We start from the raw sequence: 60,948 nt of genomic DNA on the forward strand, positions 1-60,948 counted from the left end.
TTGAACCCATATACTTTTTGCTTAATTGCATTGAAAGCCAAAGGCTTATTTGAGTCTGTTTTCGGGATAGAACCAGTACTTGTAATCTATGGGGGGGGGGGAGAGATCAAAAGAAAGCTCAAACAATGGGGATGGATCAAATAAAATAGCTCTCAGCCTCTTTTTGTTTCCTTCTGCTTGTATATTTGATTTCTGAGTGGTATGTGTTTTATTTTTCTTCATGTATGGCCCTTTTCCATAGCTATCAGGCGAAGCATTATATGTCATTGGTTCATTCAAATCACTTCAATAAAATGTTATTTAAACAGTTTAAGTTTAACTCTGCTGTTTTATGTTCAAACACCACTTTTGCAATTATTTGCTTTTTATTAATTTAAACATCATATCAAGAGAAAACAGTGTGTGTTCTTATTGAATAAACAGTACAATACTCATCTCTGATGTGTCCAGTCAAATGTCATGTTTAACAACTACGATATGCATGGCATTCTGGTAGATTGGCTTTAAAATTTGCCAACAGGCATTAAGTTACATATTTGTTTGATTCAGTGCTGATAAAACCTGTCACGATCTAGCCCATGAGAGATCAGAACAGCGTCTTAATAACTTGAAGTGGCCGTGGGAAAGACTTGTTAACGTGAACAACAGCTTTGACTCCGACCCAGAAGCAAATAAATACACTGACAGGGAGATGTATGAAAAGTTCAAGTAAGTCTGTTGATGTTGCATTTTTTGCTACAAGTGAGTCTGTTGAAGTTGCTTTTTTGCTACAAGTGAGTATGTTGAAGTTGCTTTTTTTTTGCTACAAGAAAGTCTGTTGATGGTGTGTTCTTGCTACAAGTCAGTCTGTTAAAGTTGCTTTTTTGCTACAAGTGAGTATGTTGAAGTTGCATATTTTGCTACAAGTGAGTATGTTGAAGTTGCATATTTTGCTACAAGTGAGTCTGTTGTAGTTGCATATTTTGCTACAAGTGAGTCTGTTGTAGTTGCATATTTTGCTACAAGTGAGTCTGTTGTAGTTGCATATTTGCTACAAGTGATTATATTGATGATGCTTTTTTGCTACAAGTGAGTCTGTTGAAGTTGCTTTTTTTTGTCTGTTGATGGTGTGTTTCTTGCTACAAGTAAGTCTGTTGATGGTGTGTTTTTTGCTACAAGTAAGTCTGTTGATGGTGTGTTATTGCTACAAGTAAGTCTGTTGATGTTGCTTTCAAGCTACAAGTAAGTATTTTGATGTTGCTTTCAAGCTACAAGTAAGTATTTTGATGTTGCTTTCAAGCTACAAGTAAGTCTGTTGATGTTGCATATTTTGCTACAAGTAATTAAATGATGATGCTTTTTTGCTACAAGTGAGTCTGTTGAAGTTGCTTTTTTTTGCTACAAGTAAGTCTGTTGATGGTGTGTTTCTTGCTACAAGTAAGTCTGTTGATGGTGTAATTATTGCTACAAGAAAGTCTGTTGATGTTGCTTTCAAGCTACAAGTAAGTATTTTGATGTTGCTTTCAAGCTACAAGTAAGTCTGTTGAAGTTGCTTTTTGCTACAAGTAATTAAATTGATGATGCTTTTTTGCTATAAGTGTGTCTGTTGAAGTTGCTTTTTTGATACAAGTAATTATATTCATGATGCTTTTTTGCTACAAGTGAGTCTGTTGAAGTTGCTTTTTTTTGCTACAAGTAAGTCTGTTGATGGTGCGTTTCTTGCTACAAGTAAGTCTGTTGATGGTGTGTTTCTTGCTACAAGTAAGTCTTTTGATGTTGCTTTCAAGCTACAAATAAATCTGTTGATGTTGCTTTCAAGCTACAAGTAAGTCTGTTGATGTTGCATTTTTTGCTACAAGTAAGTCTGTTGATGGTGTGTTTCTTGCTACTGAAGAATTGGCAAATGTTCAGAAAGTCTATGTTGCTGTTTGTCATAACGTTGTTGTTTCTGTTATGGATGTCTTGGTTGCCTTATGTAGTTGTATTGAAAGTGTATTTTATTACTTTATATTAATATCTATTTAAGTTTTATTTTATACATATATTGTCATATGTGATTATCAGTTTTGTAGAAACTGTAAATAAGAGGTCCATGTATATATTTCCTATCATGCTGTCTTTATATTTCCCTACCGGTGAAACCGGAGGGGACTTATGGTTTGCGCTCTGTCAGTCTGTCCATCAGTCTGTCCGTCACACTTTTTTGGATCCTGCAATAACTTTAAAAGTTCTTCATATCTTTTCATGAAACTTAAAATATGCATAGATGGCAATATGGAGATTATGCACGTCATTTCATTGTGTTCCTACGTCAATAATTAGGGTTGCTATGGCAACAAATATAAAAAATAACAAAAGTTCTGACAATCGTGGAGTTTCACCGGTAGGGGACCCTATTGCTTGGCAATCTCTTGTTGTTGGTTGCATAGTTTTAAGAATTGCCTTATTACACGGAATTAATTTATTAATAAGCTTACAAACAAATTAAGGAGTTAAATGAAAATTATACCATTTAAAGTTTCTGAATATTAATTTATCAAGCATTCTAAACAATCTAAATTGAATTTCAGGCCTAAGCAAGTGACAAAGATTTCACGTGATACGCTTCAGCGTTTTGTGTTCGAGGATGGTTACATTGCACTCGCAAACAACAAAAATCTTGTGTTGAGCGTGTCAGAGCCAGAAGGTCGAGTTGTGGATGTGCGTCTGATGAAAAGGCGACCAGATGACATCTATCAGCAATGGCTGATGAAAGAAAATGGGTGAGGAAGATCTACTTGAAAATGAGTAGTACTCTGAAAAAACAGGGTTCAATGCATGTGCGTAAAGTATCGTCCCAGATTAGTATGTGAAGTCTGCACAGGCTTGCCATTGAAAACACTGTCAGCTTTTATGGATTTTTTGCCTTGAAAACAAGTGTTTTTAGTGTAAATCCAGTTAAGGCATGAAATGTGGTCCCTGATTATATAGCATCTTCAAACGGTGCAGCCTAATCTGTCATTACATAGATTAACCCTTTGCATGCTGGGTAATTTGTCTTCTGCTAAAATGTTGTCTGCTGAATTTCTAAAATTAGCATTTTCTTCGAGTTTTTTCAAAGAATACTATCAGAATAGCAATTAGTTTGGATCCTGATGAGACGCCACGTTCTGTGCCGTCTCATCAGGATCCAAACTGTTTGCAAATGCCTTCAAAATTCGGTTCCCGCACTGAAAGGGTTAAGTAGGGCTCAAATTAAATGTGTTTATGCCCACTTCATCTTCCGATGTGGGAGGCTTACAACTTTGGCAGGTTGGTTTGTTTGTTGTTTGTCAGCCCTTCAAAGGTTTAATCAAAATGGTGTGTTTTGTGTCACATCAAGCTTGCTATAAATTTATGCTTGCTATTCATTGTTGATACTTGTTTTTATTTACTTAATTAAATTGATCTTGACATTGATCTGCTTTTGGACTTACTCCCAATATTCAACGCTCCGGAAACCCAGATACCCTTACCTCATTTTGACCATGACATTGACCCTTTGCATGCTGGGAAATTTGTCGTCTGCTAAAATGTCGTCTGCTGAATTTATAAAATTCGCATTTTCTTTGATTTTTTTCAAAGAATACTATCAGAATAGCAAACAGTTTGGATCCTGATGAGACGCCACGTTCTGTGACGTCTCATCTGGATCCAAACTGTTTGCAAAGGCCTTAAAAATTCGGTTTCCGCATTGTAAGGGTTAACCTTATTCTGTACAAAGACTTAAGCAAATGTTTAATAAATGCAGTGCAGTATCGGACACATAAACGAATATAATTTGATTGCAGTGCCGTATGGAATAAATTGATGTACCTGACCTTAAGTGATACTTAGTTTTTATTGTTTAAATTAATGTTCACTGGATTTAGTTGGCCTTTGAGAAAAAAGAACTCTGTTTAATTTATGCACAACTGCAATTTCTTTTTCATGCTTTTTATCGTATAAAAAATGATGTTTAACAAATGAATTTGACAGAGATTTCAAGTTGATCTTTGAATTATTATCACTTGCAATTCAATATCGCTTCATAAATAACGTTAATTAACTTTTTTATTGAGAATTATTTCATTGAAATTTTCAGCGAAATTCGCCCCAGACACAGCCTTCAGACAGTTCTTACTGTCTCAATGCCGAACAACGAACCCTTTGCTGAGGATGAACAGGGTCGACCTTTGACCTTCATTGGCTGCAAAGTCATGCTGCAGACACGTCGAACCAATGAATTTGGCAAGGCACATCAGAGATGGAGATATGATGCTGAGACAGGTTTCATACACGCTTTCTACACAGATCTGCCAGACAAAGAGATTACAGCAGCAAACAAAGCTGATGTTTGCACATTCTCTATTGCAAACACCTCCAAGATTGATCAGCCTGTAAGTGCTTTGATTTCAAAATAATGTATTTGACAAAAGTTTCTTGATTTGGAAAAAATATTTTGCAAATATTGACAATTGCTTCCTAATTTGAATAAAAAAATAATAACTTAACCTATTTCAAAATATTTTGTATGGTGGGAAATGGTTTATTCAATGTAAGGGATCTATGAACAGTATTTCCTGATTGTTTTCTGCAATACTAGTATAATCACACTTTTCATTATGGTTTGGATGTTTTCTGCAATACTAGTATAATCACACTTTTCATTATGGTTTGGATGTTTTCTGCAATACTAGTATAATCACACTTTTCATTATGGTTTGGATGTTTTCTGCAATACTAGTATAATCACACTTTTCATTATGGTTTGGATGTTTTCTGCAATACTAGTATAATCACACTTTTCATTATGGTTTGGATGTTTTTTGCAATACTAGTATAATCACACTTTTCATATGGTTTGGATGTTTTTGGCAATACTAGTATAATCACACTTTTCATTATGGTTTGGATGTTTTCTGCAATACTAGGTTAATCACACTTTTGATTGTGGTTTTGATATTTTCTGAAACTCTAGGTTAATCACGCTTTTGATTATGGTTTGGATCATTTGACTGGCTGCTTTGCCTCTTGATATTTTGTCTCAGAACCTCTCTGTAAAAAAGTATTTGATATGACACCTCATTACTACCACTTCATGCCTTCTTTGTTTTATTTGAAGGGTTATGTGGCTCTGATCCCCGTTCTGACACCTCCAGACCGCACGGCCTTCAAGCAGATCCGTGTATGTGTGTCCTGCGCGCGAGCCATGCGGGGCAGATACAAGCTCATAAGGCTGCCTGAGAACACGCCGTTCTCATGTGCGATGGGCAACGGTGAGTAGTCTGATATGAACTGGGCAAGAATTTTATTGTCCCCTACCGGTGAAACCGGAGGGGACTTATGGTTTGCACTCCGTCTGTCTGTCTGTCAGTCTGTCTGTCAGTCAGTCCGTCACACTTTTCTGGATCCTGCGATAACTTTTAAAGTTCTTCATATTTTTTCATGAAACTTGAAACATGGATAGATGGCAATATGGAGATTATGCACCTCATTTTATTTTGTTCCTACGTCAAAAATTCTGGTTGCTATGGCAACAAATATAAAATATAATAAAAAATACTGACAATGGTGGAGTTTCACCGGTAGGGGACCATATTGCTTGGCAATCTCTTGTTACATATATAACTATTGATTCTTTGGACTGTAGAAGAAATAATGAAAGTATAATGCTATACTAAATTGGATTAAATATAGAATAGAGGGTTGGTGAATCTAGGTATCATGTGTGATCAGACGTGGTAGAAAAACACTTCAAAACGTTGTGTTGGTTTCCATGTATGTCCATTACTATAGACTTGTTGCAAAAATTGTGTGCAATCATTTGCATACAATCTTCAACATGATAAAAAAATTGTAAGACGTGTGTGCTTTTATTATTTTGAATAATGAACGTGAGCATAAACTCCAACTTAAAAATATTCCACATGATGAAAAAAATCGGTATTATTTTGGGCTGTTTTTATTATGCCCCTGAAGGAGGGCATATAGTGATCGCACTGTCCGTCCGTCTGTCTGTCCATCTGTCCATCACACTTAGCGTTTAGGTTTCGAAAAATGCTCATAACTGCTATGTCGCTTCAGATGTAACATTCATATTTGGTATGCATGTGTATATGGACAAGGCCTTTCCATACCCACACAAATTTTAACCCTTTTGACCTTGAACTTATGGTCCGCGATCAGGTTTTGAAAAATGCGTTTAGGTTTTGAAAAATGCTCATAACTTCTATCAAAGCTTTTATCGAAGGCATATGTCATAATATGGAGACAGCTCTTGTTTTGATTAACCTACATGGGCACCTTTTTTGTCTCTGATTTCAGCGAAGGGTCTGAAGTTGCCACAAGTGGGAAGCTTCCGTGTGCTCAATGGGAAGGTGGACCTCTCAACGCACGAATACGAGCTCACCCTGCAGGAGTGGGAGGAGAAGCTACGCAAACTGCACGAGGCCACCAGTGCACGAGTGATCAACAAGGAGATCAATGTGGCGCGCACCGTGCGCACCATTAAAGTGCAGGCGTACAAGAATGGCGAGGGGCGGCTGCGGCCAGGGGAGATAATCTGCGGGTCCAGTGTCATTGGGGTGAGTGGTCTGGTGTGTTTGCAGATGAATTTGCGGAAATAAGATGATGATTACTATGTTTTGAATGTATATTGTGTAACTGTTGGGGGTGTAATTCAGAGTACTATTTGTTCCTGTTTGCCCTAGATATGTCTCAAAGTGTATAATTAAAGAACAAAGCAAATGGTACATGTATGTTTATGAATAAAAAGTAAAGATTCTACATATATTAATGAGATTCAAGTGTGAAATGTGTTTTAAAATTCCAGTATCCTTCACAATTGCTTTAGACTCAAACCAGACTTAGACTCTCATACTTTTGAAACATAATTAACAAGCTTGCATTCATGGAACAATATGATAGCTGTCTGGCTTAGTATTTTTGCTTGAGAACAAAAAATGTTTCAGTTCCACCTTTAAAAATATGGTTATTCAAACAAGCCAAAGTCATCATTAACAAGTGCAGGTCTTACTAACAGTGAAGTCATGCTTTTTGAAAATGTGACTTTCTTTTCTTTGTTTAAAGCAAAAGATAAGTTTGATTCATTTTTGCACCGCAATGCACAAATAAATCATGGCTATGCTATTAAATCCCTACTTTTGACTCTCCAGATTCTGAGCCAGTGCACGACGCGGCTGGGACTAAACCAGGCAGCTGTGCGTATGTTCACAGAGGATGGCACCACAATCGTTGAGGTGGAGGACATAGTGGACTGGGCTGTAGACAACTACCAGGCCATGTGGGTGCACCAGGTGGAGAGGATGGAGCAGGGGAAAACTGGTGAGTAGGAATAATGTTGATTAGTTGATTTGAGTCCTGCTCTGGAAAAAAAGGGCTTTGCATAAAGTGTTTTCCCAGATTAGCCTTTGCATTATCCAAGGTTTATGTTTTTGTCTCCATTTCAATGAGGATGTATATTAAGTCCCCATATAGATAAGTATGTATGATAAGTCCAGTAAGTTTTTGTATCCGTATATATATTGATGTATGTTTTTGTCTCCATATAGATGTGGGTGTATGTTTTTGTTTTCATATAGATGAGGATGTATGTTATTGTCTCCATATTTATGCAGATGTATGTTTTTATCTCCATATAGATGAGGATGTATGTGTTTGTCTCCATATAGATGAGGATGTATATTTTATCTCCATATAGATTAGGATGTTTGTTTTTGTTTCCATATAGATGAGAATGTGTGTTTTGTTTCCTTATAGATGAGGATGTATGTTTTTGTCTCCACACAGATGAGGTTACTGTATATGTTTTTTCTCAATATAGAAGAGGTTGGTTTTTTGTATGTCCACATTAATAAAGATGTATGTTTTTATCTCCATATAGATGAGGATGTTTTTTTCCCATATACTAGTAGATGATGATGCTGTTTTTTCCATATAGATGAGGATGTTTTTTATGCTCCCCAAAATAAAGCATATAGTCACCGCTTCGTCTGTCCGTGCGTGTGTGCGTCTGTCTGTCTGTCTGTCTGTCCGTCCGTTCACAATTTTTGTCCGGGCTATTTCTCAGCAACTAATGACCGGAATTCAATGAAACTTTATGGGAAGCTTCACTACCAAGTGGAGATGTGCATATTATCAGCGGGTTCTGGTAGGATGATTTTTCACAGAGTTATGGCCCTTTGAAATTTTCTATAAAAAAAATTCTTGTCCCCCCCCCCAACTACTGTGTCCTCAAGACGTTTCCTTTTATCTGAATTTAAAGTGCAATATTGTGACAAAAAAAACTTTGGGGAGCATCACCCGTCTCCGACGGTTTCTTGTTTCCATATAGATGAGGATGTTTTTGTCTCCATATAGATGAGGGTGTTTTTTCGTTTCCATATAGATCAGAATGTATGTTTTGTTTCCTTATAGATGAGGATGTATGTTTTGTTTCCTTATAGATGAGGACATTGAGCAGAGGGGTGAGGGTGAAGGACAGGAAGGAGACACAGAGGATGGACAGGAGAAAGCTGGTAGATACCACAACTTCTTGATTAATACTGGACACAGCATCCTGTTTCACAATTATAAATTATAGACTTTTCTACACTTTTCATTTATATTTAAATGTTAAGTAATGCAATCCAAGTTTTGCTCTGGAATATCACATGTTTTGCAGTTTAATGATCATGTTGCCTTTAACAATAGCTGTGGATGTTTTGACTACTTTTTGCAATCCCTGGATTAGTTTTTTTTATTAAACTTTTCATTCCTGATGCGAGGTTGTTTTGCCTCTTTGGTTTTTAAGTTTATACTGATTGTTTTAGCTTAAATATGTTGAAATTCTTGGGCTTAAGTTGTTTTTTCTGAAGAACTAGCCCTTGTCTGTTGACCTTTTCATTGCTCACCTTGTTAAGCCTGATTGCCACATTGGGGGCTTGCAATATATGTTCTATACTTCAAAGGGTGGAGATTAGGCCTAAAGGTGGAAGAAGCCAACTCAAGTCATACAATTTAACTTTAAAATAAAAAATAAGGCCATTCCCCAGTTGCATGCATGACTGCTGTACCTTGTGTGCCCTAATATCCAAGCTCTTGTCAACACAATTAGTACGGTCTCTTTTAAACCTAAGGCTACACTGATTAGCCTATGCTAGCAGCTGGACTCCATCATTACTGCTGACACAATTGAAGCTGTTTTAATATATAGTTGGTTTGCTTCCAGAAACTGATTCAAATGAGGCAGGTAAGGCAAGAAAGCGTCGAGAGTACCTGCTGGCCAAGTACCCACCCCCACCGACGGAGGTGATACTACGCTATCCCATAGAGGTGTGGGTTTCTAGTGGGAAACCATTTGTACCACCTGAAGGTGAGTTGAACAGAAAAATATGATAATTAGCAACATTATTTAATCTTACATTTCACAATTTATTTTCAGACACACATGAAGTAGGACATTGTAAGCATTTAATTGTCAATATTTTATGGACACTTTACATCAAGGGATTTATTTGTAATTTTTGTATATTGGGCACACAATTTTTGCCCTGATATTAAAATATAGTTTTCATCAAAACAGCTAGATATTTTTCTGAATTTTAACCTTTTTTGGGTTTAGTTTCACCCATAATGTTTGGAATTATTCTGTAAAATTTAAGTACACTTTTGCAATGAAAGAAGACAACATGATTTGTTCCTTTATGAATTGTCTTTGTATGTTATTGCAGTGGTTGAGTCAAAGGTTGAGAACCGCAAGAAGAAGCGAGCATTCAGATCTGCTGTGTCCTTGGAGCTGGATATTGAGAAACACATCTTGAGAAGCATGAAAGGTGAATAACCCTATCCGAGAAGAAAAGTGAAAATTGCTATATGCAACTAGCATAAAACCAGAACAGCCGATTTGCAGTCTGTTCTGGTTTTATGCTGTTTGCTGCTGATCAATATCTTAAGGTTGGAAATAAAGCCTTTAAAACTTGAATCTATAAAATAAGGTCTTTAATTTAATTGGATTTTCTTAGGATCTACTAACAGGTCAAAATGCGTTGCTGAGTGGTAAAGGGATATATACTGGGGGACATATTGTTTTTGCTCTGTCTCTTGATTTGTTTGTTGGTTTGTTGGTTTGCGTTAAACTTTAACATTTGCCATAACTTTGCAATATTGAAGATAGAAACTTCATATTTGGCATGCATGTGTATCTCATGGAGCTGCACATTTTGAGTGGTGAATGGTGAAAGGTCAAGGTCAACCTTGAAGGTCAAAGTTCAAATATATGGGTCAATATCGTCCAACTTGATTATTTGACATAGCTTTTGCAATATTGAAGATAGCAACTTCATATTGGGCATGCATGCACGTGTATCTCATGGAGCTGCATATTTTGAGTGGTGCAAGGTGAAGGTCAAGGTAATCCTTCAAGGTCAAAAGTCAAATATATGGGTCAAAATCGTCAAACATTAACATTTGCCATAACTTTTGCAATATTGAAGATAGCATCTTAATATTTGGCATGCATGTGTATCTCATGGAGCTGCATATTTTGAGTGGTAAAATGTCAAAGTCATCCTTCAAGGTCAAAGGTCATATATATGGGGGGGACATTGTGTTTCACAAACACATCTTGTTCATCCCTGCTGTACACATAGCTAAGTTATTTTCCTTTGAAAAAAACTACTAATCATGTTTGACAAAGCGTCATGTAAACTGTTGAGTTGTTTACCCGTAGGTCGCCGTCTGGATGAGTTGAGCCCGGGGGAGTACAAGGGCACGAAGAATTCTCAGAAGCCCGTCGTGGTGGAAGGTCACTGGGAGGAGCCGACACCTGAGGAACAGGAGAAACATGACACTGTGCATAAATTACAGGTCAGCATGTGTTTGATGGCCCGAGAGTGTCAGTGAAATAACATAATATGGCTTTGGTATTGTTTAGCTTAGCAGAAGTACAAAAAGTTGTAATCTGGCACTCAATTTCTTTGGAACAAAAATCATCTAATCTGATTGTACAAAAAATGATGAATTTTTTTATGTACACACTGTAGTTTTCAGTGTTGGTTGGATGATTATCCTTAATACTGTGTATACTTTTGATTTTTAGCTCACCTGAGCACAACGTGCTCATGGTGAGCTTTTGTGATCGCCTTTTGTCCGTCGTCCGTTGTGCGGCGTCAACATTTGACTTGTTAACTCTCTTGAGGCCACATTTATTGTCCAATCTTCATGAAATTTGGTCAGAAGATTAGTCTCAATGATTTCTTGGATGAGTTCAAAAATGGTTACGTTTGCTTGAAAAACATGGCTGCCAAGGGGCGGGGCATTTTTCCTTATATGGCTATATATGGCTATAGTAAAATCTTGTTAACACTCTAGAGGCCACATTTATTTTCCGATCTTCATGAAACTTGCTCAGATGATTTGTCCCAATGATATCTTGGATGAGTTAAAAAATGGTAACCTTGGCTTGAAAAACATAGCTGCCAAGGGGCGGGGCATTTTTCCTTATATGGCTATATATGGCTGTAGTAAAATCTTGTTAACTTTCTAGTTTGCTCAATGTTCATGAAATTTGGTCAGAACATTAGTTTCCTGTGTAGTAAAGTTTGGTTTTATTATGTCAATATTATGTGACATTAACTGTATTATGTAATTTTTCATAACACAGAATTTTCATAGTTTACATAACTGTTTTAGTCATTAACACTTATGATAAGCCTTTCAACTAAGAGATAACTGAAAGAAAGACAACATGTACATGATTTTGCAGTATTTATGCAGTATTTTTCTTCCTTGTTTAACCTGGTTCAGTAATCTATTTTTAGTTCTGCTCTGGAATTAGGGAAGATATTGATCATTGATAAATGCACTGTTCTGAGAGAAAATTGACTACTCTGACATTGATCTCTTCTGAACTGTATAAAATAAGCTGTTTTGGCTGATTAAAACACCTCTTAATGCTTTCTTGAAAAGTTAACAGCTCTTGAAAAAGGTTGGAATTTTGAAATAATTAAACTCTAAATTATTTTTAACACCAGCATCAAGACATTTTGGCATTATTTTCTAAATTATTCTTTTTATTTAGATTATTTCTATTTGGCATTTTCTAAATTAGAAAGACTCTATTCTATTTCAATAACTTTAGTAAATTTCTCTTATTTTTACATTTGATTCACTGAAGTTTCCTAATCTCCATAAATATTGTTCTTTAGATTAAATTAGACCTATTTTGTAAGGTAGATTTTTGAAGCACTTTCTAGACTAACAGTAACTTATATTTATATCAGTTTTTTGACAGATTTTGAACTTCTTTTTACATTCATTAAGGTATTTGCTGTATGTTGTTCATTTTTGTAACAATACTTAGATTCTTTAGACTTGGCTTGTACCTGTTCTAAATTTTCTGTCATTGTTCTTCATTTTCCGAGTTCTTGGAATAAAAATTATTTATTTTTGTTAAAGCTGCCTTGGTTTTCACATATAAATACATTCTTTGAGTGTATTTAGGCGTCCCTGACTGAACGCCTTTAGTTAATTGAATTACAACCAGTCAGTATAGTCATCCTGACCGGAAATAAGAGTTCCTCAAATAAATATTTCCGCATTACATAAGTGCTCACAAAGTTACATAACTTATAACCGTCCTGTGACCGGTTCATTTTCGTAAGCGAAGGAGACTGCACTACCACACCTGGATAGGACAGTTTGGTTTGATAATTGTTTGGATCGGTAAAAAAAACATGGTCGCCAGGGGGGGGGGTCCTTTTCCTTATATTTATATAGTAAAAAAGCTTGTGAAGACTCTAGAAGTCACATGTTTTGCCTAATCATCATGAAATTTTGTCAAAACATTAGTTATGTGGATGTCTCGGACGAGTTTAAAAATGGTCATGATCAGTGAAAAAACATGGCCGCCAGGGAGTGGGGAAGTATTCTTTATATGTATATAGTGACAACATGTGAACAGTCTAGAAGACACATTTTTTTCCCAATCTTCATGAAATTTGGACATATCTTGGAAGAGTTAAAAAAATGGTTCAGGTCTGTTAAAAAAACATGGCCGCCAAGGGGCCTTTGTTGTTCATTCTTCATGATACTTGGTTAGAACATTTTTTCCATTGATATCTTGGGATGCAAAGAATAGGTCATTTCTTTTTATCTCAGGTGAGCGACTTTGGGCCTTTCAGGCCCTCTTGTTTGTTAACATCAAACAATTCATACTTAAAACCATCCAACCAAGGTTGAAGTTTTGCTTTATAAGTTTTAATACTTTAAATACTTTTAAACCTGTTAAATTTTAAGGTTAGTACCAGGGACAATAGCCCCCATGACTCTATAATTTTACAAATATGCCTTTTTATATACTTTCAATGCTGCTTTACTGTCTGTGTCAGGGAGACACCCACATAAGTCTTGATTTTTATTTTGTAAAATGTCCTTAAGTAAGACATTGTGGTTAAAGTTTTTCTGTAAGGCCAGTAGCATTTATACTTATATGAAAGGTTTTACTTAAAGGGACTGTCAACCACGACGACGAAGAAAAGAAAAGTTACAAAATACCGTATACTGGTATATTACATTACTTAAAAAAAGTTGTTAAGTTTTCCTATTTTCAGTATATTAGGTAATAAATTTTACTGGGTATATCTACCAGGTAACTACCAGTTAACTATAAATAACGCTAATAGATTTATTAACATCGTCACGTGGTAAACCCAGGAATGCATATTGTACATGCTTAGTGAATTGTATATATTTTATTTATAAAATGATCAATCTACATGCGTTGTTTATAGTGTGTATATCGTTATGTCACCTATTTGCGCGATGTACGTGATTTAACATCGCGAAATTTTATTACGGAATATACTGAAAATATGAACTTTTTTCAAGTAATGTGTTATACCAGTCGTGATATTTTAATAGCTTAATTACGTTACCTGATATCATATGCTATTTACTCCGATAGGATCGTAATTTATCCGGAATTTTTCGTCCGAGGAATCCCACACTTTTTGAGAAACCCGTCAGGTAGGTCAGAGCGGTCACATTAGTGCCGTGTAGCCGCACAACCAAAACGGGACATTACCCAGAATTCACTCTTATTCCGGATGGCGATATACAAAGGCCGACATTTTGTTATAAACTTAATTGTTGCTTCTGTTTCGCTGGATTCTTCTGTTTAACAGAATAGAGAAGTTTTTGTATTGCGTTAAAACATTCTCCGTATATATATCCGTGTATTTCTGTATCGTTTTGTGTATTTGTTTGTTTGTTCAAGGCAAAGTATGCCTCAAACACGTGGCTCATGTGGACACACAAAGGCAGCATGGGACAACCATGGTAGCTGCCTGTCGTGTGCAGGATGTACCCAGGATAACTGCTGCCATTTCTGTGAGCATTGGTCTGCAGATACCTGGGCCATTAAGCGTCGACCCTTCAAGAATCGTGGACGCAACAAGAATAGTTCAGATCAAAGAAGGGAAAGTTCCGTGTGTCGGGACTTTTCACCACACGATCTTGACCATACTACACCAGTAGCTGCCAGGCATCGGTCCCTACCCCGTGACGACACCGGACAAAATTTGCCCGGTCCGTTCATCGGGAATGACCAGTTGAATGACTCGGCATCAGATCAACGTAGGAAAAGTTCCGTGTGTCTGGACTTTTCACCACACGATCTTGACCATATGCCACCAGTAGCTGCCAGGCATCAGTCCCTACCCCGTGACGACACCGGACAAAATTTGCCCGGTCCGTTCATCGGGAATGACCAGTTGACCGGTCCGGAGTCTTCACCCGTCACCGGGCACCGGTCACCTGTCAACATTGACCGGTCCGGTCACCGGTCATGCTATGTCCGGTCACCGGTCAACCAGTCACCGGTCATTGACCGGTCCGGTCACCGGTCATGCTGTGACCGGTCCGGTCACCGGTCATGCTGTGACCGGTCCGGTCACCGGTCATGCTGTGACCGGTCCGGTCACCGGTCATTGACCGGTCCGGTCACCGGTCATGTAATGACCGATCCGGTCACCGGGTTTCGGTCTGTGCCACAGACCGTTCCGGTCACCGTAGATGTTGACACTACCTTGTCAGTACTCCACAAAGGTAGACGCAGCCGCGTTTCTACTGTGAGTCACAGACGTAAACGTGTAGTGTCTGATGTTTCCGACTACTCCTCCATCTCGGGCTCGTCGTCGTATGACTCATCGTCTACTTCAAATAGCCCTCATCATTACCGGAGGGGACGTCGTTCACGCTCACCGAGTGATTCTCGGCGTAGATTGCCTCGTAAAGAGCGATCATGCCAGCGCTCGGGGAGACGTTCGATCAGGAAACATCATTCCCAGCGCCGCCGAACAGTGTCTCGGCGTCGCAGGGATAAGGGACAAAGACCTTCCTCTATTAGGCGCTCTCGGACTCCTAGGTCCCCTAGTCGATCCTTCTCTGAGGAATCTATTGACACCCTTCCACGTGTGTCGGCCTCTATGTTGGCCTCAACACACACTTCAGCCGTTCCTACAACCACTGAGCATAACTTGTATTCAAACACTAGTTTGCATACATATCAGGCTCAAGGTACAGGGGTTAATCTAACCACTTCGGCTGCGTTTTCAGCCCCACGGTTCTCTTCCACATTGCATAGAAGTATACCCCGGGCTGCCGCTACACCATCAAATCCCAATACTTTGTGGATCCAACAGTCGCTGGGAATCTTTGTCCCTTTTTCGACTGATCCTTTACCAGCGACCTCTGGTATTCAAAGTGAGTCTGCTGACTTGATCTCTGAGAGACCTAACTCACCAGCTATATCTTTGATGGTGCCGGAAAACGATTCTCTCATGATAGAAGCGAATAAATCTTTTATTCCTTCTCCTATATCCACCGGTTTCAATCAATCCAATGCTCCCGCAGATGGTTCCATTGAGGCAGGTTCGGAGTCTCATGAGGCCGAACTTTATTATTTGGCCTCCATCAATCAGGTATACGAACTTATGTTCAATACCTTAGATGAGGACTTCTGCCCCCGCCCTTCCTTGTCTCTCACAGGATCTGCAGTTACCGTTACAGAACAGGTAGCACGCAGACGAGAGCCCGGCAGAATAAGTAAGGCTACTTCCCGAGTGGATCTACGCCTTCCTATTGGCTCTTCCACAATGGCTGTTTTCCAGTCACTTGAACCAGCCAATAAGCCTTCGCCATCTCCATGGAAAGCCCCTAAGGAGCTGACGGAGCCTAAACAGATGGACGGCGGGAAAAGTTATAAGGCCCCGGTACCAGATCCTGCTACCGGTTTGGACCTTTCCAAACTTCCGGTTCCTGATGCTGACATTAGTAAGCTGTCACTTACAATGCCTTCATCATCTACCCATACATCAGTCCCTCTTTCCCTGTTGGAAAATTGGGAGCTGAGAGAACGCCGTTCCATAGGTCTGGCTAACCAGCTAGATCTCATGGCAGCCACAGCCTTAGACTTGGTTTGGGAGCTCTCTGATTCAATCCCAGAGGAGCTCCGGGCCTTGTTGATACATCTTTCACGTTCTACGCAGTGTTTATCTCACAATGCTGCGTCTTCTATGTCTGAGATGTTAAGGCTTCGGAGAGACCTCATCCTCTCTTCCTTGCCCAATAATTTCCTTTTGGAAACAGGCGTAAACTCCCTTCGAACTGCTCCACTAACAGCAGTCTCTTTTCGAAGGGAGGATACAGTCGGCACTTACTGCTGATCGTGAAGATCAGATACATGCCTCCTTAGCTAGGAGCAACTCTGGCCAGCGCCCTGTGGTTTTTAAGCGCCCTGCTTCTAAGCCCCCAGGAGCCCCACCGGCCAAGAACGCTTAAAGGGACAGTTTCCCTACTAAGCGTCCGTCTGCTCCACGTCAGCCCACTAATAGGCCTCCTTTTCAAAACAGAACAACTTCCTATCGGAAGCCTTCTGTAAAACAAAATTGGAGTAAGGGCAAACCCAATGCGGACAAGAAGTCATTTAATCCTTCTTCCGGCAAGGGTGGACCTCCTAAAGGTCAGCCCTAGGTCATACCCCTTTCTACCGCCACAACCTCTGATGCCGGAGGTACCAGTCGGGGCCAGACTTATGCACTTCGCAAATCGATGGCTCCAAATAACTTCGGACGCGTGGGTTCATTCTCTTGTCACACAAGGCCTCACTTTTCAATTCGAAAAAAGGCCCCCACTCTCTCGCGTCCCAATAGATCTGGTATCTCCGCATCCACAACTTCCAGACTCCATTCTCGGACTCCTGGAAAAACAGGCGGTAGAAAGGGTTCACGACCCTTGTTCTCCAGGATTTTACAGTCGCCTTTTCCTTGTTCAAAAGAAAAGCGGCTCCTGGAGACCAGTCATAGACTTAAAAGTGTTCAACACGTTTCTAGTCAAACCTACTTTCAAGATGGAGACTCCTGCCTTCATTCGGCGCTCCATCAAACCCATGCAATGGGGGGTTTCCTTGGACCTGGAAGATGCATACTTCCATGTTCCTATCCATCCCAACTACCGGAAGTACCTGCGCTTCTCCTTTCGAGGCCAGGTCTACCAGTTTCGAGCGATGCCCTTTGGATTGGCCACGGCTCCACGAGTTTTCACCAAACTCATGGCCGCAGTGAGCGCACACCTCCGATTACACGGGGTTCAACTGCTTTCGACGATTGGCTCTTACACCAGCTCGATCGTCAACTGCTTCTGCTACACCTAGAGTTCTCTTGGAAGGAGCTCCTCTCTTTAGGACTCCTTCTCAATGTAGCCAAGTCAGACCTCATTCCCTCTCAGGATTTCATATTCGTGGGAATGAATTTTCTGACCCACATCAATCGGGTCAGGGTCTCACCGCAACGTATATCAGACCTCCTTTTGAAGGTCAGATGGGTGCTGTCCCAATCTCATATCACAGCTCAAGATTTCCTCTCACTCAACGGTATCCTGAGCTCTGTAGCAGACTTCGTGCAGTTGGGACGTCTCTTCCTACGTCCTCTTCAGCACTTTCTCTCAGCTCGATGGAAATGGTCTCCAGACAATCTGCTTACACAGATTCCCATCCTTCCGTCCTTAGTCCCCCACCTTCAATGGTGGCTAGACGAGGAGACCCTGTTGGCAGGAGTACCGCTTCTTCCCCCGCAACCGTCTTTACATCTCATAACGGATACGAGCATGGAAGGTTGGGGCGCTCACCTGGAACCCCGCAGCCTGACATTATCAGGATTGTGGTCTCCTCAGGAGTCTCTCCTGCACATAAACAATCTCGAAATGCGAGCAGTCTTTCTAGCTGTTTCTCAATTCCAATCACATCTTTGGGACTCCTGTGTGATGGTATCGACAGACAACACATCAGTCGTGGCTTACATCCAGAAACAGGGTGGGACACACTCTCACTCCCTGTATCTGGAAACAATGAAATTACTTGTTCTTTGCAAGAGCCTAAACGTCTCTCTCTTGTCCAAACACATACCAGGTCGTCTCAACGCCCTGGCGGACGGTTTGTCTCGCAAACACCAGTTACTTCCATCGGAGTGGACACTTCATCAGGAAGTGGCCAATCAGATATTCCTCACATTTGGTTATCCACTAGTCGACCTGTTTGCGACCAGAGACAACCACAGACTTCCTCTGTATGTGAGTCCAGTGTACGAACCAGCAGCGCGGGCGGTAGACGCGCTTTCGTTCGATTGGGATCAACTGGACGCTTACGCTTATCCCCCACCCATTCTAATTCCCCAAATCTTAGGGAAAATCAGGGTGAGCTCTTGCCGGATCCTCCTGATAGCCCCTTGGTGGCCCAGGAGATCCTGGTTCAACGACCTTCTCGGTCTCCTGTGCGAATTTCCCAGGGAACTCCCGCACAGGTCAGATCTCCTATCTCAGAGAGGCAGACTTCACATGGATCCAGACATGTTCCACTTACACGTCTGGCCGTTATCAGGCAATCCCTGCAGAAGAAACGCTTTTCTGTCAGGGCTTCAACGCTCGTTGCCTCTGCAAGGAGAAAGTCCACCAGAGCAGTCTATGATGCTCGCTGGAAACTCTTCTCTAATTGGTGTGTTCTAGGGAAAATTGATCCCCTCAATCCCTCTGCTAGACGCATAGCGGATTTTCTAATCTATCTCTTTGATGATAAGAAACTTTCTCTTAGCTCCATCAAAGGATACAGATCTGTGCTTTCGCATACCTTGGCTTTTCGTAAGTCATCACAAGTCTGTGCTGACCCAGCCATTTCGGAACTTATCCGAGCCATGGAACTTAAACGTCCTGTGTCTCGTTCTCTTACCCCCAAATGGGATTTGGCTTGTGTTCTTGGATCGCTTATTAAAGCTCCCTATGAACCCCTTAATCATGCTTCTTTACAGTTCCTAACCTGGAAGACCGTTTTCCTTCTTACCATGGCTTCATCCAAATGTAGAAGTGAAATTCATGCTCTTTCTATCGAAGAAAGCTATCTTCGTTTTGATTCCTCCGATGGCTCTGTCACCTTGTTGTGTCAGCCAGGATTCCTTGCTAAAAATCAACTCCCCTCTATGGCTTCTAAACCCTTCAAGGTCCCAAGTCTTTCTAGAACTTGTGGTAATGAAGATGAAGATAGACTCCTCTGCCCTGTCAGGTCTTTGAAGTTCTATCTTAGTAGAGTTAAGTCTATTCGAGGTTCTCGTAAGAGACTCTTCATTCCCTTAAAAGGGGGGGGGGGCGATGTGTCTGCGGCTTCTATTTCCCGTTGGGTAGCCTCGACTATAAAAAGGGCTTATTCATCTCTTTCTTCAAGGGATTCTTCCCTTTTTAAGATTAGACCGCATGAATTACGAGCAATGTCGGCTTCGTGGGCATATATTAATCATACCCCACTCTCTGACGTGCTTCAAGCTGCTTTCTGGAGGAATCGGACTACTTTTTCATCTTTTTATCTTCGTTCTCTGGAGTGCCAACAGGACAACTTGTATTTGTTGGGCCCCCTTGTGGTTGCACAAACGGTAGTGTCTTCTACGGCATAGGTATATTACGCTTATCCGTGAATTAAGTTAATACCGTAATAACGAAGATTAGCTGAGAACCCGAGATATGGGTTCCGCTGTGATGGGGAGATTTTCGCGAACCTTCCCGCCTCAGCTGCAAATTCAGCATATGATATCAGGTAACGTAATTAAGCTATTAAAACAAATTTTTCTAGTAAAATTCATTTTAATTAGTAATTACTTACCTGATATCGGTAAGTCCCACCTCCCACCCCGCTCTTCGTCTAATATTTCATATTTTTTATTGGAATAAGAGTGGATTCTGGGTAATGTCCCGTTTTGGTTGTGCGGCTACACGGCACTAATGTGACCGCTCTGACCTACCTGACGGGTTTCTCAAAAAGTGTGGGATTCCTCGGAAGAAAAATTCCGGATAAATTACGATCCTATCAGAGTAAATAGCATATGATATCAGGTAAGTAATTACTAATTAAAATGAATTTTACTAGAAAAATTTGTTTTAATCAATATAAACTAATAATTGTACAAAAACACGGTATTTCACAACTTTTCTTTTCTAAGTCTACGTGGTTGACAGTCCCTTTAAAGCTTAATGTTAAATAATTGCTAAAGTACAATAGAGGATCAGATTTGTCTAAAGGACTTAAGGGTAATGGCTTTATAGTTGCTTGTGTTATGTCCCCTACTGTGAATATGAGTTTGCATTTGATTTGCAGGAGCATCTTGCGGAGGTGAAAATGAATCAGAAAGAGAAGACAGTCCCACTCGTGCTGAATATGAACAAGTCCCTCTACAAGCAGCCTGATACGGTAAGAATTGCACAATGTTCAAAGAGTTAACCTTTTACCACTTAGATACATATTTTCACGCATTAGTATTCCTATATAAATTTAAATTTAATTAAAGACCTTTCTGACTAGATTCAAGTATGTAAGCCTTCATATCCAAACCTTAGATACTGATGAATGGCAACCAGCATAAACCCTGAACAGACTGCAAGTTACTCGCAGGCTGTTCTGGTTTTATGCTGTTTGCACATAGCCATTTCCACTTTGCTTCTGAGTGGGAAAGGGTTAAATGAAGCTGAACATATCTGAGTGCAATTTATATTCTTTATTGAATACCCATGTTTGATAATGAGAACATTAGTACTTACTAGTACTGGTTTATGTAGATTAATGTATTTAATACAGTTACCATATGCATATCCACCTTTAAAGTACCCATAATGTTTTACAAAAGTTTACATTAGAGATCATTCTTTAATTGGAAAATTGCCCCCAAAATTTTTGTGTCATACTAAAGTTAGAGGAAATGGGGTTGGAGAAACCAGTTTACATAGCTATTTTTAACCCTTAGAGGCTAAATAGCGAATTGTGGGAAAAATCAAGTTGTTATAGTGTGGTCCACATGTGTATTTTTCAAATCTTTGGCAAAGATGAGACATTAACAAACTTGAGACTTGAGATCCAAACAATGTGCCTGATTATATTGCTCCACAAAATTTGATGGTAACAAAATTGAATGAAACCAAAGCAGTACATTTTACCACAAATTTAAAGAAATTCTTAAGCCCATCTATTCAAAATATTTTAAGTTTTTCATTTGTTTCATTTCTAGAAACGTATCCAGGCATACCCAAATGGCGAGTCAGTCGAGCGGGCGACTTACATCTGGGGTGACACCTTCCAGCAGCTTCTAGACAGCGCCACCTTCAGGCTAAACCTTTGGCAACCTGCCAGGAGATTTTTCACGCTCGAGGGAAATGAGGTATAGCAGTTAGTTACATGGTGGCTTCTCAAAAAAAATGAGACAATTTTAATTAACGCTTTTCAGTTAGATATGGCTTGTTAGCCAGTTTAAAGGAAAGCTATTTGCAATACTTTAAATGTTGCATTTCAAAAAACATTTCAATCAATTAACAAATTCTCACATCTTCATGAGCATTTAATGAAGCGAGTTTTAAATTAAATGTCAATTTGGTCACCTCACTTATCTCTATTCTTTATGTATGTTTGAATTTCACATTCTAATTTCTGACGTTGCCTCTAAACGGACTGTGATGAGAAAAAATGTACACTGTGAAAGGTTCAGTCATAAACAACTGTTGTGGAACATAAAACTTGCATTCAACAACTAGAAGGGACATCTCTGGTAAGCTTGATGTCAAGTCTGAAATAGCATAAAACAACATCACCATGAAAGTCAGACACCTTCTTCAGGAAAACATGTTTTAAGTTATCTAGCTTTTATTCCTCCCCATGTTTTACAAATTTGTATATTTATTCTTAACCTATATTTCAACTTGTAAGTTTACAAAATAGTTCCTTTAAGAATTGTTTGAACTTACCTGAAATTGATATATTACAGGTATTTGCTGTAAAAGAGGCAGATACAATCCATGTATAACATTTGTTTCCTTGCACCAGGTGACCAAGTTTTCGGACATCCAGAAGGACGAAGTGCTCTGCGTGTCGACAGGTAAACCGTTCAAGCAGAGCGTGACCAGTCGTCTGGATGTAGAGGTGAAGGCCAACTGGTCCCGCGCACACAAACAGTACGGTCCCACTGCCACAGACGTACACGTGGTGGCACCGTCCAACCCCAATGTGAATGTAAGCAGCATAGTATTGTTTAGCCTTGCTCTGGGAAAAGGGGGTTTAATGCAGTCAGTAAATTGTCGTCCCGGATAAACGGAGGTGTCTTCTTAGCAAAAATCCAGTTTAGGCAGAAAGTGTGATCCCTGATGAGCCTGTGCTTATTGTGGGATAGGTTCCCAACCAGCCACATAACTTGTGTGGTGATTTGTCATTCAATTACGTTTTTGGCCATTCTTTGCCTTACCTGTGCTTCTAAAAGGGCAGTTGTCATATACTGGTGTAAGTATATGGATTAGTGTTGATAATCCAGCTAATCCAGGGTTAATGAGAGTGGTATCCAACTGCCTTGATATGACTGAAATACTGTTTTAAAAGTGATGACAATCCTAACAAAAAAAGTAGTTTTTTGTCATGTGTAGCGTGAATTTTTTTTCCTCCAAATATCAAATTAAAAGTTTGTGCGCGTTATACATTGATACAAAGCTATCATGGCTGCTAAATTGCGAAAAATTCATTTTCTAATCGTACATTTTCATTATAGCCTCCATTTTTAGCTTGGCTGTTTTCGGAGAAAACCCAAGGTATTGTCATAGCCAGCGTGTTGTGTCGTGTCCTTCGTTGTGTCTTCCGCCATCCGCGTAGTGCTAAAACCTTAACATTTTGTCAAGGTTTTGAACATAGGCTCTAAAATCAAAGTGCTTCCACCTACAACTTTGAAACTTCATATGTAGCTGTACCTTGATGAGTTCTACACGCCACACCCACATTTGGGTCACAAGGTCAAAGGTCAAGGTCACTGTGACCTCTAAAAAAAAATATTCTGACAAGCTTTCATTTCTTCAAAAATGCACCTGCAGCCGAGCGTGGCATCAGTTACGCCGTGTTCTTGTTTATTCCTGAAATCAACATCCTATAATCTTACTGACTAAACAAAAAGTAAATATTTTTTATTATAACCGTATTTGGTTAGGCACAATAGAATTGATCGCTTTCAGCTTAGAAAGCCTTAGTGAGTTTTCTCAAAGAACTTGATGTCTTCAAAAAGATCTTGAGTATACACTCCTAGTTTGGATCCAACCTGATATTTGTTTGTTCCTACCTCTTGACATCATATCCTCTACATGCTCATAAATTGGCATAGTGATAAATGTGAAATGTCCATCATTGTCAAATGATTTGTATTTCACATTATTTAGTGATGTTAATAATTTGTCATCTTCAATAATCAACTTTACACTTATAAATGTTAATGTCAAAATTTTACTGATTCACATTAATTTATTTTTTTATATTTTATATTGATATATGTTATAAATGAGTTTGCTTAATGGTAACTGTAAATGCATACTTTTCCTTCCCAATAATACGCACATGCTGAGTAAACTTCTGTTAAATCAGTTGTTATATAGAAGTTACGCATGTTAATAACACAAAACATTGTTTTAGGTGGACCCTTTTGGACCCCCAGCCCTTGCGCTGCCACTAACTAATGGGGACAGGTCTGCAAACCCCTTGAAACCAATTACAGACAAGACCACATCTGCCAAGGCATTTTAAAGGGGCAGAAATTGGTGCAGAAATGTCTTCACCTCTCAAGTAAAATGGAAATCTAATGGGAGAGAACTGGTCAGTCCAGAAAACAACATATAAAAGGGAGAGATTTGACAAAATCACAACACATGTAATATGATATGATTTTGACCATCCACATGGTTCATAATGAAGTCAATGGATCTGAATTTTAAAGTTGTGGGAATGTAGTTCAAAATAATGATGACATGCATGTGATGTTTATGGACAATGTGATTTTTACATTTAATTGTCTTTTTAACATATTTTGAATTGACAATTATGTTAACTTACATTAGTTTAGAATGTATTTTTACATGCCGCACATAGATTAGAAGATGTGTGCTTGCAGTGGAATTGCAACTTTTGGTGCTTGGCATTTTGCATTTTGAGTTTGGAAGGATTGTGATAAATCTTGCATCAAGACGCTGTTTTCAGTAGCATATAATGTAGAGTCTTCTAATTGTGTTAAAATTAAATATTTGTGGAGGCATAAGTTTGGGCATATTTGTTGGATCTTAATTTTGTGGACTTTGCTATAAAGTCTAAAATGAGACTTCAGAGAAAAAACAAGTTGAACATTTCATTTTAATGTGGAGCAGAACAAAATTAGTGTCAGATAGCTAATATTGGTTTTGCAGTATGTGTGATTTTTACGGTAATAGAATGAAGTTATTTTTTCTATAGATTATTTTCACACAATCTGACAATTGATTCACAAGTGTATGTTTTGCATTTACTCATCCTGTGTTCTATGCTGACTTTCCTAAGCTAAGCGCATTACATGTTCCTTAAAACTGTGGTTAACTGTGATATACATGTGTACTTTTGTTGCTATGAACTTGAACAGTCTATCATTCTTCACAATTGTCAAAAAAAAGCACTGTTTTGAATGTTTCATGAAAACTCAATTTTTTTTCGTATTCAATATGAGATGATTTCATACATTCAGTTTTTTTTAAATATGTACATGAACTATGTAATTGTTGCTTTACTTGTTTTTATCAATAGTAAATGATTAATTGGCACATTTTTTGTTTTAATGCTCCATAATATATAATACTATGTGTATAACTTTGAACACATTTTATTATATGCCGTCATTTTAATTACACTATCTGTGATAATTGCCTCGTTGCATGTCTTTCAAGTTAAGAATCGAGTGTTACCATTGTGATGTCCATTGCCCATTAACATTTATTTGAAAAAAAAATCAAATTATAAGAATCCTAACTGTCTCTTTTGTGAACTAATTAAACTTCCTTTCTTCTAGTCCTCTATATATGAGACCAAGCAATGAAATGCAACTATTCCATGTTAATTGGAATTTAATGTTTTTTATCTGTAAGTATATAAGTAGGAGTACTTTATGCTCATTTATATGTACTTGTTTTTGTTGAACAAACTTTTTAATTGATATATAATTGGTTAAAATCTAATTTTCAGTTCTTTATGAATCTTTTTTTTCCATTATGCATTCCCAAAGATTGTTTATTTCACTAGCTTTTTTAAATCAGAATTAAATTTATATGTACTGCTTTGCCTTGTTAGGGACCTTTTAATGCATGTTTTTAGAGATCTTGTATTTATTTATTAATTTTATTTACAATAATGTCAGGACACTATATTTAACCAGACAACCATAATCAGTAGATTTATCCAATATTGTTGGGAATGGCCGAAAGGGTAATAGAGTTTATTTAATTTTATTATTGTTGCTTCTTTTAGCTACTTGATCAGTTGTTGCAACTGCGATTGAAGGAAGCAACATTTTGTGTATCGATTTTATCGTGATTTTATTTATAGTAGTAAATTATTGCTGTATGTACAATATTTAGTGTTCACTCATTAACGCAGAATATACATAGATTTATGTAAATTTGGTAAAGTTAATAAATTATATTTTTATCGACCTGGCGTGTTATTCCAGAAGCATCTTAAGTTAATTTTTATTTTTATCCTTAAATTGGGAATTTTTCTTAAGTGTTTCATTTCATATTGCAATAGTTAGGCATTGAAAATTACATCAAAATAACATCAGTATGTCAAAGTTATTTTTATATACACCAAAAAAACATGCATGTCTTTATTTAGTAGAGAAATACAAAACATTGAAATTTTGAACTTAAGTGAAAATATTTAAGAAATGACTTAAGATGTTTCTGGAATAGAACCTCTGTTGTATTTATGTGAACTAAACATATCTGCTTAGTTATTGTCGCAGTAGTCATGCGCAGACAGTAGATGTTGTACAATTGAATGCATGGAAGTATCGTGCAGATTGTAATGCATCATTCAAGGGCTAAGATTTTGACAACACTTAAACAAAGAGGGTCAATGCAAAATGAAATCGTATTTTTTTTTAATTTCATGGTTTATACAAATTAATAAAATTGTCACCAATTACTTGTGTACATATCGGCTCTGATGTCTATTTTCAAGCCTATTTTATCAATGTGGTATTCAAGGAACATCCGTCCATTTATTTCAAGTATTTTGTTCTCAACAGAAAACCTTTTGTTATGCTATTTTTCATTTATTTGTGATTTATTCATGATAAGCAATGTATTTATTTCTTGTTTTCATTTTACATCCTTATATATGTTGGCAGATTCAGACCTGAATCAGAATTCACATTGTATTGTGGGAAAACATTACATTGCTGAACACTCATTGGATACTAGTATACGAATTTGTGCCTGTTGATAGAATGCTTTTGTATATTTTGACAAACGTGAATGCAGGACACTTAATTGGACAAATTTACATGTTTTGCACTTTTGTTTACGTTTTATAAAATATTATTCTTAAATGACTACGCTCATTTAATTAGTACTCTTGTAGACTTTCAATTTTATTGTAGTAATAAAACCATTGAAAGCATGCACCCTGTGTTTTTATTTTATGAGTGGGCAAGTATTATGTCCCCTTCTGTGTTGGTGTATGTGTGGGAGGGGATGTAAACCACAAACGCCAGTCTTGAGGAAATCGAATCGACTCTCATGTAAATTTGTACCGAAGCTTTCTTTTCAACAAGCATGCATGTATTCCATGTGCAATGCGAAATTATATTAAGCTGTAATGGCAGCTGCTTTTCCTCTCCAAGATTGAAGGGTTATGGTTCTCTTCCAGCAGATGACGATATGCATGAAACAATTTGTCAGTCGTCTAACTGTATCAAAACTGGTCCACCCTCCCAACTGTTTTAATGTATCGAAGAATTTCTCGATAACCTAACGAGACTATATTTTATTAGCATATTGCATACATCTGAATATAAATATGACACAAACACGCGAACAACTATTTTATTGTCTATATAAAGAATTCATTAGATTTAATCAGATTAGATTCCACCCAGCAGCTGCGCAATATACCACACCCACCATTCCATCATGGCGTCTTACACGTGGTCAACAATTCTTTGTTTGGTTTTCGTACTGTGTGAACAGCAGATCAGAACAACAATTGTGTAAATCAGGAACAATAAGTGTATATTTAGGTCTATGAAAAATTTTCACCAGAAACCAAGAGCATTTTCAGAAACAAGGAGTGGACTACTGATTGTTATTTTACTTTTGTCCGGCGACATAGAACAAAACCCTGGCCCAGCTAGAAATGTAACTGTATGGCCTTGTGCAATGCGTGACATGCCTGTTACTTGGTCCCAGGAGGGATTAGCGTGCGATGATTGTAGTATTTGGTACCACCAGTCTTGTTTAGCTATGTGTACTACTGACCTTAAAGAGTTGGAAAGATCAAGTTTTGTTTGGAAATGTTGTAAATGTGATAAATTTAACTGTCATTTTACATTTAAAAGTTATGAACTCCAACTTTCAAACTCTTTTGAACCATCATCCGTGCTTGATTGTACAGATGATTCGATACAATCCGAGGTCTTTGACCCTTTACATACAAGTAGCCCGAGGCGCAACACTAGTTTTATTACAAATAGCAGAAGAACTTCCTCATGTGTTTCTTCGAGAAAGAAATCTAGTAAATCAGACATTAATGAATCTCCTTATGTATTACCACCGAAACAGAACTTGAGAATCTTGAACGTTAACTGTATAAGAATTAATGACAAAACATCAGAATTTAAAATTGCAACAAGTTATATAGAACCAGACGTTATTTGTGGCACTGAATCTAGGCTACATGGCGTGAAACCGGGAACAACTTCGCCAAACGCAATTAAATCATCGGAATCTTTCCTGAAGAGTACACTATTTATAGAAATGACCGTGGCACGCGCGGTGGCTGTGTTTTTGTTGCTATCCGTCGTCGTTAGAACGCCTTAATGACACTAAACCGAAGGAACGTATATTATCGGGGGATTTTAATTGTCCTGACAAAGATTGGACCACGCTTACCGTATGTACCGGGGACATTCAAGATAGAACTATCCAACAACGCTTAATTGATATCATGAGTGAAAATAACTTAACTTAGGTACATTTTGATCCAACTCGTCAAGGAAATTTACTTGATCTAACGTTTACAACAAACCCGTCGTTAATTAAAAGTACTACCAACGTACCTGGTATCTCGGATCACGACATGGTAGTTATTGATTCAGACATTAAACTGCATTTTATCAACTCTAAACCTAGGAAAGTTTTTAAATACAATAAAGCCGATTGGAATGCCATCAAGGAAGATTGCCAGTGTATTTCGGACAATAATATTGACGAAGTTAATGGTTATACTAACATTGAAGAATTGTGGTCTATATTTAAAAATGGTATAAAAACAGTGTCGAAAAACATGTGCCATCGAAAATACATAAACTCAAAAAGAACCTACCGTTGCTTTACAGAAAAATTAAAAAACCATAGAAAAAGGAAGCTCGTCTTTATAAACAAGCAAAGAAAACAGGATCTCGGGGCCGTTTCAAACAATATCAAAAATAATGCAAAAGAAACATCCGTAGAGCAGAATGGGATCATGTAAATAAAATAATACAGGACGATACGGGCAAGCATAACTCTAAACCCTTCTGGAACTATATGCAATCTAAGAAACATGATAACATCGGAGTGGCAGCGTTAAAAAAGAAAGGTAACTTATTAACTGATGCTAACTTATTAACTGATGCCAACGAAAAGGCAGAAATTTTACTGACGCAATTTCAATCTGTGTTTACAAAAGACAATGTTACTCCGGTACAAGAACACTTAAATTGTCAACCTTTTCCGACGATACCTCATCTTCAAATTAACTCAAACGGTGTATTGAAACAACTTTTAAATATTAATGTGTCGTAAGCTTGTGAACCTGATAGCATCCCGAACATTGCTTAAAAAACTTGTGAAAATGAACTGTCGACGGGCTTAAGTGAAATCTTGACAAATTTAAATCATGGATTCAGATCCGGCTATTCTACAGAGACACAATTATTAATAAATATGCATGATCTACTGTCATCTTTTGAAAAGATACAACAAGTTGATATTGCAATTTTGGATTTTAGTAGGGCGTTCGATACTGTCACGTGATCGTCTTTTACAAAAAAATGTCACACTACGGAGTTAAGGGTCACTTACTGTCCTGGTTGTTATCCTTTCTTAAAGACAGATCTATGAAAGTTGTAGTAGAAGGTGAACTCTCTAAAAGCATACACGTTGATTCGGGCGTCCCACAGGGGACTGTACTCGGTCCGTAAATGTTGTTATGTCAAATCAACGACTTGCCACTCAGTGTACAATCACAGGTATACTTTTTGCGGATGATTTTTATTATACCGTAAAGTACGTAACATCTCGAATCATGTACAACTACAAGAAGATTAAGCTTCACTAGAAGTTTTGGCATCAACCTGGGGTATGAAATTTAATGCAAACAAGTGTTACATTCTACGTGTTCAAAGTAAAACTTCGTACTTCTAGGAGTTGGAAACCATATTGAAAATTGTAGGCTCTAATCCATACCTTAGATTACTCATATCAAATGACTTTACTTGGTCGAATCATATACAAATGTAGCAAACATTTGCAAAAAGGCGAAATCAACTATCGGTTTTCTAAGAGGGAATTTAAAACACTGTCCCCTAAAATGTCGTAAAACAGCTTTTATCGCATTGGTTCGATCTCAACTTGAATATGGTTCAATCATATGGGACCCCTTTCTTAAAAAGGATATTGACAAAATTGTAAAAGTTCAATATCTTGGTGCACGTTTTATAATGAATAACTACAAATCCAAAGAAGAAGGATGTGTTACAAATATGCTCCCTACTTTTAAACTGAATTCTCTTCAAGACCGGCGCGTCTATAATCGTTTGGTGATGCTCTACAAGATCACACGGGGTATGGTGCCGGCAGTGGACCCAGATGAATACCTGACATCTAAACCTTAACGAAGAACTATCAGAGTAAAAACTTACTCCGACAAGGCCTAAACATCGTTGAACATTTTAGACCGACATACTAAAAATAAATCTCATGCATTCAAAATTCCTAGTGCTAAAAAAACCAGTACAAAAACTCTTTTTTCGTGAAAACACTTTTATTGTGGAACCATCTGGAAGATAGTGTGGTGCGCAAACAGACAGTCGATGGTTTTAAACAAGCCCTCCCGGATCATTTCTGAAGCCTCCTCCCCCGTAGAAATAGACCAGAAGTGGTCCTTCAAAGTATATCAACAGATACAGATCAGATCGGCATTTTTTATTTACGCTCAAAACATTGAAAGTATTAGGTTTTAAGTTACTTTATCACGTCAGTTTCCTAGGAAGAACAATATTTTTGGAAAGTCTTTGATATCTGCAGACTTTTTTACGCTCTTTAATTCGCCTCCCTGAATGGGTTTGTAACAGCCGATCGCACTCGTTGGGCAACACCCACCTACATTGATGCCGCCCAATCTCTACTGACAGCCCGCATCAAGCGTGTACCGGAAGGAGAACATCGTGATGTCCTTGGTCTCCTCGGCCCACCAGGCGTCAAACTGCTCGCTCTGGGCCACAGTGAACCAGTTCTTCCAATCACCTACCTGCCCTGGAAATAAACATGGCTTATTTTGCGAGCCTAACGTATATATATATATATTGACTAGAAGACAATATTATAATATTATTATAATGAATGAAAACCTGAATAATAACATAATGCTGAACATTGACAGAAAAGCAATTAATAACATTCATTTAAGCTATCATTTGTTTAACCAAGTGCTGTACAAATACTTGGAAACCCATGAACAGCTTGAATCTTTCAATGTGTCCTTTTATTACGCGTATATATGTACGGTTCACTGCTTAACATTCTGTGTGTAATATGCTACTCCTCTTTGGCATCAAAACGTGCAGTTGCACCCTGCGTTGGGATTGCACTCACGTAATGGGTCAAGTACGTGATGCTCAAGCAGTTCTTCTGTGACAAACGTTCGGATCCCAAAGCAGTTTTAAGTATCAGTATAAATGACAAACATATAGTACTGTATAATGATAAAGCGAAGGGACGTGAGGTGTTTACTAACGTCCTCTGTATACCACAATTTAATTGAACGTTGTAAACAATATTTCTAAGATATAACTCTCAAACATCCATTTTTCTACGCATTCGATGAACACCATTAACACACAACTTAATTTGGCTCATCCAAATTGGGTTGGTTTATGATTTCAACTGGTGGACAGGGGTTCCACTGGCTTAAAAAAGTTGTCGCCACCTAATTACGCCACTTAAAGTTATCGCCATTTCTTTGCCAATCAATACATTACTTTGGACACAATTCATATTATATTTAAATGTAATTGCCACCATGAAATAGCATCTTGCATTTATATGATTAAAAATAGGATTATAATGTTATATGTAGGGTATATATGTTTTATAAAACTTAATTTCATTATTTTAAGGGTCGCGAAGAAAGAGTTACATTGTTAAGAGCTCGAGGTTAAAACGGCTAAAGTTAAAATATCGCTGAAAATATGACAAATGGCCACAACAGTAATTAAGACGGCCCGCATTTCTCAAATGTTAATAAAATGGTCCCACTAATGGTTAAACCGGCCCAATTAATGGTTAAACAGAATACTAATCAATTAAACAGCCACAAAATGCACGCATTAGTTTTTTTTAGCTGCACTTTCAAAATAAATAATAGTATAACGGATAATTATTAAACAAATGTTTTTTTATTCGAAGTTGCAGTGAAAAGCTGGTCCGGTTGGTTATGCGTGCAGTTCTTTGATACAATAATTTGATTAAACTACTATTGAACAATACCCGAAGGTTTCTGTTTTTGTATGTTGTTTTTTTTTTCAATTGTATAGAAAATGCGGATACTGTTTGATTTGCTTATTACTGTTTTACTGAAAAAAATACATTACATTATATGACATTACCATTATTAGCATGCAAACGCCAAATGGATTTTTATAACATTATTCAAATATAAATCTTGCGTGAAAAGTATAGAAACATGGCAACATCAAACGGATTTACTAATGAGAAACACGGCAGTTCGCGTGTTGTGTAATATAACAAAACACATTTTTAAAAGTTAAAATTTAGAACAATACTTTTGAGATAAGTGAAGTAGAAACTACAAATGATTGAATTAAAACTTCTACGCAGAATGAATACTTATTATTAAGGTTATGGCAGAGAATAAACATAAATAGTTAACATTGCGCATACATTTGTATGTAGTTGAACACACGAGTATGATTATACCTATATAGTTCACCTATCTAAATTTAGAATATTCATATGATATAAAGTTTCTTAATAATTTGTGTCAATGATATCGGTAAATAATTGTTTTAAATTTTAAGTTGATTTCTACTTTGCATGGTTGTATGGTTGTAACATTGTAAAATCATCAAAACATACTGACTACTTGACGTTGTAAGATCTTTCTTTAGAATTACTTTATTTTATATACCATTGTTATGTTATATTGTTTCGTTTCTTTTTCTTTTGTTTTATTTCTATCAACTATTGTTTTCATTTACGTCCACATATTTGTGGTATAATCATATTCTGAATTGCACACAATAATACTTTGTATCGCCGAACTTTATCTCATTGTGTATATGTATTCATGGTATAATTATGTTTTGCCATAAGCACGAATTGCATATTTTGCGATTAAATAAACCCTAAACCAAGCCGTAATAATCATGTCACCCTTACACAACGTAAAAGAAACAATTATGTTTTGAATGAGTTCGGAATACCAGTGACAAGCAACCCGATTATTTCACGCATGGCCCAATATACTTGCAATAACGCACACGAAAACGGCGAGAAAAGTGAAGCACCAGCAGTGATCGACAATGTACCGTAATAATCAAGACAAGATCATCGTATTCCGTAGAAAATTAAACATTTTACGAACCATATCCTTTGGGTTTGTGTCGTTTATTATCAAAAGGCATGTAACAACAAGAAATTTCTTGTATGCCGTCAAATGATTTTATGTTTGTGAGGGTAAAGGTGAACGTGGAATAACTTTGGAACACATGGTACTTTTGCAATATTAAGATTTATAACGAGATTGACTGACAACTTCAGTTTTTGCTATTACAGGAACATGAATATACCTTTACGTATCATCGAGAATCCACCTTGCATGACCGGAAATTGTTGAAGCATTTCCGGTTCAGTCTTTTCCAGCTTGCCCTGCCTCATGTTGTTGACCTCGCATCTGTCCTGTATTTGGTGCAATCTCGCCTCATCTAAGTTATAGCCCATGAACGCGCTGAGCTTGCGTACTTCTAGCACGAAATTCTGAGGTAAACAAAGGGCGATGGGCATATTAGTTCTTGTGTACTTTGTGAAATGTTACAGTGATACATTTTCTTTATTTGACGTTGATGTTTAAACCAGGGTTTACCTCTCTCACTGGAATGTTGAGAAAGCCACCACCAATCCTAATAAAACATTGGCTCATTCGCATAAACATTTGCCTGGTGTCCAAACAAATGGGAAGTTAATTGTGAAACATATCACTTTGTTATTGCCACTATTTTGGAACATGCAGTACAATTTGAACTAAAAAATGAGTTAATATTTGTCGTTGTTTGTTGTCGAAAACTTGTTAATATGTGTAACATATAGGAAAACAAATTTCGAACGAAAGATTATTGCCTCCAAAACTATGCAAGTTTTGTTTTGATGTCCTAAAAAATTTACTTTAAAGGAAGAAGACACTCCACCTGCCTCTTTTAAGTCTTCGTAATACATCACGTGCATGGGAACATCCGGGTGCTCCTCAATAAACCGCTGCCACTGACGGAGGTATTCCGGATATCCGCCATAGTCCACTGGAAAACATGCACGGATGCAGCACCCAATGTCAGAAATAAAATATAAAACTTTGATGCATTTAAAAGCCGTTTTATTTTAATTGAAAAGAGCCAAAATTACAAACAACAATGAAATCTTAATAACCGGGCAGGTTAGTTTAGTTGGTAGAGGATCGCCGGTTCAATCATACAAATTGTTTGGAGAAAAGTCAAATTATTAACAAAGATATAAAGCCCCATTATGTGCTTAAAATATGTGCTTAAAATATGGCGCTTGCAAGTTTGTGCAATTAATTTGGACATAAATAGTGGTATATCAAATAACGCAGGCAAGTATGAATCGGTATACTTCCGTTATATGAATTAAATAGTACACGGGCATTAATCACGCGCGCCACCTCTTTTTTGAGATGCATTAATAAATGAGCCAATGCTACTTCCGAGGTGGCGCTCAGGTCCGGTTGTTTTGAAATTTAACGGATAATTTTACAGGGTGATTATGTTTTATAAGTTGTTTTAACATAATTCGCATTATTTAAAAAAAAACGACCAATGTATAAATTCATCCAAAGATGTATAAAAACATACAATCACAACCCATTTGGAAACGTAAGGACCTTAATAAGTTCTGGCATGGTAGAATGCGTAAAAAGGAAATCGACGTCTTTTGCCTGTGTGACAAGCAAATTCCAAGCCATTTAAATCGCTCATTACACAAAACGATTGCGTTGGACCTGTACTTGTATCTGAACTTGTAAGTTCATGCGAGCACAAAAACATGGGCTTCTATTCGATCTAATAGAAAGATTTGCATTTTTCAAAAAGAGATGGAGCCAATGCCAAGGAGGTGGCGCTCAGAATATGAAGAGGCGCCAATGCACATTTATAGAGCTCTATGTTAAAGTCAAATATTTTATGTATTGGTTTCTATTATGTTTACAGAACTTATTTTTTGTAAGTTGACCACTTCATCACATTTGAGTCGCGTTTTTATTAGAAAGAGTAGTTTTCTCATAATGTCTTGATGGGTTTAAACGTTCGTCTTTGAAAGGTTAGAACGATTAAGATTCTACAATAGAGTTAACGGACAAAGACCGAGCTATCTTTTTTTGACGGCACTTTTGACCTTAGATGACCTTCATCATGATAGATCCGAAATGAATAAACTCGCATTGTTCATTGGCTAATAATACAAAAATCGTCGTAAACATTGGTAGTCTAGTTCCCAGACTAAAACATTGGATGCATATTATTTGAACTGAAAATGAAATATGAATATATTGTAAATTACATGTAAATAACAATCAAATAAAAAAAACTGTCATGATACAAAACATCCTCTAAACATTACATCGAAACGTTTTTTTCCTTAGTTTACGAAGCAGTATAGCATTAATCACATGTCTGTACAATTAAAAGAATCTATTGTTTACATGCCGTAGCGGCCACACTAAATACCGGTACTACAAAAACAGGCTAGATTGCACTTTACCGGTACGCAGTTGTTTACCACTATCGACAAAGCGGGGGTTAGGGGCGGTAACCCGCGATACAAAGGAAATATATAGGTGTTGGAAATATATCTGTTTTGATTTATTATAATCCATACTTGCGTTTATTAGTGTAAATATGTTTCTGTGTACTTTGTTTCGTTCATTTTTTATATAAAGTTCTGTTTTCCTGCAAAAAATTCATATCACTATGATGCTTGCAATATAGAGTCTTTTATGTTTACATTCTACTAACATCTGTACACATTATAACACATTATCTTTTATCTCATTCCAACATTATGTTCATAGTTTTTCAGTGGCGAATATGTTTTCTTTTCCTATTGAAACCAATGTATAACTCGTTCAATTATGAAAACCTAGTCATTACAATACAACATACAATTTCACCTCTTCTTGTTCTTCATTTTTATTTGTTAATACATTAAAATAATATCTTATTATCACTCACTACCTTCATTAAAATACATGGTCGCTTCATTCCATCTCCTTTCACTGGTCGCAAACATTACACCATCAACGCCGTATATCTTTTTAAAGATATTTCTTGTTTGGAGTTGATAGTGAGACAAACAACATATATTAGCATAATTAAGATTCGTTGACCTTGGCTTTTAAGCAAATTAAGCATTAGGATTAAGGGACACAAATCATCGTTTGAAGAAGAAGTATTATCTTATATTTATTTCGTGAATTATCATACTGTGTACAAATATTGCTGTCCGTGAAATATGTTGATAATGTTGACCATTAAGTTATTGATTGTATTGAGTACTACACATTTATGGTATGTCACGTTCATAGTTCATAGACGACACATAGTTACTAACAATGTTCATTACTCTTAAATTACCGGTATGTAGCCTATCATTCGATATCTCGTCATGCGCGAATTGCCAAGATGACGAGTTTTGCATTAACTCCCATTTTCTCGTGCCGCGCATGGGACAAGTCGGTCCCTCTCTATTTATGTTAATTTCTCTGCATAATACAGGATAAAATATTCAACAACACCATGTATCAGTTTCTAGTCCAATTTAATGTCTAACATACTTAATATTTTCGGTTATACAAATACAGTCTGATAGCTACATGATCGTATCTTTCTCGATCCGTACACCCCCAAGTCTAAACGCGAACTGTCTTGTTTCCCTCTAACATCTGACCCGTGAAACTCAGTTATGAATCCCATTGGTCAGTGTTCTATACGTGCTTGTTCCTGATTGGCTGAATTTCAACCTACTGGAGAAGTCACTATTCAAGTATGCACACGTTAATGAGCGTTGTGGTACAAATAATAAATAATGCAAATACAGCCTAAGGCTTGTGTCAACAGCATTGTAACCCCTTTGTTGTTAATGCATACTCGCTACTGATATACTTGTCAATATTTCGTACATAAAAAAACCCAAATTTTTCACCCAATTTCTCATCATTATTTGACACAACTTATCCTCTCAATTTGATTTTTATGTATTTTAGGATACAGAAAAATCTTTAAGAATGTAAGTATGGAAGTAAACGAAAACATATTAATACATACGATGTAGAAAATCAAACACGCAAACATGAAAACATCAGTGACTACAACATATATATGATGAAAATCTGCAAATTATTAATGAAATTTTTATCGAATGTTTCTGCTGAAATAATAAAACGTCGGAATATTTAAATAGTCAATGTCAATCACAATGAAGTGGAATGTGTCACTGGTTTGGGAAATCCAATACGAATAGTGTCCATTTTTGACATCTTTGCTGGAGGCGATGTGGCGTCTAGGTGAAGAGATGAGACGTCCGCAGCCAATTGTATAAACGATTTAACCATAGTAAATACTTTTACTATGGTTAAAATGAACCGTAGTTAAGTTAATCCAATTGTATAAACGATTTAACGAAATTTAAACACGCACTAACCATGGTTAATTTTTACCCACCTTCATTACCATGGTAAGCGTGTTTAACCACAACAAAGATGGCCGACATTCACTTGGTCAGACGACGCAGACCTCGACAATTCAGGCGAATTGACCGACAGGAGACGGACTTGACGGACGATGAGGTGCGCCGGAGGTACAGGTTTTCTTCTGACAACATTGACAGACTTGTACGACTGTTGGAGCCGTCGCTTCAAAGACCGACACGACGGAACAAGGCGCTGACCGTACGGCAACAACTCCTTCTGACATTGAGGTTTCTTGCGTCTGGGGCATTTCTTCAAATTATTGGTGATACCTTCGGCGTAGACATTGCTACTGTGTCCCGGGTGGTGACGAACGTGACTGACTGTTTATTCGCACTGAAAGACACTGTGATCAAGTTTCCATTGACGGACGCTGACCGACGCCGCGTTATGGCTGGTTTTTTCGCAATGAGGGGCTTCCCGGGAGTCATCGGTTGTGTTGATTGCACCCATGTACGAATAATTTCTCCCGGAGGTGAGGACGAACCGTCCTATGTAAATAGGAAAGGTTTCCACTCCCTCAATGTGCAGGCAACGTGCGACCATAAAGGTGAGATGAATTTATGTCTGTCTATGCAGTGGTATGCTTATTCATTTGAAAAATTAAAATAACACTGATTTATTTTTAAACTGGTTGCTCCAATTTCACTCTTTAAATCCATGCATGATTAGGAACAAATGTGTTCACGAGCCGCTGTAAATACAGCAATATAGATGATTCACTGATCCTTTCAACAGTGCCATAAATATTGCCGAACTTCAAAATCTGATTTAAATCTTTAATTATCAAATAAATTATATCTCAAACACAAAAGATCCTCTTCAACATTAATGTCCCTGATAAATCACTGTAGGTCCATTCCGTGTACATTTCATTTAATTCTGAGTAAAATCTCATACACGCGTACAAGTATACGTCATCGTGACACGCGTCATCATGACACGATTGTAGAATTAATTGAGGTGCCTTACAGGGATTTTTGTTTTGGTTGTGTGCCATTATTTACATTTTAAAGGACAGTATATGGATTTATTTTGTTTCAACTTATACAGGCTATGTTTACTTGAATAGTTTGAAGGTTTCGCAAATCATTTTCTGAATTCAACGTCTATCAATTAAAATCATATTCACTGTAATATTCTAATATACTAAGTGTACATGGTTTATAATAAATTAATGAAGATATTTCATTACGAGAGCAATAAACGATCACAATCAACCTATATTATTTTAAACGCGGTTTTACCCAGATTTAATACTTTTATTACTATACAGGGATGTTCACTAGCATAAACGCATGTTGGCCTGGATGCTGTCACGACTCGCACATTCTTCGGATGTCTAACATTGGACAGCATTTGGCCAGTCACCATCAAGGTATTACTTCAGTGTCAATTTCCTTTCTGTTAATTTTTTGTCAACTTGAAGTTTCCCATTTGATGTACCACTTACAGATAATCAACCCTTTATACATTACCAAAATGTCCAAAATAAAATGATGACACATATTTTATTGTTAACATTGAACTAGTTTATTTTCTTAAATCCTTTGAATGTCCAGTTTTAAATACATGTAGTAAGATTATATATATTTTTACGTAAATTCAAATCGCTGAAATGACTTGCTTTAATATATTGTTTCCAGATCCTGAGCGTGGATATTTACTGGGTGACAGCGGTTATCCGTGTCGTCCTTTTTTGATGACTCCCTTCATGCAGCCAGGTAAAGCGAGTTCACATTTAATTAACAATGAACAACTGTTTCTTATACGTATTTATTTATTTGTGTATCATGGTACCGTTTTACTAAACTACTTACGCAAGCCTAAGACTTAATTTTTAATTAATTGGATTTCATTTATTTCAGGTACAGGCAATTCATTTGTTACTTGGAATGTTCAGTTCAATTTAAAGAGACCATACTGACTTTCGAATATATGCGTAATCGAATAATGCACTAAGCCCAAGTCTCACAATTTCCGGTAGAGCCCAGGTCCATCCCGGTTTGCTAACGCCGGTCGACCAGCGATAACCTGGATGATTTTTTGTATCTTTTTTAACGCTGTCACACAATTCCCCGGTGTCACCCCGGTTGAACCGGTCAACAACCCGGCAAAGTCCCGTTCAACCCAGGACTAGGTACGGTTTATCCCGACGAAGCCCCGGCAGAGCAGCGGTTTTCGCCGGTTACGCCCCGATAGAGCCCGTAACTCCGCCGGCACTCACAGGGGCAATACCGGCATACGCCGGCAGAGATACGGTTACGCCCCGGTTTAACCCCGGTAATGCCCCGGTGAATGGCGGTGGCGTCCCGGCAGAGCGCCGATTTACCGGGACTCTGCCGGCATTTACCGGGGCTCCACATTGGCACCACCGGCCGTAGCTCTGCCGGGGTCTTAATGGGCCCTGGTGGAGCAACGGTGCCGTCCCGCTTGTTACCGGTTCATCCGGTGGTCCCCGGTTTCTCCCGGTAGAGTCTCGGTTGACGCACCGGGGATCCAACGGCATCATAGTGAGATTGGGCCTTAAGTAGCTTAGTAACACAGTACCCTGCAATGACATAATTAATCCCTTCATTTTATTTGCACATGTAGTTATATAAAATGAATGTTTTTATATAAAATGAAATGTCAATTTTAACATGATAAGTGATATACTTTAGAAAATCATGTATTACTTCTCAGTGTCAGATGCTCAGCAGAGATACAATACCGCTCACATCGGCACACGGAATTGCATAGAAAGAGCCTTTGGAGTTTGGAAAAGGACGTTCCATGTACTCCATGGGGAGGTATGTATTCCCATATTATATACATTGATTAAAAAAGGTATAATTTTGAATTGTACAGTGAAGAAAGATTAGAAAGGCTTATTGTTGGGTATCGTCATTTATAAATTAAATTTGTTTACAATGACAGTTAAATACGTATTTTATACAGCTGATTTTCATGCTGCTATATTTTTTTCTTAGTTTGTCGTCATACGTGGTATACATTTTCATTTTTTCTTACTTTATCAGATAATATCATTATTTTCACACGCTCATACATATTTACACGTCGATGCCGATTAAATTCGTGCATCTCGTAGTTAAATAAACGCACGTCTCTTTGTTGTCTATAGATATTTAATTATACATTGATATTTTGAGATTGCTATTTTGAAGCGTTAAAATGCATTAAATATGTGTGCTTACCTAACATTCGTGCACAATGTCAGATACGCATGAAACCCACCAAGGTCACGCGAATTGTGATAGCCTGTGCCGTACTGCACAACTTGAGATTGATGTGGGGTGAACCACCAATGGATCCAGAACAGCTGGATGACGTACCACAAGGCGACATGTTTCAAGCGGCAAATGATGGCAGACGAGTTCGGGACACAATTGTTGCCAATTACTTTATGTAATTTTATTGATATTTTCTAAAACATCGCCATTAATTACATGAATTAATGGCTGAATGAATAAAATTGTACGAGACACTATACATAATTGCAATCATACAAAAACAATATGAAATTCAAAAAAGTAAATGAGAATACATGTAAACATAAACTAGTAAAACATTGCCTGAAAGCGTAGACATATATAAATTTCATTCATTTTTGTGTATTTTGTCTATTGCAATGTCAGCTAGCACATTCAATTTATCCGCCAGCGATGCCATTTTCAAGTAATAGGCCTCTTGTGCCACTGACAGGCTGTTCTGGTGCTGGAAGTATGCCAGCTGCATTTCTTTTAAGGATCTGAAAATTGTATACAAGTACGTGTGAATTTCATTTTTCAATGCATTTGCATTTGTTTGTGTAAGTTGTTTTGTGTGTGAAATACCGCGTGTTCGTTAAACATAATGCCATTATAGACATTTCTAGCAGTGGCGGATCAAACATTGGTTAGGTCATCTCATTTCATTTCATTTGGCTTTACAGTGATTTGTTATTACGATTACGCTGATAGATCATTTTTATGGGGTGAAAACAATAAGGATTGTATTTTCATAATTAAAGGTTTATGAATTTGATGGTCCAACCTGGGTTAGTAAGAACAATAAAAATACATTTTGCTACTTTTCCCAGATAACGGTTGAAAGCTTTGTCGGTTAATAGATTCTCATAACTGGATTTCCTACTAACCTTGGGTTAGGTACCGTAATGTTGCACTTGGCAGGTACCGTAATGTTGCTTTTGGCAGTTTTGCCGGTGGAAACGTTCTTTTGTGGTTCTGAAAGACATATGTACACTTACATACGCATGATTTTAATATCATTCAAGTGTATATTGACATCAAAGGGAGTGGTGACAGCTTATGTGTATCATTAAAAATGTCATTGATAAAATAATTTTTATTCCAAAAATACAGTGTATGCTATTGTTGTTGTTGTTTGTAAAATATTTATAAATATTACATTTCCAAAGATTATCCTTATTAATTAATAAAGACTGGTCTATAACATTGATAGCATTCTACACTTTACATTTTTGTTATAACTATTGTGACATGTTGCGTCCGAATTTTCGGTCATTAAATTATACTAAAATGCTCAGTTGTCATTTTTGTTCTGCAACTCATTGATGTGTTTGATTTGGTTCTACGTACTCTTTGTCGGTTCACTAACTTTAGTGGCAACGAACTTCACATCAGACACTGGAACTGTTGCTGAAAAATACATGTCGAAATAAAAAAAATACCCCATTGCGCGCCCCAGTTGTGTAATGCTCTTGCCGCATATATGGCCTACACGGGTGAGTCCATCTGCAAATGTCATAAGGTAGAAAGGGTACCCGGCACATTGTGTAATCATAAATTTCACATTTGTTAATCATTCAATAACAAACAAGTATTATAAACACAGACAAAAATATATCTACAGCATATCCACGTGAAAGTAATACCGCAGTCTTAAAATTTCTAGTCGGCATTTTAAAAATATTTACCAGCAATCCCTCCGTTTTTAAACGGTCCATTTAAACCTAACGGAACGACTGGCATATGCTTATTCATTTGAAAATTGGAATTTGCGCAGTGGACATGTGCAAGAGCTTGTGTTTGATATTCATATGTTACGTGTGGGGAAATTTTAGTCTTAATATACGTGTTGGGCAATTTTAGTGTTAAATTATTTCAATAAAAAGGAGCATTAATTGTAGATGTGGATGGATCATTGTATGGCAGTTCTATTATTTGACATCGGTTATATGGACGAATTAAAATTTATTGGAATGAACACATTTTGGAATCGAAGTAAGGTGGAATTTGTATGTGTATACCATCAACGGGGACGATCGCTGGTTCGTCTGTGACCTGCGGCGTCTCCGTTGCGTGGCCATTGCTGCCCTGACAGTCCAGGAACAAGGAGGATCCAACTTTTGCCGCTTCAATAAGTGGGACCAAGTCCACAAGCGCATCGTAGGCAGCCTGGGATGATAAATCTGAAACAAATGAATCCAAGTGTTTATCAAATGTTTCAATGTAAGCAAAAGTGGAAAAATGCTACGATGTTTCGAAAACTTGGATTAAAGACTTCTTTGTAATTACAGTGTATCGAATTTAATTGAACAACACGCAACTCCAAATATAGCAGTGTCAGCGTCATCGCTAACACCGTGAAAACTGGCGGAGCCCGCGAATAGCTCCGACACTGCCGCCGACGTCTTCGTCATTTCTGGCAACTTTCTGCCGCCGCCAGTACCAGCCAACCCTAGCTTCTGGTCAGTTACTTCTTTCTTTGCATTCTTTTTCTGTATAATATAAAGCTTGTGTGACGCAAACACGACAGCTTACAAGATATAATAACAAAATCCTGATTAGTCGTATTGGTAGAATCAATAAAGAATTGTTAGTTGTATTTTAATCATGACATTTGAAGGAAAATTAACTAGGACTAGGTATTAAAGCATCTCGACCTAAAGTCGTGCGTTTATCAAATCTTATACTGTACAATACATTGAATATATTTAAAATTAAATTAAGTAATATATAACGTTGATATAATACCATGTTGTTCCATTTCATCTTCACTTGCCTGGTTTACTGTCCGCGGACCGTTTCCAACTGCGTTGACCTTTTCAGTCAATTGCTCCCACAGCAAACGCACTTTCCTCGCGGCTCCGGGGCCACCGTTGCTGTGGGATTCTTGCATTTGATTGATATTGTCAAACATAAACTCTCGAATGACCTCGATCTCCATCGGACTCATCATTTTTGATTTTTTTTCTATCGCAATCGATATCCGCCATTATTATTGTTTTGCCTAGATATCGTTTGGTAATGTTTACGGAAATACAAAATCGGAATTATGGGAAAAATAACTTGGGTTAAAAATAAGTATTTACCATGGTTAGCTTACCATGTGGTTAAAAGCTTTATACAAGTAAAAATTAACCATGGTATCTTAACTACGATTTTAACCTAGGTTACTTATTTACTATGGTAATTTTTAACCAAGGTTTATACAATTGACTGCGGGTTGTAGATGGTAACATGCAGTCGATTGAAACGACGGCTTCCGAATGAAGACGATGATGGTCGGTCGGAGAAGCTGTTGGTCCTCGGCTGTTGCACGATTTAGAATACTTCAAACGTTTATTATATATAGTTCTGGAGAATGTCTGCATTCATGACTGTAGTATTATAATTAGTGTTTATGTACATGTAATAAAGGTAACACACATATATATATAAGTTCATAGACGATAAAATGTTCACCTAATATATGTACAAAGTACGCGCGATTTTTCATCATCAAGTCCATTCATATCATCGTATCTTTAAAAATCATTTTCGACGACGCGTAAAATGTCCATTAACAGTCCACTCGTTGTATGGTACTGATGCTGGTTCACAATTTGGATCCATGTCGACAATGTTGGATTCTTATTGATTTCGTCTGTTACGTCATCTGATTCTCGACGGATACATCGTCGTCGAAGATATCGGTATGTCGATGACATATTCTTCTTCTTTGTCGGGGTGTTAAGATCTGATCACGATCTCAAATGCGTTATGAACGCATGTTGCTGCAGGCAAACCACGCCAACGATGTCAGGAGCGCTGCTTTTCTCCTTAACTTGTATCGCATTGGCAAATCTTATAGGGTCAATTACATGAAATGATAAACGGGCCTTTTATTTACATATTAATGGAATTTGCTATATAAGCACTCAGATTACTATTCACACCTATGATAAGATATACCCAAATAAAATTAATGTGCTAAAGGAACGCGATTCTCATGACGCAAATTTATGATGTTTTATTTAAACTATACGCGTTTTTCTATTTGTGCTTTATTATGTTTTATTTACTTGAGAACAAAAATTTACAAACAAAATCCCTTGTCTTAATGTAGGTATTCTTATAAAGAAACGAAAAAGAATAAACTACATATTCGATCAGTATCAAATTTGTAATGAATCATAGCAATATAGTTGTATCTTTTACATTATACTAATAAAAGGGACACTGCTTTGTTTTTAAGGATATTTACAAACTGTATTAAAATGTTATTTATGTCTAAAATGTTGTTTACCTTAGCGCTGTAGGGCTAAGCTAAGCTAGCGTTGGTTAATGTCGTTGTCAAGTGCGTTGTCATAAGCTTGTCAAGGTAAATAATACAAAATGAATATTTCCTGAGAGAAGGCGAGGCCCTGTCTGCCTATTTTGAGGGTTATTTATACCAATTTCGTTACGTACTCGCCTTATTCGTGACCCACGCCTGTCATCAAGTAATGGGCGTCAAACGTGTGCATCTTGGCGTTCATAGACAGATAATGTACTTACTAATTGTTTGTATGCATTTTGCGAGTCACGATTCTTATATTTTACGCATCGGAATGTCGCGTTTTTTTCCCTCTTAATGTACCTATTAATTGTTTATGTGCATTTTGCGAGTCACGATTCTTATATTTTCTGTTTGTTACATATTACTGAAATAAATCTATTATATCACCCGTAGACTTAAATATGACATTTTCATTTCATTCTAAACCCGTAAATCAATGCTAATGACGATACATTATCAAAATCGGACGATACCGTCCTCTATAATCCTCTTTTTACATATTTACTACATATACATTCAAAACATATTTCTCTATATACAAAAATCTGGGGGTCTTTAAGTCTCGACATCTATCTCGCTTTATTGTGTAGTCCATTCATTTACATGTGTTCAGCCATTGTCTGAAGGCACGTGAAAATTGCTTTCCTCATTGCGTTATTTGAACGTGAAGTCTTTTTTGTCAATTTTCGTTTTTTGTGTTTTAACGCTACCGCGTCAATTTGCATCCGATCGTCTGAAGAATCATTTTCAAACCTACATACAGGTGAGTTTTGTGAATTACCGTTATTGTAATGCATCGTATCTGATTCACTGGAGCTTGACTGTATATCCGCGAATTGTTTGTTTCTCAAATGTTTTTGCAGTTCCGCAAGTGGAATATTTTCCTCGTCGTCCGTATTATCTCTAATCTGTCGGGTCTGTTGCGTAATTACAGGTAACCCATGTACTGAGTTATTTGAATCGCTATCAGAAGATAATGTGTCGTCCGCAAAGGCTAAATTTGCTTTTCTAATCGGGCGCGTTAACGGTTGATTTATCACTGGCCATTCATCGATATTTGCGTGTCTTATTTGATCAGCGTGAACTTTAATAGTTGAGTTGTCTAACTGATTTTTTATTACGTATGTTAACGGCGACTTTTGTTCGATTATACGATAATATGGCCTCCATTTACTGTCTAATTTATTTGTACGTTGAAAGTTTTTGTAGTAAACAGGGTCATTGATTTCGAATTTAATATCTTTCGTATTTTTATTCGCATAATCAGCTTGTCTACGTTTCGATTTTTGAATTTGGGCACATACCTTTTTAAATGATTTGTGTTGTTCTTCTAATATTATTTTATGATAATCTTCACCGTTATATTTACGTCTAGGCTTTAACAAGTTGTCTATTGGAAGAATAGGGTCTCTATTAAAAAGTAAGAAGAACGGTGTGTGCTTCGAAGTCTCGGATGTACAAAATCTCATTGCCGCTAAAGACATGTTTAAATGTACGTCCCATTGTTGTACATTTTCTTGAACCCGTTTTGATAGTATATTGTTCATAGTCCCATGTGAACGCTCGTTCATGCCATTAGACGCGGGATGATATATTGTCGTCTTTACGTGGTCAATGTTCATTGATTTTAATGTTTCAGTGAAAGCTGTGCTTGTGAATTCTTTTCCGTTATCAGTTATAATTCTTATAGGACAACTATGACGGCAATAAATCTCGTTCATTAACAGGTGTATTACGCTATCAGAAGATTTATCAGGCGATGCGAAAGCTTCTATGTATCCTGAGAATTGATCTACGAAACATATTATATATCTATTTCCGGAAAGCGTTTTCGGATATGGACCGCATATATCTATGGAAACAACTGAAAACGGAAACGGCGGTATTGAGGTATCCGACGATATGGGAGCTTTAATTGCTTTTAAGTTTCTACTTTGACATATAATGCACTTAGATACATACTCATTCAATTCTTTGAACATTTTAGGCCAGTAATATTTCTCTTTTAGTGTCTGGAAAAGCCTTTGAGACCCAGGATGTCCGTTTTCATCATGGTATTGCTTGACAACTGAACCAGTCAGGTGTTAAGGTACAAACAGCCTGAGGGTAGGTTCCTCATCTACGTTTGATATGTAGTACAGTATGTCATCAACCGTTAAATATCTATCATCTTCACTCTTGTTCTGTTTCCATAATCTTAATCTCGCTTTAATCTCAGATATATGGGGGTCTTTTTCTTGTTCTATTTGCATATTAAGCCCTGATATGTTATCATTTGACGCTGTGTCGTCGACTGGAAGTGGCCGCGGGGTAATAATATTATCAATTATTTGCCTGTGATCGATATGCGTAGAGTCAATTACATTAATTTCGCGCGTCTGGTTTTGTCCATTTATTTCCGAACTAATCGTCAAATGTTTATCGTTAATATCTAATTCTAGTTCTGTTTGATCGCATTGATTATTCTTTATTTTGGTTTTTGGAGGTCGGCTTAAAAAGTCAGCAATAATATTCTTTTTTCCCGGTATATATTCAATTTTGCAGTTGTAACCCGCTATACTTAAGGCCCATAATTGTACTTTCTTGTTTTGCATCGGAGATTCAAGAAGGAATTTTAACGGGCGATGATCCGTTTTGATAACAAATTCGGCGTTGTGTAAATAATGGTGTAATTTATTTAGACTGTAAAATATGCTGTAACATTCTTTCTCAATAGTACTATATTTACATTGCGTTGGGTTTAATCGGTGTGATAGGAAGAATATCGGTTTTTCCCCTACATAATCTCCGGTTTCATTATCCCCGCATTTTTGAGTTAAGCAAGATCCAATGCATTTATCCGAAGCATCTGTATACAGAATATAACCTTTTTTCGGATCAGGGTATGAAAGATAAGGGATTTGCGTAAATGAGTCTTTTAATTGTTGGAAACTATCTTCGCATTGTTTTGACCATTTAAATGGGACATTCTTTCTCGTGAGATTAATGAGAGGCTCGACTACTTCTGAATACGACGGACAGAATCTCCTATAAAATCCTGCAGCACCTAAGATAGATCGTACATCGCGCACGCACTTTGGCCTAGGGAATTGTCGGATCGCTTCTTCCTTTAACGGATCCGGCCTTATACCATTTTGATCTATGATGAAGCCTAGGTATCTAGTCTCTCTTTGTAAGAATTGACATTTTGATAGTTTTAGCTTTAGGTTATGTTTACTGAGACTCTATAGTACTGTATCTACGTGTGATAAATGAGATTGCAAGTCAGGTGAAAATATTAAAATATCGTCTAGATACGCCACAGCGAAGCTCTCACAACCTTTGAGTACTTTATTAGCCAATTCTTGAAATATAGCACCGGCGGAGGAGGCACCGAAGCGCATAACATTAAATTGAAATAGACCCCTGAATCCCGAAGCGAAAGCCGTTTTTTCTCTGTCCTCTTCCTTTATAGGTATTTGCCAATATCCCGATATCAAATCTAAACTGGTGAAATATTTACTTTTACCTAATAACGCCAATATATCATCTATTAATGGTAATGGATAGGCAATTGGTTTTGTAATTTTGTTTAATTGTCTAAAATCAACACAAAACCTTTTCTCGTCTTTATTATCTTTGTTTGAGTCATGGTTATTTTTCTTTTTATCTACTAAAACAATAGGGAAGCTCCACGGACTTCTTGATGGACTTATTATGTTTGCGTCTAGCATTTCGTCGATGGCTTTATCTATGAATACCTTATTGTTTAATGGTGTTCGACACGGCCTTAATTTAATGGGCGGTTGATCCCCTGTATCTATGGTAAATTCTATCGCTGAAGTTTGTGTTAATTCTAAATTATTTCTTGCGAAGAGAGTTCTGCGTTTTAAGAGTATCGGTAGAATATTTTCTTTTTGATTTTCATCTGCACGTTAATCTGATAAGATTTCATCTTTAGATAAACCTGATTTCGGCTGATTATTTTAATAACTTCTTGTACTGAGCATATTTCATTATCATTTACCGAAGTTATTCGCCCTATGGCACAATGTCGTCTAAGCCTTATTGTTTTGTGCGTATTGTTTATAATTAAAATGGGAAATTGTCTATCACGCTTTGTCTTGACGACTGAATTAACAATTGTTAAACCGGGTTCATTATCAAAGAAAGAATTGCGTATTCCATTGAATTCATAATTCGTATTTGAACGTATGCAGTTTCTTTTAGCTTGAGCAAAGAGTCTATAGGCAGTTTGTGGTTTTAACACAGTATGTCTAGTTAATGTCGCTATCGTTGAAAGATGTACATCTTTTTCTAGAGGTAGATAACAGTTATCAATCCTCAAACATCCTAAATCAAAGTATAAACGGACACCATTATTTTGTAAAAAGTCTCTTCCTAAAATAACATTTCTATTTATGTTACTTACTACAAAAAACATGTGCTCTTTATATATGCTCCCTATTTTGAATCTCAATTTTAGACTTCCGTGGACATGTAATGAATTTCCATTTACCGACTTTAGATTTACTTTTTTTATTATCAGTGCTGGTTTGTGTTTTAACATATCATAAGTACGTTTACTCACGATGCTAACTTCAGCGCCCGAGTCTACCAAGCTCCTAAATTGATAACCACCTGTTGAGATAACACAAGAATTTGGACTACCACACAAAGCGATATTATATGTCTCGACTTTTTCATTCTTACCATAGACCCCTTTTTGGTAAGAATTTCCTAGTTTTTTCGATTAATGTACGTTTTTCGTTGAGTACATTCTCTACTAAATCTCTATTTAAGTGTCCTAATTTACCACAATTCCAACAATCAATTTTATCTTTCCAATTTTTGTCATATTCTTTCTTGCGCCTTTTATCGTTTTGATTTATCGTATGACCGTTCCGCCCTACCGTATATGCACTTATCTCGCGTTGCCTACGGCGACAGATTTCAATAGAATGACCGTGTTTCTTGCAATATGTGCAAACAATAGATGACCTAATATAATCGATATCTGTCTGAATATTATCGGTCGTAATGTTATAAAGTCCATTTATTTGTGATCGTAACTCAAACCTAGCTCTGACACTTTGCTCATGTATAGCGCTTTTTAAAGCATTTGATAACGTTGCATGATTTTCGCGCATTAATTTAAGTCTCAAATAATCGTGCGATAATCCGTCGATAAAAATTTCTACTAACTGTTTTTCAATATAGTCTAAATTTCCTTCAATATTTTCGTATGCGTCAGTCGCAAGAGATAAAAGTCGCTCAGCGTATATTTGAACATTTTCGTCGGTCCTTTGTTTAGTCGTCTTTAATAATGAGAAAGCGTATTGTGGGTCTTGAATTTCTGCAAATCTTAATTTAAGCTGTTCCTTTAAATCTGTCCACGTCCCTGTCGAATCATCAGTCAAAAAACGATGTATGTAATCACTAACAAGCCCTTTACTAGATTGGTAAGCAACAAATTTTAATTTATTCTCATCTAAATTGGTAAGTGTTCCATATTTTTCTACATTTTTAATCCAATTTTTAAATTCTTTTGAATTTCCATCAAATGATTGTACAACCTGTGAAATAGTCTGAGTGCTTATGGCCGTTTTAACATCTTTAATTTGTTCATTTAAATTTTGAAATAATTCAGGGATTATTTGATTTGCCATTTTGATACAAGCGTTAGGGAATAAAACAGTCACTCACCGGAAGTTGCAGAATATGTGCGGTCTGATGTCGTTGTTCCCGGCTCACGGTTGTTGTTACTGGTTACAGAAGTTGCCGAAACGGAGTTTCTTCGCGTTGTTTTTCATGGCTTCGTAATCGTAAGTGGTAGTATTTCTTTGTTCGAATCCTTGGTTCACGAGCACCATTTAACGTCCTGTGTCACGTAATCGTTCATAGTTCATAGACGACACATAGTTACTAACAATGTTCATTACTCTTAAATTACCGGTATGTAGCCTATCATTCGATATCTCGTCATGCGCGAATTGCCAAGATGACGAGTTTTGCATTAACTCCCATTTTCTCGTGCCGCGCATGGGACAAGTCGGTCCCTCTCTATTTATGTTAATTTCTCTGCATAATACAGGATAAAATATTCAACAACACCATGTATCAGTTTCTAGTCCAATTTAATGTCTAACATACTTAATATGTTCGGTTATACAAATACAGTCGGATAGCTACATGATCGTATCTTTCTCGATCCGTACACCTCCAAGTCTAAACGCTAACTGTCTTGTTTCCCTCTAACATCTGACCCGTGAAACTCAGTTATGAATCCCATTGGTCAGTGTTCTATACGTGCTTGTTCCTGATTGGCTGAATTTCAACCTACTGGAGAAGTCACTATTCAAGTATGCACACGTTAATGAGCGTTGTGGTACAAATAATAAATAATGCAAATACAGCCTAAGGCTTGTGTCAACAGCATTGTAACCTCTTTGTTGTTAATGCATACTCGCTACTGATATACTTGTCAATATTTCGTACATAAAGAAAACCCAAATATTTCACCCAATTTCTCATCATTATTTGACAGGTATCTATCGCACGATGTGTTACATTCATCATGGTGACTTCTTAATTGAGTTGATCACTTATATTAAACAAGAAATATCTTTAAAAAAAGATATACGGCGTTGATTGTGGTCGATGTTTATGAACGATCAAAAGTTATCTCTATGAGATAAAAAGTAGCGGATGCCTTTTTTCTGCGCAGTTCTTAGCTACATCATAAGCAAATCAATTACGGGGTGTTGCGCCAGATTTCGTGGCTTATTTTGCTTTATGTGATATTATTACTCAGATATCTATATTTACAGAATAGAAAAACACAAGAAACATGAAAATAAACGAGTGCATATAGGTCAGCTGGCAATACTCGAATCTTATTTAATTGCATAATTATAGTATAGCGAATTATTGTGCTCATGCTTAATAAACTGGTCTAAATGGATAAATATTTATAATTAATTTTATCAAAATTGGTCCTTATCATGCAAATGTTGAAACCATATTAAAAATCGATGATTGACATACCACAATAATATCGCCGAATATCATTATTTAGTATCTTTCTGATCAAAACAGACTTCAAGTGCACAAAGTTTACGAGACGGCGTTTATATAAAGATTTCTGCTACTGACCGCAAACTGACCTTTGATACCTTGCGGATTGGAATGCAATGCATTTCAGTCACTACGTTATTGTCAGTAAGACCGGTGTAACACAATGATCGCAACCCCTTCTGCGAACTCCGGTGATGAACTGTATATAAACTCTGACTTTCACAAATGGCCGCGAATTGACCCGAAACCTCGCGGGTTGAAATGCAATGCAAGTAAGTACTAAATATGACAACATAGCCTTTAGTATAAACGCTTTTGCGCTGGTAATTCTCTGAAAATAAAAGGTCAACGCACAAACTGTATTTATGTCGAAAATTGATTGTAAAACTGTTCTATCTATTGAGCCTTTTCATTAGAGATAAAATTGTTTCATGCAGTAAAACAGTGTTTCAAAGACGCGGATATGTTTCCAATGTTCTGGTGTTATACTCAAATCAGCCAATGGAATAAATGAAGTGTATTCATTCGTACCTAGCCGCGGGAAATTTTATTTGAGTATTATTGGACACTTACAAAGGTCAAGTCAGGGTGAAAAGCTGGCTTAATACAGCTTACGCCGAAAAAAACTTCATGTTATTTATTTTAGAATGTGTTAATGTTCTTTAAAGATTTGGGCCTTCGTATGAACGTTAAAAAAAGAAAGTAAACATAACACATAACATTCTCTAGTAAATGTACGTCGTGTGACCATGTCATTGCGATACAACTGTTAATTGATACATCCAGCATTGGCGCCACCTCCTGTCATTAGCGTCATCTCCTTAGCATTTTATCGATCTTTTTTGGAAAAATGCAAAATTATCTACTACGTCGGCAAGAAGCCAATATTTTTGTGCATGCATCATCTAATGTATGTTATACGCAATCGTTTGATGACGTTAGGGATTTAAAGGGGCCTTTTCACGTTTGGTTAAATTGACAAACTTGAAAAAAGTTGTTTCAGATTCGCAAATTTTCGTTTTAGTTATGATATTTTAGGGGAAACAGTAATACTGAACATTTACCATGCTCTAAAATAGCCATAATATGCATCTTTTGACGATTTAAAAACCTGTAAATTATAAATCGTTGCAACGCGAAACGAATTTATATTTTGGGGAGTTCTGTAGGTGTCGTTATATTTTGTGAAACTACGAGGATTGGCTATATAAAGTAAAAAATACGTCCAACATTGTATCTGGAAGGATGGCCGAATGGTCTTAATGGAAGACTTTTTACTCCAGGACTCCAGGGGTCAGTGGTTCGAGCCCTGCTGAAGGTTACCTTTTTTTCTTTTTTAAATTTTATTCTTGATTTTTACTTGAGAATTTTAGATCCACTGTTTTCATTTATCAATATAAAGCATTAAATGACAAACTTAAAAAAAAGCAAAAATCTGTGAAAAGGCCCCTTTAATTTAATGGAAATGTATTCGTCGGATAGGAAGAACTAATCGAAATGCTTTTTAAAACTCCACCATGCAACAACTTATAAAGATTCTCACGTTTTTACATGGGTTGAGAATGTATGTTTCTGTACATTTGTGGATGAATTAATCGTCGCCATATCGCACTACTTTGCCCAGTTTAAAAAATAATGCGAAATATGTTGAAAAACATATAACCTAATCACCCTGTACAATTTTCCATGAAATTTCAAAACATCCGTGCCTGAGCGCAACCTCGCAAGTTGCATCGGCTCATTCATGTATGCATCTCAAAAAAGAGGTGGCGCGTGTGATTAACGACCGTGATAGTAGTGAACACGTATAAAAGAATTTAACAAAAACACACACACATGAAATCCTTATTGCCCCTCTTCTTTTAACAAGACAAAAAAAACAAATAACAAATCTCTAATACCGTTGATGGTTTTCCGAAAACAGAAGCGTATTTTTAGTACAATAGCTGAATTCAGGGTTGACTGTATATGCTAAAGCAAATTAATGCACAGTAGAACATTATATTTAACAAGAAATATCTTTAAAAAAGATATACGGCGTTGATTGTGGTTGGAGTTTATGAAAGGTAAAGAGTTCAATGAATGAGATCAAGGATAGCGAATGTGTGCAGTTCTTAGTTGCATCACACGCAGTACGGGATGTTACGCGGAGTTTTCGCGGCTTATTTTACATTATTATATATTGCTGGTTATAAACCTATAGATTCAAAACAGAAAACCAAAAGAAGAATGGAAGTGAAATTAAAACATATGAGTCAACTGGCCACACGCGAAGTATCCATACATATTTTAAATATTTTTACCCGCGTTCTTCGAACAAAACACTTGTTCTTCGAACAAACCTGTTTTAGTGGTTTGTCGGGCATTGCTATTTGATTCGATTATTAACAGTATCGAGAATCATCGCGCTCATGCTTGATACATTAGTCAATATGGTGAATTATTCTTGTTAAACAAATTAAAAACAATATTTATCATGGTATTGTTGAAAACACAGTAAGAATCTATTATTGCCATACCATAATTATATCGCTGGATATCTTCATTTAACATCTTTCTGGTCTTAAGAAAATTCCAGTTCACCTAGTTCACGCTATAGCGTCTTTATTATAGAACGATTATTTTACTGGCCGCGAACTCCGGTCAGCACGTACATAAGGTAGTCGTGAAGACGCAGCGATGACCTGTATATAAACTCTGACATTCACACACACTAACCGCGAACTGACCCTGATACCTCGCGGGTTGAAATGCAATGCATTAAAGTGAGGCCTCGCTTCCACTGCTCTTTATACTTTTACATGTTAACATGTTGACAGGAATATGGAAGTTAGTACTAAATATGAGAACATAGCCTTTAAGTACAAACGTTCTCGCGCTGGCAATCCTCTGAAAACTGTATTGATGTCGAGATTGAGTGTAAAACTGTTCTACCTATTAAGCCTTTTCATTAGAGATAAAACTGTTTCATGTTGAACACGCAGTAAAACTGTGTTTCAAAGACGCGGACATGTTTCCAATGTTCTGGTCGTATGCTCAAATCAGCCTATGGGATAAATGAAGTTATTCATTCTGACTTAGCCGCGGGAAAGTTTATTTGAATTTTATTGGACAGTTACAAAGGTCAGGTAAGGTGAAAAGCTGGCGAATACAGCTATGCCGAATAAGTAAACACTACCTTCTCCGCGTCTGAACATCTGTATATAGTTCTCAAACTTTCCGTTGTATTCATAAGCTTTGATACCCTTGGTATGGTTGTAGAAGGATACGACGGCATCTTTCGGGTTTCTGGCGATGAAGACACACTTGTGTTTGCCTGTTAAAACGGCCTAAACACAGAAACAAACCGAACAAAACATCATATTTGATGCAGCAATCGGCTTTCCAAAGTCTCCAAAGTTAAACATGGCGATGACAGCGGCTAAATGCAAACATTACTCATTACTTACGACGATGCTGATTATCATAATGATCATAATGATGAAGATGATGATGATGATGATGTTGTTGTTGTTGTTATTGCTGCTGCTGCTGCTGCTGCTGCTGATGATGATGATGATGATATGGCGAGACTCACTTTTGGCAGATATTTCGGAAGTAGATGAGAGTTGATGATCCGGGGGTCCGGAAGCTTGTCCGTCAAAGCGTCCGGCGTCGCTGGTGTGGCCTCGATCATGCCGTAGCGCTTGTCGCTAGCGGAGACTTCTTGCGATCCCGACGTTATCATCGTCATTATTTCCCACAGCCAGTTCGTGCCTGAAACATTCGCCCATTCGTTAAAAACGCATACCGCGATATGTTGTTTGCTTATGCTTTAAGAAAACCCAACACACTATGGTTACCAATGCCTTTTACAAAGGCTGGTGTTAATATTGATTAAACACTGTCTTTAACATAAATTTACAGGGGACGAAAATTCCACTCGTCCGCTCGTGTTTAAAGTGAAATCGACAAAGGACGAGCGAATTTAACAAAAGCTCTCGTGCTAAAGGACCAATGAAAATATCTGATCTTAAAACATGTATTTTTTTTACTCGTAAGACTCTATTGTATTTGAATTAAATACCTTTTCAAAAAGCATATCTGTTCCGAAAGAAGAACTCGGATGAATTCAAGCTGTCATTGTAAATTTCACACTGCTGATGCGCGTTGTTATGCGAGACTGTGTCCCGTTTGAAAATTGGATTTTCGTTAAAGCGAAATTATACGATTTTGTCAAATATTTATTTATTTATATAAAATGTGATTTTTTTTTATTAAACATTAATTTCAGTATAAATAAATATAAAAGTTAAGAAGAACATGCGTAGAAAAATGCGAAATAAGCCAGATATTTAATTCTGACATCGAAAATGTCTGTACAGTCGAATTCGCCAGCATGTAAATCATGCATGTCCGATGTGAATCTAAATTTAGTTTAACGGTTCATTTTAAATTCCTGCAACGCTATATATTCATACGACACACGAACACTTACTAAAAAGACGAATTCTTCTGTTATTGTAGGAAAATATTTACGAAATATCTTCGTCACAATCGGCTCGGGGCGCTAATTTGTCTTTGCTGCATTTTATGAAATTCGTCTTCAATGTATAATTTTTCTTGCCTATTTTGTATTATTGAAACATATTTTATCAATATATCACAATATCACACATATAAAAAAAATGGTATAATCTCGCTTTAATAACTTAGCGCGCGGATATGACATTTAATTGTCCCACTGCATCCACCGTAAGTACTGATTTTTCAAAGTTTTATCTAAACGCGAGGTAGTTTTTTATGATAAACGTGACATATTTATGATAAGCTGACTAATCTAGGTAAACAACATTTAAGCATTGATATAGGAATCTTGATAAGTCATACCAGACCCGTGCAATCTTTATTCCAAACATATTTTAAAGGGACTTTTTCACATATTTGTGCATGAATTGAAGTTTGTCATTAAATGCTTAATATTGATAAATGAAAACATTGGATCAAAAAAGCTCCAGTAAAAAAGAATTAAATTACAGAATGAAATAATAAAACTAAACTGTGCTCGAACCAATGACCCCCTGAAGTAAAAGTCCAACGCTTAAACCACTCGGCCATCCGTGCTCATACAGTGAGTGATGTATTTGATACTTTTTATCAGCAATCATGGTAGTGTCAAAAAAGATAACGAAAACAACAGAACTCTCCAAATGAAACAATCGTGTCAGGTTTTCAAATCGTCAAAGGATGCATGATATTTTACAGCATGGTAAACGTCAAGTATTACTGTTTCCTCACAAATATCATTACTAAAACGATAATTTGCGAAAACGATTTTTTTGTCAATTTTGTCAATTTCCCAAAAAATGAAAAGGTCCCTTTAAGGAGTGCTTTTGCTGTCATGACCAGTGAAAATTGAAAGTCCCTCTCCCTGCAGGACTTGTGTAGTCTTGACATATTTGTGTACCATATATACGAAATTATCTTTAAAAAATGAATGAATGTACATGGTGGCACTTTTCGAAAAAGTGCTCATTTAAAGACTTTAATGTGAAATACTCGTAATCAATCACAAGTTTTACCGAAGTATTTGCATTTAATACGAATATGCCGAAGAGTAAAATACTGACTTTTTTCATTATAATGTACATGGCTGCATATATTGTTGCATGAAGTATACTTGCATAATCAATCAATATACGCTTTAATCAAAGTAACACGTTAAATTTCAAGGGAAACGAAAATACTTGCTTTCGAGAAATCACAATCTCATTAAACAAATAATCGCCAATTTAAATTTCTTAATTCGGCACTTGACACCGCTTTGAGATTCTGACGTAATGGATTTAAAATTGCGTGAGCCTAAATACATGTAAAGCATTTACGTTACAAAAACAACGAATATTTATTATTAACTGTAATATCGATGACATATTGAAAAACAGTTACCTGTTTTGGGATACGATAAAAGAAACAAATCTTGTTCTCGACACTTTAAGTCTGGTAAGTTATTCATAATCTCCATCTTTTGCTCGAATGTCTCATGCATGAAGACGCACAGTCTGTAAGGAGCTTCGGGTTCCTCATCGATGACGTCATAGAGAATGGTATCTCCATCCGTTACGTCGTGATGATACTGTCGCGACATTTCCCTGTTAGCCAAGTTTAAAGGGGCGTGTTAACAATGGCACAATCGGTTATTTTCAAAAAATCATAGTTTCACAAAAAAATATAAACAAGATGAAAGAAATAGATAACAATTATGATATGGAAATATTGAATATACCATATCTTTGATTTGTAATCATCGGTTATATGACTCTCTGACCAAAATTGTTTGATCTAAACTAAAACACATTAGATTCTTCGACCACTATCTGACTCAAAAATGCCTAAATAAAATAAATTAACTCATATTGAAATATATTTACAGCGAATAACCGGTCGTAAGATGACAAATTTTTACCACAAGAAACCTACATGCAATCGAATTAAGCTTGAACGAAAAGAAATCGGACCGACTCGTGTTATCGTATAATCGCATCATTACATATAATATCATTTTTCTTCAAACTACAAACATCATTCTTAACTGCAAATGACTGCCCGTCAAATCAACCGAAATAAACAAATATAGTATCCGATGTTTAATTTCCTTAACTCTTGCGACCACCATGGCATTATTTATTGTTGATAATATGGCATTATAGTTTTGCTGCATGCGGTGGCTGAGTAAGAAATTCTGCAATTTCAGGAAAGAGTACAGATGGCTATGATCATTCAATTCTATATGGTTTAAAAGTTTGGTCTTGTACATACTGTACATTATGCTATGGTCTTAACGAAAACGCATTGGTACTTTTTTGTTTGTACATTGATGTTGGATGTATTATTAAAATGTACTCGTGTCTGATATTAAGGGTTTTTTGACACGCACACAGAAATACTTTTTAGAATGAGCTAGTGTATACGTAAACAAATAAATAGATAAATATGCATATATTTTAACCCACTTATGCACATTAATTTTAGCTCGCTGGAGTCGCGAGTCTTGTGACCGGATTAAAATAATTAATTAATAGGTGCGCCAAGTTTCACGTTTCGTGGCATTTAACACAATCTTATGTTGTGGAGGGTATAACTTTGATAACCGACGGTTAATCGGTCCCAATGGGCACCTAATAGGCATACAATGTTCATGTAATCTTACTAACCTAGTTATCCTTTACGTATATCGTGCGCAGTTCGACATAACCAAGACTAAATCACCGTCGGCGGCCCATATTGGACATATTAAACAACCGCAACAACTAACTCGAGATTGTGCATTCCGCCATGGGTAAATATATAGAACATCAAGCGTCCCACCTTTTATTAATCGTATACAACGTTTTACATAAAATCACCACCACCATAATATATTATATAATTCTTGTGATACATTCATCCTTATGACAAAATGAACGAAAGACGACACAATGTTCGGTAAAGCCGAATTAAGATGTTTAATTTAAAACATTTCATCTGCTTACCAACCTTCGTCTGGCTTGCTTCGTGTCCGATAACGCTGCTTAAGTTTGCAATACAGCTGACGAGCTTAGTGTCCGACGTCCTGTGGGTGAACATCGAAGTAAAGCGCGCGTTATCAGTATGTTTAAAAGGTCGGGTTATACTGCATGTTTTTTTTTCGGCGTGCTGTATTAAGCCAGCTTTTCACCTGACCTGACCTTTGTAAGTGTCCAATAATATTCAAATAAAATTTCCCGCGGCTAGGTACGAATGAATACACTTCATTTTTTCCATTGGCTGATTTGAGTATAACACCAAAACATTGGAAACATATCCGCGTCTTTGTAACACTGTGATACTGCATGAAACAATTTTATCTCTAATGAAAAGGCCTAATAGATAGAACAGTTTTACAATCAATTCTCGACATAAATACAGTTTGTGCGTGCACCTTTTATTTTCAGAGAATTACAAGCGCAAAAGCGTTTATACTAAAGGCTATGTTCTCATATTTAGTACTTACTTCCAAATTCATGTCAACATGTTAACATGTAAAAGTATCAAAGTACTGACAGTACTGGTGTGACGATGCTTTTGAGAGGATGGATATAAAAGCATCAAGTTAAGTTTATCTATATCACCACAATCACCACAATTGTGTATGTTGGTACGAAACAAAAATTTGGAACAAAAATTTTGCGAAAAAAATTTGGGTATGAAAACAAATTTGGGTACGAAAAAATATTTGGGAAAAAAAAAATTGGGACCGAACAAAATTTGGGTACGAGCCAAAAATTGGGGATGAAAAAAAAATGGGTACGAAAAAAAAATTGGGTACGAAAAATTTTAGGTACGGAAAACAATTGGGGGAACGGGAAAGTAGTACCTGTGGGGAACTTGACCCACACTCGTTCATGTTCGGCCCTTTCCGTCAAACATCAGATAAGTTCCTCGAAGGCAATAGTATGAATACACGTTTCGGA

At 37.0% G+C, this 60,948-nt stretch overlaps 3 protein-coding genes across 5 annotated transcripts in view; 2 read left to right on the top strand and 1 right to left on the bottom strand.

Moving 5' to 3' along the window:
• The window catches only part of LOC127835868 (doublecortin domain-containing protein 1-like), a 45,846-nt gene extending 18,840 nt beyond the window's left edge, over positions 1-27,006 (top strand). Inside the window, exons 18-31 of the mRNA XM_052362296.1 lie at positions 550-708; positions 2,550-2,741; positions 4,082-4,376; positions 5,102-5,255; positions 6,304-6,563; positions 7,155-7,323; positions 8,445-8,516; positions 9,209-9,352; positions 9,711-9,812; positions 10,709-10,845; positions 20,669-20,761; positions 21,573-21,722; positions 22,382-22,567; positions 23,999-27,006. Coding sequence (XP_052218256.1) covers positions 550-708; positions 2,550-2,741; positions 4,082-4,376; positions 5,102-5,255; positions 6,304-6,563; positions 7,155-7,323; positions 8,445-8,516; positions 9,209-9,352; positions 9,711-9,812; positions 10,709-10,845; positions 20,669-20,761; positions 21,573-21,722; positions 22,382-22,567; positions 23,999-24,109 — 2,224 coding nt within the window. The 3' untranslated portion in view covers positions 24,110-27,006. The remainder of the gene's footprint in view (positions 1-549; positions 709-2,549; positions 2,742-4,081; positions 4,377-5,101; positions 5,256-6,303; positions 6,564-7,154; positions 7,324-8,444; positions 8,517-9,208; positions 9,353-9,710; positions 9,813-10,708; positions 10,846-20,668; positions 20,762-21,572; positions 21,723-22,381; positions 22,568-23,998) is intronic.
• Positions 27,007-30,774: 3,768 nt separating this feature from the next.
• Positions 30,775-60,187, bottom strand: LOC127836029 (sulfotransferase 1A1-like). Of its 3 annotated transcripts, none has more exons than XM_052362457.1 (8): positions 59,989-60,187; positions 58,406-58,608; positions 56,055-56,233; positions 55,656-55,806; positions 43,128-43,289; positions 42,457-42,516; positions 41,994-42,081; positions 41,255-41,606 (listed from the first exon to the last, which is right to left on the bottom strand). In XM_052362457.1, exons 2-8 carry the CDS (start codon positions 58,602-58,604, stop codon positions 41,456-41,458), a joined length of 990 nt encoding a protein of 329 aa, XP_052218417.1. In that variant the 5' UTR covers positions 58,605-58,608; positions 59,989-60,187; the 3' UTR covers positions 41,255-41,455. The 3 variants fall into 3 exon arrangements, with proteins under 3 accessions (XP_052218425.1, XP_052218417.1, XP_052218410.1); XM_052362450.1 differs by having other exon boundaries at positions 59,993-60,184; XM_052362465.1 differs by lacking the exons at positions 41,255-41,606; positions 41,994-42,081; positions 42,457-42,516; positions 43,128-43,289 and adding exons at positions 30,775-31,119; positions 33,675-33,861; positions 34,294-34,397 and having other exon boundaries at positions 59,993-60,164.
• Positions 37,801-41,267, top strand: LOC127836020 (putative nuclease HARBI1). Its single transcript, XM_052362440.1, has 5 exons — positions 37,801-38,405; positions 39,132-39,233; positions 39,502-39,579; positions 40,541-40,647; positions 41,076-41,267. Exons 1-5 carry the CDS (start codon positions 37,868-37,870, stop codon positions 41,265-41,267), a joined length of 1,017 nt encoding a protein of 338 aa, XP_052218400.1. The 5' UTR covers positions 37,801-37,867.
• Positions 60,188-60,948: the final 761 nt, after the last annotated feature.

The sequence above is a fragment of the Dreissena polymorpha genome, chromosome 1 (genome assembly GCF_020536995.1).
Source record: "Dreissena polymorpha isolate Duluth1 chromosome 1, UMN_Dpol_1.0, whole genome shotgun sequence".
Lineage (NCBI taxonomy): Eukaryota > Metazoa > Mollusca > Bivalvia > Myida > Dreissenidae > Dreissena > Dreissena polymorpha.

Excerpts from the sequence above, each read along its gene's own strand:
- LOC127836020 (XM_052362440.1), top strand. The coding sequence starts at position 37,868 with ATGGCCGACATTCACTTGGTCAGACGACGCAGACCTCGACAATTCAGG. Across the intron at positions 39,580-40,540 it reads GACTCCCTTCATGCAGCCAG|TGTCAGATGCTCAGCAGAGA; the intron begins GTAAAGCGAGTT and ends ATTACTTCTCAG. Across the intron at positions 40,648-41,075 it reads TCCATGTACTCCATGGGGAG|ATACGCATGAAACCCACCAA; the intron begins GTATGTATTCCC and ends GCACAATGTCAG.
- LOC127836029 (XM_052362457.1), bottom strand. The coding sequence starts at position 58,604 with ATGTCGCGACAGTATCATCACGACGTAACGGATGGAGATACCATTCTC. Across the intron at positions 55,807-56,054 it reads TTCCGAAATATCTGCCAAAA|GCCGTTTTAACAGGCAAACA; the intron begins GTGAGTCTCGCC and ends TTCTGTGTTTAG. Across the intron at positions 43,290-55,655 it reads GATGTTCAGACGCGGAGAAG|ATTTATCATCCCAGGCTGCC; the intron begins GTAGTGTTTACT and ends CATTTGTTTCAG.